The sequence below is a fragment of the Tinamus guttatus genome, unplaced genomic scaffold, assembly GCF_059628265.1.
Source record: "Tinamus guttatus ecotype Peru unplaced genomic scaffold, ASM5962826v1 Tinamus_guttatus_pri_ptg000172l, whole genome shotgun sequence".
Classification (NCBI taxonomy): domain Eukaryota; kingdom Metazoa; phylum Chordata; class Aves; order Tinamiformes; family Tinamidae; genus Tinamus; species Tinamus guttatus.
In genome coordinates, this window is record NW_028288706.1 from 6,456,076 (window position 1) to 6,517,023 (window position 60,948).

At 45.3% G+C, this 60,948-nt stretch overlaps 2 protein-coding genes across 2 annotated transcripts; both read right to left on the reverse strand.

Annotated features, from left to right (window-relative positions):
- Positions 1-47,979: 47,979 nt before the first annotated feature.
- RPS15A (ribosomal protein S15a) lies at positions 47,980-51,717 on the reverse strand. Its single transcript, XM_010224337.2, has 4 exons — positions 51,580-51,717; positions 50,853-50,932; positions 49,333-49,418; positions 47,980-48,112 (listed from the first exon to the last, which is right to left on the reverse strand). The coding sequence occupies exons 1-4, from the start codon at positions 51,710-51,712 to the stop codon at positions 48,019-48,021; spliced, it is 393 nt and encodes a 130-aa protein (XP_010222639.1). The 5' UTR covers positions 51,713-51,717; the 3' UTR covers positions 47,980-48,018.
- A 3,017-nt stretch (positions 51,718-54,734) lies between these two features.
- ARL6IP1 (ARL6 interacting reticulophagy regulator 1) lies at positions 54,735-59,808 on the reverse strand. Its single transcript, XM_088523209.1, has 6 exons — positions 59,716-59,808; positions 57,548-57,681; positions 56,265-56,384; positions 55,704-55,821; positions 55,213-55,297; positions 54,735-54,967 (listed from the first exon to the last, which is right to left on the reverse strand). The coding sequence occupies exons 1-6, from the start codon at positions 59,749-59,751 to the stop codon at positions 54,849-54,851; spliced, it is 612 nt and encodes a 203-aa protein (XP_088379335.1). The 5' UTR covers positions 59,752-59,808; the 3' UTR covers positions 54,735-54,848.
- Between the last annotated feature and the right edge of the window lie 1,140 nt (positions 59,809-60,948).

Sequence of the window (60,948 nt, forward strand, 5' to 3'; positions counted from 1 at the left end):
GCCCAGTCCTGCCCTACTCCTAAGCTCATCCTCAGTCTTCTCCTTACAGAATCACAGAATGGCTGAGGTTGGAAGGGACCTCCAGAGATCATCTAGTCCAACCTCCCTGCTCCAGCAGGGACACCCATCTTGAAGGCTTCTCTGGAAAACCATGCTGGCTATGAGGACACCTGAGTTACATAAAACATGTTCTTGCTGTTCCTTTCCTGCTAACCTGTGCCTGCTGCTCTGTGGCCTGGCTCTGTCATCGACCCCTGCAGTCTCTTCCTCAGGCCTCGAGTCACCTTGGACCCGATTTCCCAAAGAACTCACACTGCAGCCTCTGCCAGTCCAACTCTCTGCCCTCTCTGGGCATGAGCGCTGCCTCTTCATAGCACATGTGGGCACAGTTTGTCACTCATGCTGCTGAACTAAGAGGATTCCCGTTTTGGGGGAAAAGAGCAAAGAAAACAGAGCTGCAGAAGCAACACGGACATTGAAAGGGAAGAAGCAGGGCACGTACAGCTCAGAGGTACTAATAGCCCTTCTGTAATTTGTTTTGTGAATCAACTCATTTTGCCAGATTCCTTCAGCATTCTGCAGAGAACAGATTCTGTCATATCATCTATTGGGTAGTGAAATCAACCGGCCATATTTCCACTTTGATAAAAAGATGCTTCCAGAACCTCTTTGAGACACTATGGGGAGCCTTTTAACTCTCCTGCATCAAAGCACTCAAAGTATAGCTTATATTTTTATAATTTAGCATAACTTGGATCCAAGGGCCCACACCTTTTCCAGGATGCCAGACTGAATGCAATGTTATGAAGATCAACAGGATGATATTATAGTTGCCCCAATGGTACTTAGCACTTTTGCAGGAATAATGTATAAAAAAGGGCAACCAAATGCCATTTTTGTAAGTGTGGAAAGACTTAGAGGAGCTGAGCCAGAGCAGATCTGCAGGGTGAGCGTGCAGAATGACAACCAGGTGATCACTGTAACACCACGCAGGTCATTCCTAGATAGCACGGAGGGGAACGTAAAGTGCGGGAGATGTTCACTTACCTTCCTAGCATTGATTCATATCTATTTTAGGATCAAAAAGGACTGGAATGAACATTGCGTTCTCTATCTCGCATAAGACAAAATTTCACAGAATAAGTCCTTCAGCAGACACAACTTCTGGGTGAGAAAGATCTTGTTTTTAGAAAAGGCATCCAGTTATGATTTAAAGACTTCATGTGACAACGAATGCATCACAATTCAAGGTAAATTGTTCAAATGATCAATTCCCCTTACAACTAAAATACATACCTATTTCTAGACTTAATATGTCTGTTCCATCTCCATTGGCTTTCCCGTAACCAGGGGAAATGCTTCAACTGGTAGATTAGATTTCCGAAAAAGGAAAGTTTCCAGGGCCATCCACTTTACAGTCTACTCACAGACAGAATGGTAAATACCTCCACCCTAACAGCCTGTTGCTTACAGAACCAAATGCAATCCAATGGGCACTTGCCTTGTGAACTGGTGCTGCTGTGGCCATCCTTTATATATTGGTGTCTTCAAAGGGGAGAAGGACAGGGAAGCAGGACCACACAGTAGACCCACAGCCAGATGTCCAGAAAAAAAAAAAAAAAAAAAAAAAAAAAACACACTATCCTGGAGGAAGCCAGGAGCATCCCTGCGCTGATCCTTGCCAATCACACTGCTTCACTCCCAGTGGCGAGGCAGCCACATCACCCCATGGGACACTGACCCAGCAAAACCACCTGCCTTGCCTAGGAAGACAGGAGTCCCAGAGCTATTTATCATGGGATTGATCCGGCCCATGCGCTTCCAGGCTGCAGTTTGGCCAAGGGGCAGATCTGAACACAAAGGGCACCCAGGAGGCTGTACAACATCTTAGCCTCACCCTTAGCAGGGTGTACGCACATACCTGTGCAGCCAGGAAATCTGCCCCTCTTATTGCCAGGATCAAGTGAACAGAGTCCAGACACAAGCTAACAACCTTGCAGTACTGAGCATTATAGATGTATGAAAGCTCAAAACTTTTCCATCTTGACAACAGCAATGATTTACAACAACACAAAAGCCTGTAGAACAACTTACAGCAAGGCTCCAAGGAGCCAAGATTAGTTACCAGACAGTAGAAAATAAGAGCAATCAATTTTGTTCAGCCTAGACTGAAGTTCTGCTCCTTTTCTGGGGATCAAAAGAAACACAAAGGTGTTTGATTTTTTTTTTTTAGCAGCTGAGCAGAAGACAATCCAGAAAGTCATAGGAAAAAAAAAAAAAAAAAAAAAAAGCACTGCTTGGTGCTTGGTTTATGTTTGGCACTTTGGGACATGTAAACAAAATTTAAATAAATAGGGATTAAAAGAATTGAAAACACAGTTAAGATTTCTCTGTTTCTCCGGAGGCTACTTACTGCCACACTTACTGCCATTAAGTAGCACCTTGCTCCTTAAACAGTTCACTGCAATCAGCAGGACTACTCAGAGAAAAAATACTTTATACAAGAGACTGATTCAGACTACAGGAAAAGCAAAGGCAGGACTTGAATACGGGGCGTTTCAGGCAGTTGGACTTCAGCTGTGCTGAGCTGTATCCTTGGTTTCTCAGTGCTCAACATGTCTTCCTAGTCGTGCGCTGCCTCATTTTGTCTTCAGCAGGTGAGCAGGAAACAATGGGAAGAGCAGAGCAAAGGAAACAATGAGCGATGCCAAGGGCTTGGAAAGGGAAGGGGGTTATGGTGGCGCCTTTTGAATAAAATGCTTTCACAGAAAGGTTTAGCAAAATTTACCTATGTTGTAATACTCTAGATTAAAGGTTTAGGCACATTTGCAAAACGGAAATGAATCCTGTGTTTAATCATGGTATTATAATATTCATTAATACTGCAACAGCTTTGAATTATACAATTACATAAATATTTTGCATTCTATGACTTCATTCAGTAATCTCATTTATTTTAGATTTTATTAGCTGTGTGCTACAAATTCATTCAGTCAGATATTCATTTGGTTTGCAGCAGTGGGAAAAACCATTTCTTCTTAATGGGAAGAACAGAACCTGCCCTTATATCCTTAGCGCTGCTCTGGAGCCTAAGTCTCTCCTCCTTGGAGAAGTGTTGCTCTTACAAGGGAAAGTAAATAAATCTCCTCCATTTCTTTATTTATTTAAGTGGGGTGTATATCTGTGTTTTCTGCTTGTGGAATTCTTCCCAGCTCCTCCAGAACCTGACTACTCCTTCTCATCATGCTGCCTCTGCCTCATGCTGACTGAAACACAGCTGTAAACACCTGTCCTTTCCCTCAGACATCTCCCTCCTTCATTGCTTTTCCCTTCTTTCCTCCTGTGAGACTGTGTAATCCAGCAGTGGTGGGAAGACAGGGACCAACACAGACTGCACCTGCTGAGACAACTGTGACCTGCAGATCCACACTTGGTAGCTCCCACCAAGGCTGCTCATACCGCTGCTCCTTACGTGCCGGAGGAAAAAGAAGCGTGTCTCAAAGCCCAAGATGTGCTCAGTCCCAGCACAGGAGAATCTTGATTAACTGAATACAGAGCACCTTTGAATTCCACAGAGTCCATATATAAAAGTTTAATCCAAACTTTCAAGCTTCTATAGATATTTCTCATTAGTAATAATGACATATTTCGCAGCACAGTTAGGAAAGCTACGCCAGCCCCCCACACAGGCACCTCACCTGCACTGAAAGACTCTCCACAACCAAAGTGTCTGCCTTGTGTAATGCAGATGGCATAATCTGAACCTGCTGGGGTTGTCCCTGTCCCAAACACTGTTGGTGCCAGCCACCTCACTGTGCTAAACTACCAGCAATCTGCAGCATTTGCTACCAGACAAGAATTCTGGTCTGCTGGCAGTACCTGGGTCACCAACCTATTGCAGAGCAGTTCAGGAAGCTCCTAAATAACAGGCTACCTGAAGTAAGGCTTCTAGGCCACCTGCAATTGCTTTGTGGACTTGACTACTCTCACCTGCATCAGCTTGTCCCAGTGCAGAGAAGGCACCTCTCAGAAAAGCTCCAACTGTACGAGCAAAGGGACTAAAGCTAAGTTACATTCTAAAGGAAATTGCAATTTCAAGGATGACTTGGAAAGAAAGAAGTGCCTGTCAATAAGGTCTCAGTTGTTATTAATGCGAGGCTATACCACTATGGAACTAGTGCTTTCTTCCCCATTAATAAGGGACCCAAACCTGTCCCCAGCACACACTTGTGGTGCTACAAGGATGTGGAAGGACGCAGCAACGTCCCAACCCAGAGACAGGAGCACAAGTCTGAGCTGACTTTAAAGGTGGTTTGGGCTAACCTAGGAAGTTGGTTTCTTTGACTAGCTCGGCAGTTTGTAATGGCTTCTCTAGGGTTCACAGGGAGGCACTGCCAGGAGAAAAATAAATTCCTTTTCCTTGCTGCTGCCAATCTTTTCTGAGAGTCCCATAAATGAGCGAGGCTGGCAACCTGGACACTCCTGTTACAGGAGGTCCACCCTGAGCATGGGACATGGTGTCAGCTCCGGGGAGCAAGCCCTTCCCTTTCAAAAAACATGATTCATAAATATGCAAAGGTACAGCATTTACCTGGAACGTGGACAAACAATTCTTACAAGGTCATTTGGGTGAGAATATTCTTAGCACTTCCTTTCAGTAAGTAGCATTTAAGAATAGTTATTATTCCCTTTGCAGACCAATTTTAAATGATTTGTTTTGTTTTCCTATATAGAACATTGAAGTTTGCATTATAAATTACACTGAGATTGGTTCAAATCTGTTGAAGGTCAGGTTTCATTTCTTCCTCATAGACCTGGAGCCACTTTAAGGCAGGGGATATCTGCATAACGTACACTGGGGACCTCTGTCACGGTGTCGAGGCAGTGCAAACCACCCCAGTGCTCATCTACAGCTGCAGGGCAACGTCTCTGCACCCCTTCATGCAGTGATAGCTGTGGGTAGAGAGAATCAGGCCTGTTCAAATTGTCACTGAAACTAAGTGGAGTTGTTGTTCAGGTATTTAGGCTTGCAGATTTTGCATCGTTGCCTTCACATTACGTACACATCTAGAGGGTATTTCATGTGTCTAAGCTCCTTTCCTGATCCCGGTTGCCATAGTACCTTAGCACCTCAGAACATATTTATCCTTACGGCCCTTGGTGAGGTGAGAAGAGCTATTACCTGCATTTTATATCTGCAAAACAGGATACAGAGAGACTAAATTACTTTTTCAAAGTCACGCCGGACATGTACAAGTTCCAGATTGCTAACATCAGCCTGGACAATCCCTCCTTCACGTTATTTGCTCTTTATATAGTATCATCTCGCCATTCTAAACTAAACGAGTCTTATAAAGACACGGAGCAAGGCATGCATGAAAAGAAAATGACTATGCAATGGAGGTAGAGGCTTGACACTAACGGATATTTGAACTACAAATCCAAAAACCAAATTAAAATTAAAGCTCCCTCATTAAATTTCTAATTGTTGTGTGATGTTCTGGAGTCATTTTTAAAGCACTGGCATCTTCCTTTTATGCGAGACAAGCAGAGGAAACAACAGGCTGAATCCAAGCCTTTGTTTGGCTTTATTATGTGCAATTCCTTTTTAGCATTCTGAGCATTTAACCTTGAAAAATAGTGTTGTTTTGCTGTTGTGTTTTCTGATTGTTAGTCTGAAGGCATCTCGGTGGCATCTTTATAAATCTGCTGTAACTGGTAAATATTTCTTGCAGTCCAGCACTGAAGACTGAAAAACCCAGATCACTTTTAGCTGTCAGGCAATTAATGTAATTCAAAGGAAATGAAAGGTATGTGCAACTGAGACTGCTTTTAATAACAGAGTGCTCCTGACTCATGCTTCTAAGGGGAAGGGAAAAAAAAAAAAAAAAAAAATCGATAAAATAAAGCATAGAGAGAGTGCTGGGAAAGATCTTGAGACTCTGAATGCTATTTCATAGCAAGTTATGTGACAACTAATATTTGCTAAGAAAACATGATAAATGCATTTATCGATCAGCTGTTTGAAATGACAGCCATAGGTATACTTACACAGGCCTGCATCCTGGCACATCATCAGTTTCTAATTTTTTTTCCCCTTTCAGCTCCATCCTGTGTTTTAAACACAGTCAGATACAGGAAAGAGGTATTTATGGTTACGCAGGATTGACGGCTGTTTTCCTAGCTCAGCTACAAGGGGACAGCGAGGCCTCAGCCTGCGAGAGGTCCCAAGGCAGCGGGTCAGGACGCTGTGCCGGGGCCCAGGCTCGAGGGGCCCGCGCAGCCACGGGGAGCCCGTCCACAAGCAGGGCCCAGAGCCCCCGCTCACCCAGGCAGCAGCCACACAGCAGGTCCCACTGGAGCCCACGGGAACAGCCACGGCTTTGGGAGCAGAACTGCAGGTCCTATCCATTTAGCAGTCTTTTTTGTTTGGCCCATAACCATTCCCGGTGCCTCTGGGGTGCTGATTGCACAGGACTAAGCTCAAACGCCGCTTGGCATCCCACACACCAGCAGCTTGGAGGCACACGAAGCGAGGGGACACTCTGCCCACATTGCAAAGGTCCCCCAGCCCAGCTGGGGACATTAGTGCTGTGGATGAAAGAAGTGCCAAACCTGGAAGGACACACGACTGAATCTTCAGACCTCAGCAGTCCCTCCAGAGCTGGCTTGGCAGGGGGTCAGGGGCTGCTTTAACAGGACACAGTAGCTGTGCTGCAGATGGCCAATGCATCTTCACACCCCAGCCCCTGGCCTTGTTTCTCTGCCTAGTTCTGCAGGGAGCCCTATTTAAATGGCCCTCTGTGCCATCAGCAGAGTTTTTATGGGCATCTCTTCAAGCCCAGAGCTGCAGCACTTCTATTTGCATGGACTAGTTCAACTTGCACATAACCTTTCTTCCTGTTCAAAAAGAACTCTGCCTGTATTAAGATGGCAGGATCAGGCCCTTTTATGATACTACCAATATAAAATAATTAAAGCAAACTAAATGAATAATTCCAGCAGATGAAAATTAACTCAGCCACACAGGCAGATAAAAGCATTGCCTGTTATTTGAAGTGTCTGTGGAGTTGCACCTTTAAACACCATGGCAACCAATGCCATTACTGAGTTCTTTTTTAGATCTCATTTAAAATGTAGGAAAATTGATGCTTTATTCACTCAGGGTTTTCTACTTTTTTTCAATATGAAAAAAATGAATTGGGTATTGTCCTGCTTTTAACATCTCAATCCCTTTCTTGTGTAACAGCCTTTCTCCTTCCCTCACATTGCTTTTCCTTCTCTAGCTCCCTGCAGGTTGACCATTTAACCAGCACCAGACATGCCTCTCCGAGAGCCACTTATCGATCTGTTTTCCACTCCCCAACATCCCCTTTCCCTGTTTCAAGGCCCTCATCTCCACTCAGGGCTAAAAGCAGCAGCTTAGTCTGTTTTCTACTTGGCACCTGATTCCCTCAACAGTCTGCAAATGCTGCATGTTTTTCATCAACAAAACAATCACTTATTAATCCTGCTTGCTAGCTTTGAGCCAAGTACTCCCATGGCTATAAAATAGCCATGTTATATCTCCTTTCACATACAGCAGGTGCAGGGAAGTGGCTTCTTTGGCATGGTATCACACAGCTTATTTGTTGATTTGCTCTCCCCAGTTTGTGTGTGTGGGCTATGATCAGTCATTTCCTCACAAATGGCAGTGCAGGAATCAGCAAACACACAGAAAACATCATTCTGTCCCAGACTGATCCATCTCCAAGCACTGCACGGCTGAAAACTGCGTAGGAATTACCATATGGGATCAGTCACTCTCGTCAAGCATCTAGTGACCAATTCCAGATGCTTCAGGAAAAAACAGTAATTAACATCTCATGTGGGAATAGGCAAGTAGCCTTTGCATCACACTAGCTGATGTACTGTCTATACCATGGCTCTGCTGGATGATTTATTCATGATTTACAAGACACATGAGACCCATCAGAATGGATCAAGCCTCTGACTTGCACAGGCCCCTGCCACAGAGGGGGTCTCAGGCAGCTCCAATCGGCTGAGCACCTTGGCAGCGGGGACATGGGAGCTGACTTGTTCAGTCCATAAATGTCTCTTCCCAACCAGTAATACAGCCTACTTTAAACCCCAAAGAATAACATAGGAATTCCTGTGCAAAATCTGTTAACATCACCGCCCCGGATGTTCTTGGGAGCTCAATTACAGGCTCAATCCTCTTTTTAATCTTGCTAAACCTTGGCCACAGTGGTGTTCCTCCAGGATAATTTTAACACCATTGCTTACCTTTTGCTTGCTGACATTATCTTAAGTGTTCCCCATCCTTTTGGAACAGCCAGAAATTTGGGATGCCTCTAAAATACCTAGGAAACAGTTGCATCTGGCTAAAATGAATGATCCCCTTTTAGCACACATCTAGCTGAGAGCTGTAAGAGAGGCTGTCATACTCTCAAGCCAAACTGTTTATCAAATAAATGACTTGTTGAAGAAATTTACCCCTTCTTCAGCTCATTAACTGTCCCTCCAAAAACAGATTAAATTTATAAGTTTATTCATTATTCACAGCTGCTTAATGTATTCAAGAGCACAGACTGCTCACAGGGTGGCCATAGAAAGAGCTTAAACTGTTAGTGGGTATTTGTGCTCTGTATTTACCCCTGTGTCTTGATAGTTATTGAGTACTGAACCTCTCAGCTGAATTCAACATTTCTGATTATCTCTAAAATAATTGTAATTGTTCTGACACAAATCTTGCTTCACCAGCCACCTATAAAGGATTCAATTTTTGGTGACTTAAATACGAGTCTGACAAGTATTCAGCAACAGTAAAACAGAGAATGATCAAGCCTCTAGCTGCATCTGGAGACTATGGCACTAACATTAACCTTCGTACTGATTTTCTGAGCAGCACGAGGCATCATTTTACCACTCTGCTTCTATTCTCCATGCTTAGAATACATAGAAGATCTTGACTGTTGGAAAAAAAAAATCAGTATGGAGGACAATGACCCTGTAAAGCACTAAATAAATAGCAGGTACCATTAATGGTGCTGAATAGATTAAGTTCATAATTCTACCTTCCTTCCGCAACAAGTTTTAGTCCAAGCAACCATTCCTCTGAACTGCACATTGCAAATGTGCCAGGACAATAATTGAGTTATTAATGAGCTTTAGAGGAGTTTGAACTAGCGAGCAAGTTCTGCAAGCTATTTTTCATATAATTTGGCCTCATCAAAGCTTATGCAGACCCCCTCAAGAGAGTTAAAACACTACCACATATTCCAAAATTCTTTCATTTTCATTCACTTAACATAAAAGTAAGTTTTTCTACTTCATTCCACACATGGTGAGTTAAAACAGAAATGGCCTTCTCTGAGGCCTCAGCTCAAACTGTAAATGTCACTCCCTGCAACCCTGCCTACAGCAGCAGGGCTTTTCAGGGATACAGTTTATATTTGCTGCGTTGCCTTTACTGATGCATATTCATGGAGAATATACTGTTCTACAAGGTGCCAAATCTAAGAGGAGGTTTAGATAGACAGTTTGCCCACCACTGCAAATATTGTTTATTTTTCAGTAAAAACAACCTTCATGGAGGCACAGCACCCATGTCATACATATGGATCACACAGGGTCTAAAGCCGAGGTAGAAAATTAAATCAACAGCATTTAAGTCGGCCAGAGAATTTCTCTTGTCTCTGGCTTCCAGGAAATTCAGTTATAAGGTCTGGCTGGAACAACAGCCCTGTGCATAATGCAGCCCCATGAACAGTACACAAACAATAACGTCGAGGAAAACTTTGCTTGAAGAGCTGATTGCTGGATATTTATTACCAGCTAGGAATTATTCCATAACTATTCTCATCAAGCACTTACTGAGTACCTCATTAGTACAAACTATGTTAGATATAGGACAGGAAAACTACTTTATTTTCTTTGTTGTTGAAGGCCAACCTGAAACCACAGCCAGTCTGATTGGGGTTATCTCCAAAGGAACCTGCCTGCTGATGGCACTGGTGACATAGACAACTAACACTTGCACTAGTCATAATTCTTATACCCAGCACCAGTAACTTCTTTCCCAGTAACAGCTTGTTTACCAAAAGAGCTATTGCACCCCTCTACCAACAGCACTTTTAAATTCATTTTTAGCATTTTTCTATTGTCACTTGACTAAGTGACCTGAAGTAAGCTTGCCACCACAAAAATCTAAACACAGATGAATTATTAGAAAGGATTATAAAGAACTGAAGAAAATGACATATTGTACTATAAGCCAATATGTAATATTCACAGACAAAGCCTTATTAAAATCTGAAGACAGCCTTTTTAGTATTTTTGCTTCCATTGATTTATGGAGGAGTGCCTAAGACATCCTATTAGTTCTCAAATTCATTCACTTTCTTGTTTTTATGCCAGGAGTAGCACTCCGTCTCCCCTGACAACAATATATACTCTATTTACATCTGGTATATGGTGGGCTCTTATAAACTGTTGGTCAAATTCAGCCCTAGAATGAGGATGCCAGTATAATTGTGAATTACAGACCTGCCTCCTCCGGAGTGGAAGGTCCTTTTGTCCTTAAATCTGGATATTTTGTGCAAGAAACTGGCATAAGAGCCCATGACAGCTATTATCTGCCTACCTGCTGCCTCCAGGCTCCTCATCAGCGTGGCCTCCGCAGCAGGAGCCCTTCTCCAGGGTCCCAGTGCACAGGAATCCTGCAGCTCCATGAGAAGAGACCAGCCAGTACCTAAGGAAGCTGCAAGCCTGGCCAGGAGAAGAGAACAGTAACACTCATCACTAAAAGTGTAACACCTGTGGTAGCTTGGGTCGATCTGCAAATGAGCTAAAAAATGCCTCACTTTACTTTCTGAAAAAAAAAAAAAAAAAAAAAAAAAACAGAGCTTTTCCCTGAAAATATTGTGATCTTGTGGAAATCTGGTCAAGAGTTGCCCCCCCCCCCTTTTTTTTTTTTTTTTTTTAGTGATTTTGCATTTGAAATTTAGGGGAAACTTGCACTAAGCAAACTTCCATTACAACTGCAGCACAAATAGTTAAACAAAAACCAAAACATACAGTACAACAGCTTTCGGTAAGCTGGTTTGGTATAATTTATCGTAAAAGCTGCACAATATCTTACATGCGTGAAAGAATTTCAGCTTAAGTGGCAAGTGAGTTCTTTTACAATTTGCCAACATCTTACATTTCTCTAGTACAGAAACACAAAGACATGGCTGCTGTTTCCACCATTTTTACCTCTGCCACATTAACATGCAAGTTAATCATTCAGAATTACTTCTGCCATCATGCACACAAACCAGATAATTTTCATTACAAAGAGATTTCTATGAAAAATAACTGACATCCACAGCACAGAAAATACTTCATGTTCTCTGTATGCAGACCTGGGCTACACAGCTGCCCTCAATGAACTCCAGGATTGCACTTAGACTAGGTAGAAAACACCCCACAAGAAATTAAGACTCATATGCCCATCATTGCAAAGTATCTATCAGCTGAGGTAAGAGCTGAGATATTGCAGGGATGCAGTGGGATACATAAGAGGGTCCAGTCCATGCTAATATCTAATTCCATAGCAACTCTTTACAAAATAAATGTGGTTTATGCAATTTCCGTGATAAAAATTACAAAACAAACAAAAAAGCTCCAAAGCAAAGCAGTTTGGCTAGCAGGAATTTCACATCAGGCCCTAACTAGCCTATGCATTCCCACAGCCAGGCGTGCAGGAACACGGAGGAGGCCAGCGGAGCCGGCACGGCGGGGCCGCCGCAGAGCTCCCCCGAAAGCAGCGCTGCTCCTGCGACTGCACGAACACCCAGTCTGCACCTGCTGCCCCGGCCTCCGAACGGCTCCGCGGGAAGGCTCCCTCAGCAAGGGCGTTTGATGTCATGACAGCTCACTATAATGTTCCTCAGCAGCCTGGCTCCATAATGTCTGCGCCACTTCGCATTACAGCTTAAACAATGGGAATAAATCAAGTAAATGAAAATATGCATCCTGAAGGCCTAATGCAAGTAATTTCATCCATTTTGAGAGCCACCAGCTCTGATTTACTTTAGAACCTTGCATCTGCCTTGAGGGGGCCTCTGAAGTACCCCATAACTAATGCCCCTATTTTTGCTTTCATAACAGAAGCCAAGGAGAAATTAAAGAAATAAAATGGAAAAATAATGAGGGCTCATTTCAGCTCATAATGGTATTTTCTCAGGTGACTAAACATTCATTTGACTTTTGGTAGTGTTGAATTTGTTCTCCATTAGGACAAATATGATTTGGAGGCTAACTTGACCTCTGCAGTATCTTTATTGCCGGCCTCAGTTATTTATCAGGTCAGCGCTCAGATTCCAGGAAAACTGAACAAAGAAATGAAATTAGCACTGAAGACAAACAGAACTGGAGGATTCTGGCTTTGGACTCAAATGAGCAATTTCTTTCAGACTGTCACTAGCCTCACTACAAGATGAGATACCTGTCAGAGTCCAGCATCTGTCATCTAAAGATTCATTTCACTGTAAGCTAGAGATAAGAAAAAAAACATAAAAAGCAAGCCTGGTCTAGGAGAATTTCTAGTAAGTTCTTACAGATACCTGCTCCCTTTCACAGAATCCTACTGTGTACAACCTTCATGGGAAAGTCTTTAAAAAACAAACAAAACCTAGGATATATTTTTTAAGAACTGCCTGCTGTAAAAAAAAAAAAAAAAAAAAAAAGACAAGCTTATGAATAAATTTCTGGAAGAAGAAATAGTATCTTCTCCAAAGATAATTCTTTTTTTCTATAAAGGGGACCAGGAAGTTCTGTTTCTTTATCTGTCTGAGAGAGAGAAAAAGATGGACCAATTTCAGATCATCCGCAAGGAAGTGACAGGTTTTCTGATTCAGGTCAAAATATTTCCATCTGAGTACACACGCTGGGTATTGATTGCATTAAGGTTTCGATGCAGCACAAATGCACTTCCTCCCTTAGCATTTCTCACTTTCTCCTTGTCACGGCCATGCTGCAAAACGTAGCATACCAGGGAGCCTGAACACTTCCATGGGGGAAAAGAGATTTTGCTAACTAGCGCATTGCTAACTTATTTACTGAAAAGTCATCCAGGACAAGGACCTTGCTTCAGTCTGTTTTTCTGAGAGTTTGTGTTATGAACAGAGAGACTAAAGTGGATTGAAAAGCTATTAGCGATCCTTCCTCCATCCCTTGGGAAACACTAAGCCAGATTCAACAGGTGATATGAGTAAAAATGGCTTCCAGATGAAAAAAAAAAAACAACCTTCATTTAGCAAATTCAATTCCTAGAAATTCAAAGTGCAAACTAGACTGCTCCCTCTTGAATAAACCACACAACTGGCTAAGCTCAGCTAGCCTACGTGAAAGGTGACATTTTGCCTAGGAACTTTTCTTAGAAAAGCTTTTTGGTGGTTATTTTTTCACAGATCACAATGAGAATTTCTGCACTGGAGAAATGAGCCAAAAGCAGCTGCAGATACCCAAATCCTGCTCACCCTCCTGTTTGAGATCACTGGATCATTTAGATAGAGGGCTTTCCTTTTTTTTTTTTTTTTTTTTTTAGAAGATGTGTTCCTTTTAAAATTTTAACTCCATTCTGACAAGAAATATCTGGATCTTGTATAACAGGTCCTTTATTTGCACTAGCTCCACGAGTACTAAGGCAACTGTAATGACTTAGATGATGTTGTGTCCCTATGCATCAACTGTACCCAGCTGCACTACCAGTTATGGAGGTAACATTCATCCTTCTTCAACTAAGGGGGCTCATAGGAGTAGGGAGGTTGTAATTAATGCTGAAAGGACAGAAGGGGGATCTCCTTGACTGCACCAAGGGCCAATGTTTTTTCCCACTTAGAGAGAAGAGGGGTCAATCCGGTTGAGAACATCCACGCTGGAAGAATGGGAATGGCCATGCCAGCTACTCCAGCATCCTGTCCCCACAAAATACAGTAGTCCATAGAACAATAAGGGAATATAAAGGGAAGATCCTGTACTCAAAAGGTAGCCTCAAAAGGATCTAAAGGGGAACAGAACTGTAGCAAATCCTGCAACTGGGACACTCACTTTTCTAATCCCTTTCGCAGAACCAATGATCGCTTGCATCAGGAATTCCTTTCTATGAAACACTAATTTCTAGTCTCTTTTAAAAAAGTAACTGATAAAGGCAGTTACTCTGCTTTGGGTAGGATTTCCAACTTTGCTAGTTGCTCCTTCCAGTTGTTTAACAATTTAAATTGTAGTCACAGTGCCACATCTTCATTCTACCGGTCAAAGGATTTTGCCTCCCACAATGAATTAGAAAATGCACATTAGAAGAAAAGCTGGCAGACAGATTATTGTGATTATCTTAGCAGCAGGTATTTAAAACTCATTGTCACTGCAGCTCCTTGCCAATGCCTAAATTCTTTGTTGCAGTCGTAAGGTCTGTGCTTCTGGGATGTAGCTTCGACAGGCATCTCCACCAGCGACGCTTCTCGAACGAGACTCCGCGAGTGGGGCTCAGTGTGTGCTGAAGCACTGCCAGGGTGACACGGGCTGTTCATGGGAACGATATGTGACCTGCCATCTGCTCGTCCTATATTTTATAGCCTTTAAATTGCACTGTAATAATTTCCTGGCTGTCATCCTGGAAGAAGAAGGAGGCAGCAGGAGCTCAGCAAGCTAGCGTGGCAGAGGTGAGCAGAGCTTTCAGGCATTAAAGAGGAGACTTATTTAAGCAGTAGGTGCTGGTAACGGTACTTAATAGTATATGTGGAAACAGAGAGAAAGGTAATTTACTTCAGTAGTTGTTCACTTGTCACCATATTATAATACAAGGTGTTTCTGAAGGAGGACATTAGGTGGACAGATACCGCTCTGGATCCCACATAGAAGGGCAGTGGCAGGGTGAAACCCCTTGGAAAGGGTTGAAAACCAGTTCTGTGAAAGCCATCACCTAATTATCAGAAATTTTAAAGTATGTTTGCTCTGAAATTGCAAGAAAGTACAAGGCAGTTTAGGGCCAGCTCTGTTCACAGGACTAGCTTCTTGCATTGCCCAGACCTGAGGTTTCGGATGATAAAGCTAGTCCCTAAGCACAACTCCCTTGGAGGAATATGCGACCCAGGCATCCCTCCACACAGGACGAGGCCCCCCGGGACCCAGAGGAGGGAAGTCGCGTTGGAAGATGACTGTGGCTACTGAGTACAAACAGTGGGTCAAAAAGGCAGTGGAAGGTCAGGACGCCAAGTCCTAGCTGGAACAGAAGGAAGTCTGTCTGCCTCTGCGTGAGGCTGCGGACGCACGGACAGGCAGCTGTGGCTCTCAGCTGCTGTCCTTCAGTCAGCAGAGAGCACTCCTGAGGATGGGGAAAGCACATTTCTAAAAGAGAAAATACTAGGGTCAAGACTGAAGTCAGACAGACCAGACTGTAATTTTTGTCTCTGTCTATTATTTTTCTTTTTTGAACAGCTTAATAGCAATTATGAAAGCTCAAGAGCCATAGGTCACATTTTTGAAAAGAGGCAAGACTATTAAAGTAGCTATCTTCCAAGGGAAAACACTCTGCTCCTAACAGTACAGGCAAGAGGTACTGGAGCACAGCCTAACAAAACACAGGATGCTGGCAAGAGAGGCAGCTAGTTTGGGCTTACTTTAATTTTTAATTTCCTCTTCTCTCTATGAAGGCAAATTGTCAGCTATCGAGGATGAGAAAAACGTTTTTGTTTATATAGTCAGAGAGAAAGAAGGTTTCATGAGGCATATTTGTTCAGCAGTGCTTCAGCACAACTTTTCATATGGTCCACCAAGGCCTTGTTTACATGGGGATCTGCCCTTCATTAACCCTTGCGCTTGCTTGGTTCAATATAGGAACGTGTGTGCACAGATTTAGTGAGCAGCTGCCCTGAGGCACTAGCTCCACGTTAGCTTTCAAGTGCTGACAAGACCACAGGGACTATGTAGTTGGTGTGCCTCATCTTCGGCTTCTCAGTTATCTGAGGTTATCCCCTCACTATGGATTCTGAGCCAAGTTCTTTACCAACATAAATGAAGCTTTCCCTTATTGGTATAAAGAGAAAATATGGCCTTTTGGTTTTGAACATGATAGAAATCAATTATTCAGCGTGCCGTCACAAGCGGAGCTGCTGGCATGATCTGGCTGCACAACAGAAACAAAGAGAGAAGAAAATCTTTTAAGGAAAGATTCGGGGTTGAAGCAGCAGCAGACGTCGTGTCGCTCAGGAGAAACCTCTACCTGACGGTCGTTCCACCTGCAAGCAGTCACCATGGCAACGGCAATGGAACAAACTTGTCCATCTGCAAACTACTGCCCGCAAGCCCGGGTGGGACCAGTCCTCTCAAACACCACCCCAAGCACACGCGTCCACTTGTTGTGTTCATAGGGCAAATAGAAGAAAACAACAGCTCACCCATCCTCCGCCCTGTTATTAATTTGGCTGATGAAGTGAGGACGGACTGGGCTGTGTGTCTTTCTGCCATAGATATGGTGCGTGTTCAGGCTGCCAAGAGAGGTTGTGGAGTCTCCTTCTCTGGAGATCTTCAAAACCCGCTTGGATGCAGTCCTGTGCCATGTGCTCTAGGTGACCCTGCGTGTGCAGGGGCGTTGGACTGGATGACCTCAAGAGGTCCCTTCCAACCTTCAGCATTCTATGAGTCTATGTTCATGTGCAGGACAGTAGTTGATTAGACACCGAGAGGCCATGTGCTGACAGGAGACACCTTAAGCCAATTTAAAATGCAAAGCATCATCACATGTAACGCAGTGACCAGAACTGATTCTGCACCAAGGAAAATCAGCTGCAATGCCCTTGCATACAGCCCAGGAAAAGGAAGGAAGACCGCACAGACCCAGCCCCTGTGGAGAGCAAAAGCTGAAGTCGCAGGGCACTCAGGTGTCTCCCCCTTGCACCACTTGAAGGAACGGGTTGTTCAGGAGAGCTAAATCACTGCTTGGACCATTGCAAACTTCCTCACCCATGCCTGTTAGGCATGGTGAGCCAAGGGTGGAAGAGTGCTCCCACCAGTTGAAGTCTACAGACCATATCCCCTGCCCATAATCTGCTCCATAATCTGAAGAGAGCATTAGACAAACAGAATCTGGCCTCTCCTCATCATGGTCCCAGGCCACAGCCAGCTGGAGTCATCAGAAATTCTCCTTCGTTTCAGCAGTGTTTTGGATCATATTCAGCACCTTTCCTAATGTCAGCCAACATCCAAGGAGAGCTGGAGACCTTTCAGATAACTAGTGTCCTTAACATTTCATAAATTTAGCAGTTAAGATTTTTCCATACTCTGTTGGATCTAATCTTCTGAAAAGAAAAACTTGGTTAATGGAGGGATACTAAAGAACATTTTGTTGGGGTTATGGAAGAAGGCACAGAGAAAGCAACTTTTAAGCAATACACTATTATATTATATATAAAGAATTAAATTATTTAGCTGATCCTGCCAGTAAGTATTAGGAAGATCTGCCATCCCCAAGCTTTGTTTTGGCTAGAAGGCTAGAACACCCAAACAGCTAAAAGGGAACTTCAGTCCCCAAATCCTTGATGCTTTTGCTGCTGTATTTCAGACTAGTTCAAAAATCAGCCTTGGCCCAGCCATAGCTTTATCACCACTTCTTACATCCAAGGCTGCATAAAGACCAGGTATCCCTTTCCCTTCCTAGCAGTAGGGGAAATGGAGGAGAAATAAAGGGCAAATACAACCAAATATGCTGCTGCCTCCTCACCATAGGAGAGGCTAAAGGTCTCTGGATCCTGGGCAGAGACTGAGAAGTAGTTTGAAGGAAAGGTGAAGGCATCAAGCTACCGTGCTAGGCCTCTGAGCATTCTCCTGCTAGGAACTATGCATATTCTGGCAAAGTAGACACAACAATGAATCAAAATGACGTATGGTAACTAGGCTATGCAAAAAATAAATTCAGGGTTTCATTTAATCACTGCAGCACATGGCATGCTTTCACCAGCAATCTTTGCAGTTAATGGAGAGCGCTGCAGAGATGTGCCTTGGGTGTTTCATGCTATCACTAATGCGGAGAGTTTGGAGAAATTCTTCCCGTTCATTTGCTGGATTTCCAGTGTGACGGAAGTTTAGCCCCAAAACCACAGGGCTGAGATGGAGTCATTACACAGTCCCAGAGGAGGAAGTTTACAGACCACTTCCTTGTATCCAACCCGCTCCAGGTTTGGAGCACTTCCCAGGCACATCACACTGAAGAGAGTCAGAACAGAAACAATAAAGCCAAGTCGTAAGGAAGCAGGAATAACTCCCACCGACAGGCTTCACTAAGGCAGCTAAGGGGACTGCTGGGATTTACCAGCTGCCAGCACGAATTAGAATTGTGAACAGCACTTAGGACAATGGAGGAGACAGGCTCGGAAACCATTTGCCATACGCAACCTCAGCCTTCACTGGGCCTGCAAGATTCAAGAACTGTGCTACAACAGCGTCCAATTGCCATTTCACTATGTGTATCCATGTCAACAAACACCTAGACCGAAATTCCCCAAGTAAAATTAGGAGGGTGAGCTTTGGAGTAAAAAGGAGAATAACGAATAGGATATAAAGTATTTGCTGGCAGAGACCCTATTTCACACAGTGACTGATAAACTCAAGCAGACAGCAGTGTGACAGCGAGGGACAACGCCTGGCAAATACGGCACCTGCCCGTGATTGCAAAAACTCATGGAAGCCTTTCCTCCCTCCAGCTTCCCTTCCAGTCCCCATCCGAACTGCCTGCTTGACCAACACCAGCTTTACTCACGTGTGCTGTAGCCGGCCCATACAGGAACGTTCACGGTGAAGGGCCTCAGTGAAGGAGACACAGGGTATTTGATGAATTTCTGAAGGGAAAATATTATAATGACAGCTTGTTTCATTACATCATGGGGAGACCAGGTGAGTCTGAATTACAGAGCAAACAGACCAAAGTTTTGGGATTCAAACAGAAGCAAGAGGCACAGGTCTTTCTGCTTGCTTAGATTTTTTTGTTAGTCTGGAAATAAATTTGATAAATATTTCAAAGCATCAGTAACATTCTTCTACACAATGGCTATAATCAAAAAGCCTTACAATACACAATAAGACAAGGTATCAAAATTTAAAACTGTTATTAATAGCCCATCTTAGATTATTTTCTTTTGTGTTGAGAAAAAGGCACTGTTTTAGCTTACTTTTTTTTTTTTTTCCAACAATACTTGGCCAAACAGTAACACTTTGGTCTGCTTTGCCTTGGATTACATTTTCAGTTTGGATTTTGTTTCTTTCCTAAGGAACCACATACACCTCTGTTCTGTCAGCCTGGGTTGTGTCTAAGAACACTCAGAGTTGCAAAAATTCATAAAGATAAATAACTGCGAGGAAGTGCAGCTTGTGTGGGCCTCGCTGAAGGAGACAGAGGGGTATTTGATGAATTTCTGAAGGGTAAATATTATACTGACAGCTCGTTTCATTACATGACAGGGAGACCAGGTGGGTCTGAATTTCAGAGCAAACATGCTTAAAGCGACACGAATATCCACGGTGGTTTTCAGTGGTATTTATTCTGAACAACCCTGAATATGCCCGGAGACGCTTGCAGCTTGGCCAAACGCAGCCACCGGTCACCGACACGCTGCGCGGGGTGCACGGCGCAGGGGTGGACATCTGCCCGGTGCTACCAGGGACACGGCCTTGCAAGTGTCCCCTGCAGGCTCCTGTCTCCAGCTCAGCCCAGTGTGTTGGGGCAGAGATCTCTCCTCTTCAGCACCAGGTATGGACCAGGCACCCAGAAATCGCTGGGACTCTTAGGCTGCGACCACCTCTATCCCCTGCCCTGTGTTGGACTTAGCAGCACTGCAGCCGTCTCCCCTCCACAGGGGTAACCTGCGTTCACTAGGTTATATTGCAACCAGAAAAGGGTAAAATGTCACGAGAAAGCCTTCCCTCTGCCTACAGCACACACACACCCCTCTGCAAAAGCAGAGCATGAACTTGCAGCGCATGGCACCGCTGTTCTTCTCAGGGCATATAAATCATTTTATCAGAGAGAAAAAGGGTTTTCTTATCACCATTTGTAGGTTTTGGCCCATATATAAGATTTCTGTGAGTCTATTGAAGAACATCAGATAATGACACAAGTACCTGACATATCCCACCAAAACCACAGCAGCAATTCAAAGGACAAAATATTTTATCAGAAAAGTTCAGCAAAATTCAGATTACTCAAGTAACAGATATTTTTCTGGCATCTATTTCCAATGAAAGAAAGTATTCTAGAGACCTCAGAGATAGCTCTGCTATCCTTATTTAAATACCAGTCCATTATCACACATCCGCTCCATATTCTTATTAAGGCTTCTAAGGCATAATGTCATGCCATTAGGATCTGTGTCCAGGACCACTGTAATGAGTATAAAGTTTCCCAACAGCTCTAACCAACTTCTTTTTTATTTTCATTTATTTTACACATTGTGCCTTATATTTCCAGTGTATTGCCAAAAAAAAAAAAAATGTCAGTTTGGACTTGTTTTGCCTTTTTTTTCCTGCCCTTTTTTTTTCCTCCCTCTCCTATATACTCTCACTCTTCAGGTTGAAAATCTGATTCTTTTCTCACACTGTTTTATAAGAATCATCAGGAAAATCATTCCAGTGTCACCTCAGGGTAAGACCAGTACGAAAAGCGAATCAAGCCCAAAGACTTTAAGGTTAGCGACAACAAAATGAATGCAGAGCTGAAATGGACTCTGAAACAGCTGCTTCTTTAGAGCCAAGGGTTTTTTTCCAAAGCCTTTGCTGTCTCATATGCTTGAGTAGGAATTCAGACAAGGTTTCTCCAAGGTTAGTTAACAGTTAATGTCAAACAAGTAATAAAAAGTGGTCCCAAAAGACTCCCAAGTTCACACAGTGCAAGCAGCTCATGCTGTGAGTGGTACTAAAAGGGTGACATACCCCCACATCACCAAGTCCTCGCTGCTGAGGTCACCCTTGTACCCACATCCCATACTCCAGGGCTCAGGTGCCACCTCCACAGCGCTCTGCAGGTCCCTCAGCCAGGACTACGCTAGGATATGCTAGCACGGGCCTTGTGTCTGTCTGAGCGAGGCTCTAATTCCGGGCGAATTAGGAGAAATGCAGTGAGACCTCACAGGTTATTGTAGCTGGGATAACTCTTTGCCTTCCCTTGCCAGAAATGTCAACATGAACAGGATGAGCAATGAACTCAGGAGAGTCACTGGTATTTGCCAGCTGGCAACATCCAACTTTGTACAAGATGTAATAACAGTCACACCACACTGCCTCCCATCAACCAGCTTCTCTCTTCTGTCAGTCTCATCCCTACTAAAAATTAATACTGTTATATATTATGTATATTTTTCTTTACTTATATATTTCTTCCTTTTCTGGAATCTATCCAAAGAAACCAAGAGCAACTCTCCATGTTCCTGCCCTCCAGGTGCGCAGAAAAGCACACAAGTGAGTAAAGACTCCGACAGGAGAGACATTTGAGTCCCTACCACATAGGAACTGCCTGGCTTGTGCCTGATACACACGAAAAGAGAGCCCAGCAGTGAGAGAGCCGTCCTCCAAGGTGCAGGAGGAGCTCATGGGGGTTGTCCACACCACTGCACGTTGCTCCAGCACCAAAAGTCCATGCACGACTAGGACCAGGGGAGCTCCCCTTGTCAGGGCTGGGGAGCCCCTTCCTCCTGTCTCCCCAGAACCCACCACCTCCTCCTTGGAGGCCCCAAGGGCATCAGGCCGTGTCCTAAACACCACGTTCTTTTCTCACATCTGAAGTCCCATGTCCTCGAGAGGGCAGGTGGGTGCCTCCATCTTAACAAGCAAGCAGCCTGTGATGGAACATAGTGTTTGAAAGACTCCATTATTGATGCATTTGTTAATTTAGACACTTTAGCAGCAAAGGAAATTTACAGCTGGATGTAGCATGACTTGTTTGCACTTATATTCGCAGAACATGTTCTGGTGTGCTATTGTCTTCCCAATTTATCACACAAACTGCTGCTGTGTCTCATGAACTCCAGTATATTAAAAGCAATATTCTCTTTTACGTTCTTTAGGACAGAGGACTATCTCACTTTGGCCATGGAGGTTGCTCCAAATGTCATTGAAAGTCAGTGATCAAAAATCCCTAAAGTGCTGAATGTCACTGACAATATTATCGTGCATGGACAGCTGAACACGATGCAAAGTTCGGTATCTGCTCCAGAAGCTGGAAGAAAAGCTCAGAGAGAACAGCAGCCTGTGCAAGTCTTGGAGTTGCACCCATGATGTCTATTAAACCACAAGTCCTCATTTTAGAGCCACGCTGGGTGGTTTTCCAGGATATGTCCCTCTGGAAATGAGGCTATCTCACCAGAACTGCAGACCTTTGTAAGCCCAAATTGCTCTTTTGAGGTATTAGAAAGTTACTGTTGCTCAGCACGAGCCAGACTTGCATGGCAAAGCAGGGTGCTGGCCTCCTGAGCAGCACAGTGCCTCGCTCCGCGCTGCCCAGCTCCGCCGGCACTAACGGCGCAGGAACAGCACCGAGGCGACTCCACGGACACCACCCCAGCTGCCGCCCCTGCGCGCTCGAAGGCCCTCCGGGCCCTTTCAGAGGTCATCCCGCACAGCAGAGGACACCTGCGGATCCAGGGGCATCTGCTCCGGTCCTTCGAAGCGGCCAGACGCCTTCCAAGGCACATCCCTTCCACCAGGAGGGCTGGCCAAAACGCTAGGGACACGTTCCCCAGCACTGGTGACAGGAATCCTGCTGCGGAGATTAGTGTGGGGGCAACAGGTCTGCCTGGTGCTTAGCACAAACCTGTCCCTGAGAGAATCAAGCCAGCAAAGCAGAGAATCTTTGCAAGGCTGTGCTGCTCTCACCTGCCTCCAAGTCCCCAGGCAGGTGTGACAGTGCCATCTACTGACTCCTGCTTCGGCAGCTTTGACTCCACCACCCAAGCTATGAAGGACGATCCTTTAATTTTAATGCTTCACGAGAGAGACAGTAGAGATGTAACCTGCCACTCAGCCAAAGACAGCTGAGAAGCAAGAAATCTTCTGGGTTTCACTAGCTGTTGTTCCTGCTCCACTCCAGATTTTGCAACCATTACCCAGCCGCAACGCGAAACAGGCAAAGACCAGCCCTGGGAACTGGCTCACAGACACAAATATGCCAGTATGCTTTTAAAGGCCATGATAACGTGTAATGCTCTTAGCTTATTTTAATTAACATAAGCAGAATGAACTAATTGTTGATGCCAGTGCAGCTGATCTGGGAGCTAATCTGGAGAGACAGCCAAAATTTTGACAAAGTGCACATTGTTGTGTGTGCTCCCAAGTCAGCTTTAACAAGGGAGCAAAGAGAGTCACAGCAGGGATTAGAAAAGAAACATCGGCAACAGTCAGAGGGCCAACGCTTCCATCTTCATTACTCGGGGCTCTCTTTTGTGTTAAGGGCTGACCGTGAGCCAGCCCAGACAAATTTCAGCAGGGTCACACGCAACCCTCCACAAGGGAGAGGAAGAACGGCACGAAAAGGAGATGCAGAGTATGGAGGGGAAAATGCTCCAGCCAGCTTTTATACCAAGTCAGGCACCCAAATCACCACAGGCAGAAAGCAACAGAATGCAATAAAGCAAAAACTGGTGCCTGCTTTTTTTTGCATCCTGTGCAGCTTCCAAATACTGAGAGCAGAGGAATGTGGCTCAAGATATCCGACAGCTGCCCACAGCCAGCATGCAGGACTCGTTACTGCAGCAGTGGCAGATGGGGCTGCCAGTGTCGTATCACCAAGTCCAGCTCTTTTCAGTTTCTGGCATAGCCGGTGACATTTTCTATTATTCTCTTGTTCATTTTCTCCAGCTCCTGTAATATTTAGTAGCTGGATAGGCAGGGTGATGATTTAGCAGTCAGTGCCTCTGCCACCCGACCTCTATGAGCCCTAGTAAAGTCAAGCTGTGCACCCCTACCTGGGCTTCCACTCCATCCTCCTGCCCAGCTCCTCAGCTTCGGGCTGCCACACAGCTCACAACCCCAGCACACGGCGCCGCCTGTCTGTCTTCCTCCTGGACCAAAGGGCTGCCCGTGTTCTTGTTCCTCGGATTGCCTCCCACCACGTTGCCAGCATCTGGCTTCTCCTCCTCCTCCGTACTTCCCCTTTGCAAAAACCCCTCTGAAAGCAAGGTTGAATCCATCCACATTTTACTCCTTGGGCTCAGTCCCTCAAATATAATGAAAACTCAGACAACAGCTCAGTATTTCAGTATTAAAGCATAGATCAAATGCGAGTTTTGAGTTACCTCTTGTGCTACTTGCATTTCACACTAAATGGGGAACCTCTCTCCATATATTATCCAGTCAACAAATGAAGAAAGTATTAATTCCATCTACACATTGTGAACCGTTTGTTCTGCACAGACCAGGAAGTATTTAGGGATGAAACTCACAAACAATTTGTTGTAAGGAATTTTCTGAGAGTTTAGCAATCTGCTCGCAGGCCATTTTCAGACAGAACAAAGGAGGAATTCATCCAATAACTTAATTAATTGCAAATTATTTTCTCATGTGTAACAGAAGGACTTTACACTGAACCTTACCTTCTCTGCAAAGATTTCAGAACACTTTGCACACACTAACATGGCAGCACAACTACACTTGGTGAACTTGGTGAGACAAAAATACTTTAGAGACTGACAATAATGGATCTCAAACATTTGAAAACTGACTGAAATATCTAAAATGATGAGAGATTGAGTAATGAGAGTTTAGTAGATTTATAAAGAATTTTTTTTCATCCCAAGAAAAAGTTTTCCCCTCTTAATCCTGAGAAGTGGGTCAAAATCTCAACATTTTTACATGCTGATGATCTAAAATATATATATACACATATTAAAAAAAAAAAAAAACAAAAAACTTTGAAGAGTTTCACTCTGTTGTCCTGAATGCTTTGTTACAGAACTAAGAGGATTTACCACATATTTTAAAGAGAAACTTCAATTCAAATGGGTTCCCCCCACAAAAAAATCAGTTTGGGAGACTTCCTGAAATCAGCATTTTTGTGAGTTCTCCCCTGCAGAATATTGGGTTCCCGACTTTTGATCTCTGGCAAACACTGACCTCTGTCTCCTGACTTTCAGCTTGTGCCTGAGTGCAGTAATCCCACAGGAGATGCTCTTGAAAGACTGTTGGAAAGGGCACTGATCACTCTGAATCCAATCTGTTCTCCATTTGTCTGTCCCTCTCATGGCACTTTGGGAGTTTTTCCTTCTCTTTTGACTTCAGCTGCTTAATGCACTGCAGCAAAAGGATCAGAAGAAATTAGCTGAACATCAGAGAAGCTGTGCTCGGGTACCAAGCAGCATGATGAGTGCGCCCAGGCCTCCAGGCCTGAGTGGTCCTCAGAGAGGGTTTGCTGCAACACCAGGCCCCGAGGAAAGAGCTCCCAGCGGGCCTGACCTGCTCCTCACACTACAGCGAATGCGGGTTTGCTTTGCTCTTGGAACACCACCTTCTGTGGTGGCACTCAGGGTGAGCCCTTCCACCTTCTCTCATTCCCATTGCCTCCTTATGTTTTCAGAAACAAAACACAAGTTGCAGCAGAGAGGCAAAGCAGCTGGACTGAGAAAAGGACTTGTCCCTAAGAGGACAAGGGTGCCCTTATGGCAGACTGTAAATAAAATACAGCACTTCCTGCTCCCCCACACGGTCCTTAGTGTTGTGGATGAGAAGACAGAACAGAAATCCCGTTTCATCCCCATGGGGCTGAGCAACGGCAGGTGCGAGCGGCCCCAGCTCTCGTCGCGCGTGGCCGGCGGAGGCAGATGAGCAGGGCCCAGGCTGCACGCAGGAGGCGCGAGCTGCTGGGGCCCTCAGCGCGCTCCATGGCGGGCGCTCCATGGCGGCGCTGAGGAGGCACCGCAGCACGACAGCCCCAGGCCGAGCCCACCTGCCCCACTAGGCCGAGGATCTGCCGGGCTGCACCGCAGGCCCACAGCATTGCGGAGCAGCAATTAATCTGGGGAAGGACTTCGCCCTTTTTGGTAGGCTCAAGGTTAAGTGTCAGCAGATGGGTAGCTAGCCAGGACTTCATTATGATACATGCAGCATGTTGTGAAACTGCAGGCTATGAGAACTGTCAGTTGTAACAAGCAAAAATCCCCAAATAGCTATTTACAGCTTCAGTGAAGTCTCAGACACAATGAGGCCTTAAGAAGGGAGTTACAGATGAATCCCCTTTCAAAGGAGGCCTGGACAGGACAGAAGAGGACAGTTGTGCTCACTGCTGTGCAAGACGGAGCCTCGGGTCTCTGCTGTACTCTAAGGAGCCCAGCTCCAAGCTCTCCATCAGTCAGCAGCACCAGGGCAAGCCAACTTTGATACCATCTAGCTTTCAGCCTGCTCATTTTATTTTGCTTGCTTAGAGGAAGATATTTGCTTTCCTCTGTGTCACCAAGCTCTACTCGCTTCCTAATGCGAGGAAGCCAGTTTGGTGCTGAGTCGCTCTACATGGAGCGATGACAACTGTGCTACACAAGGAATGCCACCAGAAGGCCTTGTCTTACTCCTTTGAAGTGACACTACAAAACACATCAGCTTCATTCAGGCAACTTTGAGCGATAACACCCCCAAAATATATTAGTATCCCCCACCTGGTCCAATCAAAATTCTTTCAAAATCCTTTAAACACGTCCAATGTCAGGCACAAAATAGAGCTTTCATGGAAGAGAATTGATCTAGCCTCATATTTGACTTACTCCCTTTAAAAAATGTTCAACTAGAATATTAAGTCAAAGGATTGTTATGCTTTTAGGCAAGTTAAAATTTTAGAGGAGTCTTTTTTGTTATTTTAATTATCTACTCCAGTTTCAACTTCTCATTGTATAAATAACATGTATTTTGATTGTCACACAAATTAACTTTACATATAAAAGTGAAATCAAATACTTTAAGGTTGCTGTGGTTGAAATATCCTCATCTTTGAGCTCACTGAGAAGACCTCAAAGGAAAGCACTCTCAAGACTTTGAAAAACATTTTCATTCTTTATCCCAGCATCTAAAGTGCATCCTTGAAACAAAGGGTTTAATGTGCTGCTCCACTAGTTGGAAGGTCCCCTGTACTTTACAGAACTGGTTATTCTTCTGGTCTTGCTTCCCCTCAGCTCCTCCACTCGTGGGGCCAGTACCATGCTGCTCCAGCCCTCCTCCCCTGTCCGTGGCACCCTTTTCCTTTACTAATATAATGTGATAGTGACTAATCCTATCAAATTCAGTCTTTCTCCCAACAGAACTTCCCAGCAGACTTAAGCCTTGGCCTGAGTATGCATTGCAGATACTGTATCATCATCACCTCCATATTCCCAGCTCAGAGAGAAACCCAGAAGTTTCCTAAAAAGCTGCCATGGATTTTGCAAACAAAGCTTAGGTGACATCAGTAGCCCAAGACATTTTGCAGATCTTCAATAACCCTCCAAATTCAGCCTGTTTCTGGCTATCAAAACGGCAGCCCTAGAAGGTGTTTATAGAGGTTGCTTAAAAGCAGAGCAAACTTCAGTTGTCACACGATCAGTACAGCCAGTTAAATGAGGGAAGTGTATTTATGTACCTAACAAGTTTGAATCTGCAGAAAAACCTGCTGGGAGCGATTTGAAAAGACTAATGAGACTTTTCCCATCACCAGCAGGGTATATTCTCCTTTAAAGGTTTATGAGCATGTCATTTAGTTTCACTACCGCTTTTGCAAAATCGTTAATGAACTTGTGAAAACAATTAGGGACATAAAAGGGCATGAAATGTGTGTGTTAGCTTGAAACCTGTGATAACAAAGTACTTGAAGCAGTGGTGAACACATTGCTTTGAAGGCATCAGAGGCAAGATGCTGATGTTTTATGCCTGTGAAAAATATCATTCCTTGTTTTGCCACTGCTAGTCCTAGGATGGAAAAAGATCTTTTTAGAACATTGTCTTGGAGCCCCTATGGCTTATTAAAACAAGGAGGACAGCAGAACAATCTCGTTAAAGAGACTACCTGAACCCTATGAAATTCATCTCATTACTGTCTGCATAAACTGAATGGCAAAGGCATAAATGCTATAAAGACTGGATCTAGCTTTGATCTTCTGAAGCTGCCTTTGAATAACTCCCAGCCAAATCAACTACATATTGCAGAAGAAAAGCAAATGTTCAAAGGGAAAAAGAACACAGACTCTCAGAGTCAGTGTCAGAGGTCTTCTCTTCCTCTGGATACACACAGGTTATTTTGACAAAGCAGAGCCATGAAATCAACATGGACCTGCCAATAGACTGATTATTTTCCTTTGGAAAGGCATTGGTTCCTTCTGTTCTGGGGAACACAGAAGGGAGGAAGCACCTCTCTGAGCCTGTTCACCTTGGGGACGGCACATTCCCGCTCCACCTGAGGCCCAGCGCTGCGGAGCCTCCTTGGCTCCACGGCACACGCGGTCGCTGCCGCCACCACGTCAGCAGAGTGCGGGGACAGTCGTCCCAGGGTGGAGGACAGCGTGTGGCCCTGCCATGAGTGCAGCACAGCGCTGAGCTGCACGTGCTCCTGACCTGCCTCGGCCGTCCGCGCGGGACCCGGACGCTCCCCTGCTTTCCCCCGAGCCCCAGCTGCTTGGCCAACCCCAGCCTGCCTCCTCGGGCAGCAAGGCAGCGCCTGCTCCTCCATTCAGTGCCCCTGCTCCACGGGAAAGCAGCAGCCTGCTTCATAGCCACCTCCAGCAAGAGAGAGTCACACGTCTAGCTCGGAGACTCTGCTTTGAGAGCAGGAGAGAAAGTACTGGCTGGCCTCCAACCTGCTCCCCTTGTTTGGCACCTGCTTGCACCGTTGTTTCTGCCCTGTGTATAAACAGACGTTATGCTCTTAGCTTTGTGCCCCAGCTACAGTGAACTCCTGATCATGAGTGAAGTCATCTTGGCGAAGAGGAAATGAGTACACATGGGTCAAAACCAACGTTCAGTGATAGGAGAAAGAGCAGATTGCTTCTACCATCCCCTACACCCACGCAAACTGTACTGGGCTAAGCAGAACCAGTCCACAGACTAGAAAAAAAAGTGCTTGTCAGTGACTGCAGTGAATTTGAATCATGTTCAAAGACTTATAAGTTTTGGTGGTAAAAAAAAAACCTCCCCTTAGAGTCTTCAGCCTCCAGCCTGCACTTGAAGGACGAGGTGCACAATGCTCTTTACTGCAAGGATTAGCATCTTACACACACACTGCCCCTGTGCACACCAGCCTAGACAGCAATAACTGCTACTGCTCCATAAATCTACTCACTCCAGTAGTTGCTCCACTGCTATCAGAATTTGGCCCAACCCCTGCATCTGGCAGGGAAAATTGCTTGTAAAGGTTCTACAGACGTTCCTCCTTCCCCAAACATGCTCCGATCTTTTAATTGCCTTGTTTCGATTCTCCTTTCATCCCTTCAAATGGGAATAATACAGACAAAGTAGATGACTTGCATCTACATCTGATAGGTGCTGTAGGAATGTTATTGATACTGTTATTAATTCTTTCATTTCAATTTTCTTTTTTCATATACTTCTGCCCCTAGCAAACTCTCAATATGAAATTATTTTCTGAACTGTTTCCAGCCTGCTCCTGATGCTGCTCTCAGAACGATCTGCAGACAGATAATACAGCTGTCAGTTCTCAAGGCTCCCCTGCCATGCTTTGATAAAACCCAAATCATGGTTTTGATGGTGCCAGATTTTACAAGCCTATTAAGCTGTCTCTGCCAAGTGACAGTTTTCCCTTTATGAGCTCTGGGTTGACTCAGGGTTTCCATGGTCTCTGCAACTTTTAACACCCCATCACTGTCCAACTGCCTGCCTTATAGCAACAGACTCAAGTGAGGAAACCAGCACAGCCACGAGGACCAAGCACCTTATTTGCAAGCAGATTAACAAGGAGAAATAGTTGCATTTAAATAGAAAAAAATGTAAACCTGTGACAAAGCTACCCTGATTGTTTTTCCCCAACAGATCTCCATTCACCAAAAAAAAAACAAAAAAATTAACATATATTTCAGTCCTTCCAAAATCTGGCACATTAGAAACTAAGCATGTGACCATGCTCTGCACTGAAAGCCCAGCAGTTAGTGACTCAAACATATGCAGACAATAGAGATGTGGAACAGATAGGAAGGATGAAACCTTTCATTCATTCCAGAACTGTTTCCTTAGCATCAGACAATTGCTATTCTGATGTGCAAATTGGGATTCACAGGTGATACCTGGACATCTCTGGTACTCCCAGATTTGGCCCACATGGATCACAATGCACAGCAGCATCATGCAACACAAGCAGACACTTTAATTAAACATTGACTCTCCAAAATGCTGCTTACTTCCTTTGAGCTTTCATAAGGTTAATCAATTCTTGTGGTAAGAGATCAAATGAGGGAAGGTTCACAGTGAAGTTAAGTATTCCAGGTAAACAGGGAGGGCTCTTCTGGAAGCAGCAGACTGCCCACAGCAGATGGGTTCTTTGAATCACATTCACTTGCTTCTCTTTGCAAGCACCCATAAAACCTCATATTCGAAAACCAAGCTGCTTCTGCTGTACCCTCACACCTTCATGGTGGGTATCAAACCCAGCCTCAAGCTCTCCCCGTCCATATTCCCATCCCCACCTTTTCCTTGATATGACTAGATCCCACTTCCCTTCTCTCCTGAAACCTAGCCGAGCCTGAAGACAACTAGCTGGAAATTTTCTACTGTTGACAAATGTCAAATAAGTTACAATCAAATTGCTCTGAAATGGAGGTCACATAGAGCACTCTCACATTTCCATGAACGTTAGTAGCCCATGGATAACTGACCTGGTAGAAAAGAGCAGCCTAGCAGGCTTTGCCCAAGCCAACACCTGCGCGTTGCCCACAGCCCCGGTTGTCACACAGCCCCATCGGCACCACCGGTAGTGACGACCATGCGCTTCGCTGCAGTCACTACCAAAGTCACATCCAATGTGAGACCATACATTCTGGGGACCCAAAAGACAAGGTTGCACTTACAGGACAACAGTGCACAGAAGAAAGCAGTGATCATGGGCAATAATTCATTTAAAGCTCGCTCTGTAGTGCTGATGCCATTCTTGGATGGCTGAAAAGTTGTGGAGTATGACAGCAACATGAGCTTTATATAGAGACCTAAAGAGTCCCTAGGAATCCTATGTACTGAACAAAAGGTCACAGAAGAAGAAGACATAGAAATAAGTTCAAATGAGAGCAAAAGTAAAACCAGGGCCTAGAGAATGATCTGTGCAAAGACAAATGTAAGAAACTGGATGCATTGAATTTGAGTGTAACATAGGGACAGCTCAGTTGATACACACAGAGGACACAGCAAAGAGCCAGCTTCTTTAAAGTAGGGCCAGTGGTCAGAGGCTGAGGTCAAAAAACTTCAGCCTTGAAATAAAAGCTTGTTTCTCAACAGTGAGAGTAATTAAAGCATTGGAATAGCTTCCCTGGGGAAGTGGCAGACTTTCCACTGCTGGGTGATACACTTCAATCTGCTTCGTCTATCCCTGCACATCCAAGCGTGCCAGATGGACATATGGCAGTGGCCCTGTCCCACATGGCCTGCCCCAAGGCTAAGGGCCTTTGGCTCACGTGTGCCCTACAAAATAAAAGCCTGAAGCCAAGGAGCAGCTTCCCAAGCCAGGGCTCGGCTCTGGCTTCTGTGGCAGGGCAGATGGGAACCTGGGGAACTCAGGACCACACCAGGCTCTCAGAGCACCTGAGCAGTCAGTGACGTCCCAGAGCAGCAGTTCACACTGCCAGACAGGGAGCTTCAACAACAGCGATCCAACAGTCCCTGTATATTTCCAAGTTTTCCCCTGCCCCCCCATATCTCCCTCTCCCAGCATGGTTTGAGTTTTTTACCTTATATTCAGAAACAGAGCCTTTTCTTTTTTTCCCCTCAAGAATTATGGAATTTGCTGAAGAGCAACGTAGATTCAACCACTCGTGAGTAAAGCCCGCAGCAATTAGTCACACACAGATTGCAGAGCCCTCCAGCCATTGCCACCACTCGCTCCTTTTCTTCGCAACTTCTCTCTCCTCAGTTGCACTCTCTGAAGATCACTGCAATACTGGAGACACTGTGTCCAACTATCTTTTTTTGTAAAGGATTTATTTCCCCAAAGCTGTATGTTAGTAAAAAGACTTCTAAGACGCCAGCCCACCACACAGGCCACACAGAGGTGTTGTCCCCTTTCCCCGAAGGCAGCAGCTCTCACATCCAAGTCCACCTGGCAGGGTCCTTCCAGCTCTGGAATCACAGCGAGAGCCCAGTGCTCTGAACTGGCAAGAGGAAAGCAACGGATTGATACAACCATCTGTGCCATCTATGGCCAGCCCGCTGAGACCGCCCCAGAATTGCACGCAGTGACCGCGTCACAGAACAGGCTCGTTTTCCCCAACACATTTCCCTAACGAACGCGTGAGGTACTACGCAAGAAGTCCTGCGAATGACCGGGCCACCGCTGCCTACAACACAAGGATGGGGAAACACTGTTCACTTTGAATTGCTCCCTCCCAAGCGTTTCCAGACACCTGGAAGATTGAGGCCAGTTTAAAGCAACGCATCGCTGTGTGTTCATTTGCCTTTCCATTCATTATACAGATTTCCAACCAAGACACTCTGCTGCAACTTGATAAGCAATTGAGCTAAAGGTACACTTGCTTCCTCGTTGCTAACGCTCCAATAATCATTTTAAGACAGCAGGAATGGCAAGTTAAGTGGCAATAATTTTCCAGTGTGAAGAGGTGAGGTCAATATCTACCTTTCTGCTTTAGATCTCCTGGTAAAAGCATGTGTTGTTTCTTTTTATGCATTGCAGGTGCCTTTCAAGCATACAGTAGGTTGTTTTCTAACAACCTGGAATATCTTGCCTGATGAGATCTCTGTCCAAATTATTGTTTTCCTCCAGGTGGGTCAGGGCTTCTGGCTTTGGCACAATGAGGAAAACGCGTTTGCAGCAAGTGCCCACACTGGCAAGAAGAGCGCTCAGGCACCCACCGCACTGCAACAGGTTCCTTCCCTGCCTTCCAAGCACAGGAGGACGTTTCTCCTTCCTGCCACCCATTTCCCCCCCTCAAGAGAGCACGGCCATTCATGGTCTTTGCTTGTGGTGCTATATTTAATTTCCCTGTCTGACTCATGAAGCTGCATGTGGAAAGGGCTGATCTCACACAGAGGAGGAGCTACGCGTGCATCAGGTACAGTGTGGAATCGTTCCCCTCAAGAGCAAGCGCCAGCGCGTGACACAGCACTCCAGCCAGGCTGCGGTGCTGCTGCCAGAAGAGTCACCTGTCAGAGCTGACAGACCCTCATTAAGCACGTGCCACTTGCAGCTATTTACTTTTATAATGCCTCCTGCCTGGTGGCAAAGTGATGCTGCAGACACTGGTGCTGCTTTAAAAGGAACGTTTCACAAACAGCCATGCAGGAGTTTTATTTCAAAAGAAATTTCCAGCATGGACACTGTTTCCACTCTACTACTCTCCCTCCACTGACACCAGCTGTGCACCCACCCCAGATCCACAGGTGTGTGACAGACCACATTGCACAAGTTGTTAGATCAGGGTTCAGAAAGACAATAATAATCCTTCCTGAACTCACAAGCAAGCACACCAGTTCAGTTAGCTTGCCAGAAAACTTCTCATCCAAGTCTTTCATAGCTCTCTCCCAAAATAGGTGAGGACCGCAAGAATGTCAACAAATATATCCTCATGTCACACCCCTGCCAGCTGAAACAAAAGCCATTTTACAAAGAACGTGAATTGGGAGGGTCTCGTGTTTTGCCTGCAGAGATATGCAGCACATGAGATCTGCCAGCCCCAATGATGTGACTGCAAGAAAGTCTCACCATGGAAAGTGATGGTTTTTCCATCAGGGGTAGGTAGCACTTTTTACCTATATGAAAGGTTTTACCTAAAAACATCGTAACACTTTATTAAGCTGTGTGCTGTTGTGCTTGAGTTATCAATAGGAAAAACAGAACATCAGGGACTACTGCCCTTCTTCTAACCTCTTGGCCTGCGCTCAGGTTATTCAGTAGCTTGGCTGCAGAATGCCTAAGCCATGCGGTCTTTCCCAGCAGCTCTCCCTAGAGCCACCCACTGTGCCACCTTTGAACACTTGTTGCCATTTATCAGACATTTCAGGTCTCTTCACACATTCATGGTTCTTGCTTTACACTGCTTACACCCAACAAAGACAGCAAAAAGGCAGCAGCTGCAAAACAGGGAAATTTTGGTCTGTTTGAACATCAAAGCACAAAGGCAAGCTAGAGCAATGCTTTGGCTGGCCTTCAGGAGCCAAACTGTGCTCCCACCCCAACCTTGGAACAACAGGAGCAAAGAGCTGGGCAAATGCCCTCCTTGCTCCATGTGCGTCTGGCCAGGAATAATTTATCATCCACTGCCACCTCGTGGCACTGCAGCCACAGAGGGACCCACAGGCGAGGAAGGACGGATGGCTCCGCTGCCATTACTCGGCAGTGAACAAGGCGGCTTAAAGGAGCTCTCTGGACTGCACAGCCACGCACCAATGGCCCTGCTGTGTCTCCTGGGCTGGACACCCTGTCAAAACATCTCCCGCCTAATTCCCAGACAGTTAATTTAGCCAAGGACTTTAAAGCCCATCCCTGTTAGCACAACTTTTTGTGAGCACAACAGAACTAAGCAGGTTCAACTATAGCCAAAATTCACTTGACCTAAAATGTTTTACATGTGCTACAGTTACGTCTCTCAAGACATAGAAACTGCTTTCAAATGCCAAATAGAAAGCAGTTAAACCTATTTTTTTTTCCACAGGCTTCTTACAAGTCAACCTGGGAGCATGCACAGAAAGCAAGCTGTCCTGCACGCATCCACCCGTGGCTGCAGCCTCAGAGCCTGAGCCTTCTGCAGGAGGTGTTAGCAGGGGCCCTCCTCCTCCTCGCTGCATGGCTTCTGCCTGTAGTCTGCAGTGTGATTTACTGCTGCCTTGGTTGCCCTTGCTCTTCACGCTGCTTCGCATGCCTGGAATATATGAGGTAAATGGAAACCCAGACTGAGAGAGTAATTGAAGCATCCAGGAACCAACCTTTAAAGCACTAACACACACAGGAACACATACATGCATACATGCCAATATGCTAAGGAACAGCAGCCAATCCGAGAAGCAAGAGGTAATTTTCTTCTGCCTCTTGCTCTTCTCCTGGCTCATGCCACCTGCCACAAGCAGCTATTAAAAAGCCAGCACAAAACACTCCAGCACAAAAGAGAGGGAAACTTAAAAAAAAAAAAAACACCAAACCTCCCCCTCAAATTCTGGCCATCAAAGGGAATTCAATCTCCAGCTGCCTACAATTTAAGAAATACCAAGAAAAATGGTGAGAATAGACTGCAAAATGCCTTTTTTTGGCCACTACACTCACTCACCGAGGGAAAACATTTTTGATGGGACGACCTTTGCATTGAGCTGTGCTGGTAAACACTTTGCAGACCCCAGAAAGAGCAGCTCCTTTTGAGAGCCAAGCTCGATATATAAAAAACCATCCCCAAAAAGCAGCGCTGCAGATGACAGTTAGCAGTATTCTTCTGTTACACTGCTGATGGAAGGGAAAAAAATCATCTCCATTAGTGGCAGTGTGCTCGGCAGCACACCAGGCTCTTCTGCTCCTTCTCCCGGTTTTATTTTCTCTGCGTATCTGCACGCCTTTCCTTTCTCCTGTCACACACACACTCATTGGCCTGTTCCCAGTTTTGTGGCCCTAATAATTCAGTCCTGAACACATTAAAGGCAAATCCAGACAGTCGCCCATATCCCTGGGCCCTCCTCATTAGCCTGCTGTGCACCCCATGTGGTCGCAGTGGGGCCACAGGCCACAGTGAGGCCAAAGGCCCCAAAGGTCTCGCTCAGGGTGAGCTTGTCCCCCAGCCTTCTGCAGGTCACTGCCTGCTGTCCTGTTTCGCTGCTTACCCCGCAAGGGGCCATTTCTCCGCCCGCGCAGGAGAGCCAGGCCACCTGATCCATGGAAAGGGGGATCTGCGCAGCTGGGAGAAGGCCGCGCCGTGCCTGAGGCCTGCCTCAGCCATGGAGGGCAGCAGAAACAGGGCTCGGAGCAGCCACCTGCCCCTCAGCTCCTGCTTGCCCCCTGCATCCCCCTCCTATCCCCATAGCCTCAGCTACTAATGTCACCTGAGCTTTGCTGTGGAAACACCAGCTCGTACATAAGCAGCCGAAAGCCGATACTCTCAGCAACGTGACCTCAGCGAGTCACATCCAACCCCCCATCATGGGCTACAGCAAACGGGATGAGAAGTGCCCAAGCCAGCACCTTGCAAGGCCAGCAAGGTCTCTGAACCTCCTGCAAGCGACACAAGCAGAGGTGCCACCAGCACCCCATGGGCACCAACACTGCTCTGTGCTACCATCCCTGCATCGAGCAGCAAACCAAGAGCTGCAGCAAATGTTTGTTGCATTTCTTACACGTATAACCATACAGTAAATTTATTCTGTGATGGGCTCTGGTTTAACCTGAGAGGAAAGCTTGCTCTGTTTCAAACAACGGGCTGGTCTGAGCATGCAACACCTTTTGGCTAAAAACGGGGCTAATTCCAACACACCACCTGCAGAGAACCAACTCTTTTCTACCAGCCCAGCAGATGCTTCATAGGACCGATGGGGCAGAAGCTGTAAGGGCTGCAGACAAGATTCCTCAGCATGGTCTGGGGCCCAGGAGTGCTATGGAAAACTCCAGACAGTGACAGTTTCTGAGCACAGTCCCATCCAGGCAAGCAGGAAAGCAAAAGGACAAACAATTCTAATAAAAAATTTATCTTTTAAAGTTATGTGACCATAAATGAACACCATGGTGGCAATATCAGACATGATGCTTCCCAGGCTTTTCCTCTTGAAGGTCAGGCAGCCCTCTGACTAATAACATGTGAGAAACACAGCTATAAAGTCTATTCCTCCTCCTGTTCTTTGCCTGCAGAGAGAATATACGTGCCTGAGGATGTACTTCAGATAGCTAGAGCCAAGGATAACTCAAATGATCTTCCCTGATAAAAATATCCGTTGTCATATGGGAGCTCCCAAACCATGATTTTAGGAGAAAATAGGAATGGTTATATTTAAAGGTAGACACAGTTTCCAAAAGGCAGAGGCAAATGTATGTGAATTCAGGCACCAATGCAGATTCTGATATCAGCTGAAGCATTAAAAATGTTATTAGCATATAGTTAGGAGATACTTCTCCTCTTCTGCATCTAAAAATACCACACCAGCACTGGAACAGCACTGGCAGCAGCAGAGCAGGAGGTTGTGTAAGCTGCTGCATGCTGTTGCCAGCCAGAAGCAAAAGGGCCCCAGGTGCTCTCTCGGTCTTGTGGGAAATAGCACATAGACTATCAAGAAGTTTGATTTTTATGACACTTAGCGTAACAAACCCATCAAGCTCAGCCTGAAATTATCATTATGCACAGGTATTCACATCACACATTGGCATCATTTGATACCAGGTCATGCATTTCCTGTAGCACTTTAAAAAGATGCTATAATTTTTTAATGTAGGATCTCCAAATGACTAGTTAAAAACTTGAAGCAGGAAACTACATTTTAGGCCCCATTTTGCAGCCCTGATGTGCATGGGGCAGTGCTTCCTCACAGCAGCAATAATGAAATCCACAGGTCACTCACAGTTTGGTTCCTGCAGGCAAGGGTGCCCATCTGGGCCGTTGCAGTCTGGTGAGGTTCACATCTGGGCCACCCGAAACCTTCTGCTCGGTTGCTTTGGACAAACAGGTCAACAAGGAGGTTCACTGAACAGCAGGAGCTGGACATGCCCTGTGCGTTAAAGGCCAGCACTGCAGACACGACCTTCGCCAAGCAGAGACAGGCACTGGCCACACTCACCAGCGACCCCCGAGCGTGAAGGACCTGAGCCTTCACACGGGGCGCTAAACACAAGGACCTCATCGTCTCCTAGACCGTGATAGACACCTGGATCTTTCTGAAGAGTCTGGGCAGAGGCTTCTTCCCACCTTCCTTGGCAGCGGAGGCCGAGCGCTGGCACAGCCGTCCCGCTGGCTGCCAGCCCCGCTGCAGCCCCCGCGGCCGCTTCCCCCCACACCCCCTCTGACTCCCATATAATCTCAGTTGTTGTTCCAGGAAGATGGCTGTTTTTACTTAAGGCAATTCTATGCCTTTCATTGTGTTTTTAATTTTCTTTTCACCAAGATTCACTCCCACGACTGTGCTCTCTGGCTTCTTCCAGCTTTTGTCCTGTATTTTTACTGCTGGAGTCAGAGATGATTATCTCCAAGAAGGAGATTTCAGCTACATTATGTTGATGTTAAGTGCTGCTTTCTCTGCCCTGTCTGATTTTCCATGCAAGACATTTTCCTATAGCTTTAAGTGTTTTATTATTTGCAAGTTAGTTGCCACGTCTCCAAGTTTCCCTTTCCCTGCTGTGGGGCCAGCATTGCTGGTAGGAGGGAACTGCAGCCATGGGCAGGCCTGAAGGAGCAACCAGCTGAACAGAGAGGGCCACAGAAACCTCCCAAGGACACAGCCACCCTGGGGCCGCCTTCAGCCCCTGCTCCAGGGCCTGCCGCAAGGCCACCGTGACGGGCACACGCAGCTGCCCATGTGCCCACTGACACTGCAGGCTGCGGCACCTGCCCGCCTCCCCGGCAGTGCCCAGGAGAACCTTGTTCCTTCCCAGCCCCTTCCTGGCACTCAGAGATGCTCTAGCAGCCAGGAAGCACCGGTGAGGGCCAGGAGTGAAAATGCATCCGGACGCAGCCCAGAGCTGGCACAAGCTCAGGACAGGAACAGACTGTCCCGAGACACCTCCTGCCCCACAGCGGGAGGGCTCTGAGGAGGCCGCGGGAGCCTCCGAGTCCTGCAGGAGCCCCCGGGGTGCCCTTCCCAGCGCCCAGCCCGGCGGGCCCGGAGCAGCATTAACGCCCGGCTCCTCTCCCGCCTCCGCGGTGCCGGGGCTCGCCAGGGACCAGGCCACCCGCACAGGCTCTGTCACACCGCACAACATCCCACAGGCTGCAGAAATGACATACAGCCAGAGCCATGCAATAGAGTAAGCACTGCTAAAACCCGCTGCTGCCTCAGCATTTTCATTTTCAATCAAAGCAGCATTTTTTTTTGGTTTTTTTTTTTTGTAATAGTTTTTTACCCCTTTGGCATTTTCATTAGAAGACCAACAGAGGGAAAGGAAAAAAAACAACCTCAACAATCTCTGAATGAAAGTTATAAGCAGCCTGACACCTGGTAATGAGATATTTCAAGCCTTAGCCTGGCACTTTTATAGTATTTCTAAACTGAGCACTCAATCAAGCAAACTTACAAAGAATGAAAAGTTTGTTACTCCCAGGCAAATGTCTTTAGGTTTTTCAGCCTTCAGTTCAGCAGTGGAAGAATACAGTGCAAATAAGGCAGGCAAATAGCTGCAAGTAAATACTTTTGCCACAGCACAATTCTCCTCCTCAACAACAGCTTCCAAGATGGCATTTGCAGCTACCTCGGAAGCTCTTAGCTCTTCTCCCTTGAAATACCTCATAATTTTCCTTAAGGAAGTGGAGCTGAAATAACCCAGTTTTGCCCATCCACACTGAGACCTCCCCTTCCCTAAGCAGCTCCACAAGCTAATTCAAGCAAAGTTTAAATAGAAAAGTGTTCCATTTCTAGAGGTTTTTTTTCATTAAAAGACATGTGAAAGAGATGAGGAAAGCCTGTGAAGGGAGAAAGGGAGATGCAGCAAGGGGCTGCCAGGCCCAGACGCCATCGCAGGGCCGAGCGTGGTGGCGGCTCCCTGCGCCCAGCCACGCGTCCGTGCTCACGCTCCCAAGGACACCTGGCGTGGCAGGGAAAAAACAGGGAGAAGAGCAAAACAAGAATGTTCCCTTCAACAGAAACGCATTGAACCTGTAGGTTTGAGCAGCCAACCTTATCTCCATCCCCTGTCCCCACTTGGAGCATCCAATACATCAGAAGACAGCAATGCTTTTGCCCAGCGACCCAAGCCTCTCTCCAATTAATTCCTGCTGCATAATTGGGGCATTTCCACTGCCTTCTCACTCCAAACCCAGCTCAATGCAGACCAGTGCTGGCCCAGCCCAGAAATACGAGCGCTGGCCAGGGCCTCTCCCGCTGCGGAGACTTTTGCTCTCCCGGCTTGGCGCAGACCTGGCCCCACGGCCGTGTCATGCTCTGAAGCACAGGCAGACGCAGCTTGCCCAGTCTCACACCACATCCCTCCTCTGCAGGGTGCGTTGGTGCTGCTCAAACGCCTGGTACCTGTTTGGTACCTGTTCAACTCCAGAAGAGAAAGTCTTCTCCAAGCACAGCCACACTTCAGCCGCTTGCTCAGTAGACCTCCCACAAGCAGTGATGCCATCCGGAAGTCAGTGCTAATTGCAGAGACAAAGAAATCATCTTCCTTTTTCCCATAACAACCCATTGTTATTTTTACACACACACACACAGAGCAGCACCAGTAAAGAACCCTTCTTATTTCAAGCTGTGCTATTATGCTAACTACAGAGAAATCAATATGCCACACTGTAGCTAATAAGTGTCATTCACATCAGTATTTATTCCAAACATGTTTCCCCCATCACGTCTGCTCTGCCTGGAACTGCTCATCACTAAAGAGGAGACCGTTATTTCCAGTGATTTAAGCAGACAGGAGCGAGTTAGTAATTAAAGCACACTTTTGTTCCATTTAATTCTTTTGATTTTAGCTATCAGGGAACGCTGCCTGCTAATGCAGTATCTACTCTATATTCTGTTTCTATCAGTCTATATTCTATTTCTGACATTGCCACCTAGCAGCACCAGTTTCGTGTTTCACCGTTTTGCAGGTGGTTCTCACACCCCAGTAGGGTGATCGGGAAGGCTCTTGACCCAACATTAGCCGTCATTTCTCAGCCCCGTGCCCTGCACAGGATGTTTGGGTCTCTACCAGAGAGCGCACTCGAAGTCATCGTTATGCCAAGCTCCAACATTCCCGTCCTGCAGCACCTTTCCCGCGGGACCCGCTCCGGCTCTCCTAGCCCACGCGCTGGTCCCGTCTCACAGCCCTCCCTGATGGGTGATCCCCATGGGTGGCTACTGCAGAGCAACACGTTGAACCAAACCCAAAACCTTCCAACTACTCCATCTACCTGGGCCAAACTATAAGTATTTTTCAAGTTAAATCCCAATTAGGGACAAGCCAGAAGTCTTCTACTGGTCATGGAAAATGAGCAAGGATTTGAGGTCGTCCCCAAAGGGACAGATCTCCCTGGCATCTTGCATCAGGGCAAACGCAACCACCCAAACACGGGATGGATCCGTGGTTTGGATCCGAGGAGCAGGGATGCCTAACGAAGGGGCTAATGTTACTGCCCTAAAGAACGAATCCCAGGGACGGATTGAGGGCCAGCACTAATTACCAGCCCACACAGGCTTGTGGATTATACGTTGCGGATCCTGTTATGCTAGAATACAGCCAGGCATGTTATTGCAAGCAGACAACCATCCATGTAAACGGCAGAGGGGTAAAGAGAAAAGGAAAAAATACATTTTGTTTTCCCTATGACTTCGTCCATGAATTCTCTTGATTCCATTAATTCGCCTGATTTATAGCGATATTAAAAAGCTAAAGTTCTCATTCATTTTCCTAAATTTCTTAAAACAAACTCACACCACACAAAACAATGGACCAGACACCTTAAAAGAAATAGCACAGGAACTCATACACCAGTTAGGCTCCATCCACTTAGGCCTAGTTAGTGGGAGTGGGGCAGTACATGAGAGCCCATTTTCCAGCAGGTTTTCTGTTAAACTCACCAGCTACCTGCTTTTCTCCTCCTGCTCCCAAACGTAAACCTTCCTCCCCTCTGCTCACACCTGCTCCAGCTGAAAACACCATTTAGTTGTACCAGTGAAAAGCAGTGGGAATGGGCAGGCCGTGTTTCTTCAAATGGACAAACCCCACTTGAATCTGGCTGCGGAGGGGAGTCTGAGGAATCTTTCACTTACACATTGCTACCCAAGATCACATACCGACTGTTTTGCTGTCCCTGCCTTTGTCATGTTTTTCTTACATTAGGGCAATAGAGACATCTAGAGATGGCAGACGGCGGGTTGCCGGTTTCTGGAAGAGCAGACTTCGGGTTGCCGGTTTCTGGAAGAGCAGAGCTCCCCGCAGAACAGGCAGCCTGGGGCCATCACGCGCACGGGGCGGCAGCCGCCTCCTTCCCGGCGCCAGGGCCCCTCCAGCCCCGGCGCCAGCAGCCGCCCCTCTGCGTCCAGCGGCGACACCGGCACCACGCAGCGTCCGGAGGGGCGGGAGAGGCACAGCCAGTGACACCCCGTAAATCCAGGCCTCAGTATTTCATATTCTCTGCAGGGAGACTCCCCGGAGACTTCCAGGTAAATCACAGGAGCTGCAAGAACCGCCAGGTTCCAGCGAGGCCAGAAGGCTCAAAGAGCAAAGCAATGTAGTATTTTACACGCGATCCTGGATACATCCTTCATTTTTAATCAGCTTCCAGAACAGGGGGAACCAAATACACCAGGAGGTTGGAGCGCACGACTGCTGCACTGCAACCGAGCATTTTGCTTGTAGCTAGGCACCAGATATTTATATTTGCTTTTAACTAAATCAAGCAGTAAAACCGTCCTTCAGTTGACCCATTTTTACATGCCTACAGCCAAATTGATGAGAAAAGTCAAATCACAGCCCGGAACAAGTAGCACAACCTACCCATTTCACTGACACATGCACCAAATTCATATGACTTTACAGAATATTTTTAACAGAACATTCAATGTCCACTTGAACAGTATTTTATGATGTTATAAAAAACCTGGAGCAGTGTTTGCTGGGTGTTTTCATCCCGCTCATGTTGAGCACCCCAGCACTAAAACACGTTCAGCTACAGTGTGCCACAACTAGCGCCTTGTGATGAGCCAGGAATGAGCCACCCGTCCCCAGAGTGTCCTCGCAGGCTGCCAAGTGTCACACCTGGCAAACGAGGGAAAACAGGATTCAAGGACACAAACTGCAGCAGTAAAGTCAGCTACGCTTAGTCTCTTAAAGAAACCAGAAACACATTTGAGTACCTTGCCAGGCTGCGGCTCGGCTGCTCACCGGCACTTAGGAGATTTTCTGCACGGCCAAGGCCCCAGCCCCGCGGCAGCGAGTGGCGCCTGCGAGCGCTGCCCGCAGCTCCGCTGTGTGCGCCAAGGCCGCCGCCGCGCCAGCGCGTCCTCCCGCTCACGTTACCCCCGTGCACCCGCACAGAACTGGAACAGGGGGAATCCAACAGGAACCAGGTCCGTGGCTTTGGCACACGACAGGCAGAGCAGGTGCCAAGCAGTCTCTTCTGGACTAACTTCCAACTCGAATATTAGAAGAGGGAACATTTATTTTAACGACACAAGCACTATTTTCCCCACTTGTATTTTACAAGTGCTTTTTAATAGTGTTTTTAATTTAAAATTATTCTTATCTGTTTCACATAATAAACGACACTAGATGAAAGCAAAAATGTAAATGGGATGTTTTGTGACTTCAGACATCCTCCCTCTCTCTGCCTGACAAAGCAGCAGGAGGTCAATATATTCTTCTAGGAGAAGATGCACCTTTAAGCATCAAGCGATGCAGGTTTACCCAGGTACTCCTGTCACTGACTATGGCAGCACTTTCGCGGTAAGAAATATTTGTAAACAAAACCAAGTTGTTCCAAGTCATAAATAGAGCCAATAATCAAAGTATGAGGTACCAGAACAGATGATGAACAGTAGGAGAATTAAGAGGAAAAAAAAAAAAAAAGATTTTTTTTTTTAAACAGAGCTGCATGAGCAAAATAGCTGCATTCGAGCAGCAAAAGCATTCAGAGACAGGAGTGGGCACAGGGCTCACTGGCTTCTGGAAGGCTCAATTCTGATGGAGTTTTTCAGGACTTGGTTAAATCCATCATGATGTTTAGTGACAGTCTGATATTTGCTTTAATTTGCCGTAAGACATGGAACTGAATATTGTTTTAAATCTAAACTAGCTGAATAGTATTAGACAAAACACAAGAAATTGTGTCCTTTGAGAGTATGTAATTGTAACTAAAAACAAAGATAACCACTTTGGCAGCTTTTCTTTAGGTGAGAGCACAGCACGAGTCCCAGCTTTCCTTGATGTTAAGGCAGCATTAGAGCCAACAGCTTTTTCACAGGCAGGACCAGCCAAAGCTGCTCACAACTAGTCCACGTCTCCCCGCTGAGCTGCCGAGATTGTGACTCCTTAAAACAAAACTGCAGTTTACCTTGCAAGATCTGCGTCGCTCACACAAGCCCTGAGGTCCCCACAGTGGAGCAGGAGCCCTGACACACTCGTCAGCTCCACAATGGCGATGTGGATCGTCTGCCACTGCTGCCCTTCTTCTAGGTAAGCATCAAAGTCCCTAAAATAACTGCTCAGGCACTGCAGGCCAAAGTTGAATCACTACTTGTGTTTCTGGCACAAGGAACTGACACGGGTTGGCAAAACACACCAACACCAAACACAAAAACAGCATTCAGGGAACTGAGCTGATTAAATTACCTGTGGTAGAAAGAGACCAAGGAGATGAGCAGTCACCAGGTGTTTCCAGCAAAGATACTCTCACACACCCGGCTTCACTCTCCCGCAGAATTCGAAATCCAAACTTGCTCGCACCTCCCCTCTTCTCTTCAATAAGGACCTACTGCATCCAACTCAGAAGACTTTACCTCTGTGGACAGGAGTACAAGCCGGGCAACTTAGCTCTGCTCAAGTTGCAGAGGGGCCAGCAGCGGCTCTGAAGCCAAGTGAGCTCTAACCACCCCCAGGTCACCCCACACTACAGGGCCCCCTGGATCTCCATGGCTCAGTCATCTGCTGCCATCTGTTGACAAGTTCCCACCTCAGAAAACAGGCATTTCTCCTGATGCACAGCAGTTATCCCCATCTTTGAAGGCAGCACTACAAGCAGCGGCGATCCTATGGACACCACAAGGGGGTTTCCAACACATCCATGGTTCTGAGGCGCCACCCGGCTTTCCCCTACAATGACTACCTGCTCTGCTCGGAGAGGACCCTCCCCAGCAGCTCGCTCTGCTCCACAAGCACCAAGCTTTAAAGACACCAAATCAGGGTTTAACACATCTGAGAATGTCAGTGACCCCCCTTTAAAGTAGTCACAGCCCTGCGTTCAGTCACTGCTCAGTCTCATTTCAGAAGTTACCTGGGTCTTCAGAGAGCAGCCATGGTCCCCCGGTGAAGGCCTTCCTCACCAGCGAGCTGCGAACTGACACAGACTCAGAGATCACCACAGGACTCAGACCAGCGGCTTCTGCTTCCACAGTGGCGCTCCAAGTCTGCGCCTATCGCTCCATTTGTTAGATGAGACACTTGTGTGGAATACCGGCTTACAAACAGGGCCACTACCAACATCCTGAAAGGTGCAAACCTGAACCTCTTTGAACCTAGAAACCCTCCTTTAAGTATTTATTCATAGGAGGTAACTTATCCTAAGACAAATATCAAAATCTCAGACTGTTTTCCCAAAAGTACGCACTGGTACAGCTTTCTGACTGAGAAGCCACCTGCCCCAGCTACCTTTTAAAATCTTAAGAAAAAAAAATCTGAAAACTCATGGTGTAGTCCTACATTAGGAACCGCCCCACAAGTGCTGTAGTTGTGAAGACTCACAAAGCATTCTCCATATAAAGCCTTATGGAAACTCATGCTGCAAATTACACTGCACATGGCAAAATTTGATGTGGAAAAGGTGCAGCTGCTGCTGTATGCTCACCTCAGAGTCGGTCTTTCCACCGCTCTCATTTCTCTTTAGTAATTTTCTGAAAGTTATCAAGTTGGCTCCAGCAGGACGGTGCTACGAAGTAACTACTCCAGCTCATCAACTGACATACTTCTCTATTAGGGTCATCATAATGCGTTTGTGAAGTATTAAAGCACTTAATACTCTTACTACAGGTAAACTGTACTTGGTACTGGAAAAGAGCAATGTGTTTGATCTCCAAAACTGCCTTAAAACATGATGAATGTAAAACTGACAGGAAACCTGAAGCCATAGTCAATTCATACGAAGGAAGCCTTTCTACAGAGCCACTGGTCTCCTTCCATCAGGTATCTGGAACATGTAGTCCCCAAGATTGATAAAAACCAACACTTTTCTTTTATAAAATGAGCAACAGAAGCTTGAGGTGCTCTTCAGGGTCTTTTTAAGAAGTGCAACAGCTCAGCTTGTGTGTATGATCAGTGCCCAATGCTGCAGAAGTATCTCCATGAAGAATCAAGAACATTTCTGTGACCAGTTTAATTTTGCAGTAAATTAGAAAAATGGAGCTAAGACTTTTTTTACTTCATAACTACTCTTTGTAGTTCGGTTTACAGAGCTCCGTTTCCAGGCCAAATTTTTGCCCGAGAAGATCATAAAGGTCACTTTCCAGTTACTGATATTGAAGCTCACACTGGTCACGCTTTACTGGTTTGGGGGCCATTTGCAGTGCAGACTTTTGTGAACTTTACCAGAAAGCAACAGATGCAAGAGGAAAACCAGCACTCTCAGTACTTTTGCTCCTCTTAGTCTTGTTGCAACTCCCTTTACCATAGCACCCTCAGGGGCACCACCAGAACATGTATTTTAACCATTCCTTTGCAACTCTACTTGTTCATCACACAAAAGATGGACTAGGTTAAGACTGTATCTGCCTGCTTAGGAAAAAAAAAAGTGATTTTCCTCATAAAAAAGTATCTATTCAACCTACTTCCATTTGGCAAGTTACAAACTATGCAGTTTAAAGACGTTGCGCCTCACGCATTATTTCCATCCCAAGGCTCTCTGAAGTTTTGTGACAGTAGTAGCACCTTCCAAGGCACTTCTAGTCAAGCCGTTATGAACATGACATCAGGAAAATTGTTTCCAAGTGTTCATATCGAGGAAAATTATAAATTCATAACAGCTTTAAAGCCCGTTACAAAAACTTTGCTGAACTTTCCTATGAACTTTCCTAATAGACTCCAAAGCAAACATAAGGCACGGGATTTCCAGCTGCTGCTGAAGGGCGATACAATCAGCAGAGAAGCTTCCTTCCCCTTCTCTACTGTCTCCAAGCAGCTCTTTGTCCACTCACTTGCTCTGTGCATTCCCCTGAAAGAAGCTGTTGATTTTCCTGTCAAGAGTTCTATGCCCTCATGTGTATCTAACATGTATCATGTTAGATACCTAAATGACAGCACAATACTAGACATTCACTGCTTGCTGGTTCAGAACTCCTTACTCACTTGCTTCAAATGGGATTTTAAAAGATTCCAAACCAAACAGTTAAGTGGGAGCACCGACTCTGTACAAGATTATTTCCCAGAAACATCAAACAAGAAATTTGAGAGAAAAAAATTATTTACACCTCTGTCCAGTTATACCCTGCACGTTTTGAAAGAAGTGTGTGTGATCCAAAAAAAACCCATCAAACATCTTAACTACTCCACAATCCTAGAGCTTTTTAAATAATCTTGACTACAACCAAAAATAGCTTCTGGCAGGGCACCTTCTATTATTTAGCCTACAGGTGAAGCACTGGAGTTGCATGTATGTAGAGAGACAATTACCTGAGAGGTGACCCAACCTCAGGACGAGGAACACACAGCTCAGAATTCCCCTAGCCGCAGTTATTTTATAAAATTGTCTGTAATTCATTTAGAAGAAAGCCAGGTCGATATTAAAAGTATATTAGTATTATTAACAAATAAAAGTTGCAATCATGGATGGTGTAGAACCCAAAGGTCTGCGCCAAGTCCTTTCGTGAAGCAAAGTCAGAATTTTAGCACCTTAAATAGCTGTCTGTTACAAGCATTCTTGCACGTACAGCTAGGAATCATTAAAATACTGCTTGGAAACACCAGAGTCCATTTGAACCATTTATTAGTATCCTCTTTTACAAGTTTTAGAAAAAGAATCCCAGGATTTTGCCTCCTGTGTGTTTTCGCCTAGCCTCCTCGTGGTCCATGATGCCAGCTGAGGTTGTCAGTACTATGTACCTATTAAGAAAGAAAAAGTGCTCAGTAATTTAAGTTTTGTCCTATACTCATGCAGACCCGACAGCATTATAACTTCATTTCTGTACTACGGCAGTTAATATTTATCAAAATTTGCATAATATAACTAAGATTGGGTTAGCAAACATCAGACAAAATGCAACACTTCTCACAAAGCACAAAAGATATTCATAGGCTTCAGGTTTACAAATATTTGTACATATTTCTCACATACACTCCTTCTGTCAAGTCACTTCAACCACTCCAGCGCTACCAACTCTATAGTTTCCACACCAAGTTGGCTGCTGTTTTAAGCAGACGTTTTTCTTTGGAGCAGGTATGGTTGCCATGGTGCCAGACAGCTTCGCAAGTCTGACTGCTTTATCACGGCTTTTAGCACTGCTCCGTGTTTTGAACATAGCTCACTGCAATGCAGATGGATATCTGCACTGACAACTACAGCTTCCTTAGTAATTTCTAATGCCAACATCTGGATTATCAGTATATTTCATCCACAGTTTGATGATTAAGAACCTTCTGTGTCAGCACTCTACAAATACCCTTAAAAAAAATACTCAATATGGCACTACACAGTAGTACGCTACAGATACAGCAAAGCTAACTCTAGAGTTTTAACAACAGAAATGACAAGAACTACTAATCTTGTCTTTGACCGGACTACACAAGTCAAGACTCTTCTAACTCTGTGCTTCACATCACTGTGATTCATTACTCTTGACTTGGTGATGTTTGGGAATGATCACCATACTGAACAATAATAGGATTTTGGACGTTTAACAGTATCTCTAAGTCTTGTATCACTTCATACCCAATTCATGCACTCCCAATGAGCATGACTACAGTAGCAAGACTTACTGCCATTGATATGATACCCTACATTACTCACTCCCCACTTGTAGATGACGACCAGTAAAATTAAAGCAAGCAAAATCCAGTAACTGTTTTCACCATTCTTCCTATTGTTTCAGTGCAAATCAAAAGTAAGTCCTTAGTAAACAGAGCCACTTTAAAACTAGTTAAAAAACCCATTTATATGGCAAGTTAACCTTTAGGCTGATTTCTACTTTCAGTCTCATTATCAAAAAAAAGTATGAAATGAATCTAGCTTAGTCAGTATGGAAGCATAACAAAAAACTCCTTCCATACATTCCCTTCTCCAACTTATTTCACACAGGACAAGTAATTAACCTCTCCATACTTACCCAAATTGACGTGAAGGCAGCAGGTTGTTCTGCCACTTTTCCAAATCCTTCAGCTGAACATCAAATCTGGGACTGATTACACCACACTATAAAACAGAACTCCATTACAAACTGAAAAACTTCATAAACTGCATTTATACATTTCTCATTCTAACTCACTGCATGAAAGAATTAACAACTGCATTTTAAATCTTTTCTTCTTAATTGTCATCAAAATTCAAGTTCCAAGGAGCATTCCCCATTACTCATAACATGCAACAAGTCTTTTTCCTCAGAGATGTTAAGACTCTCACACAGCTAAACAGCTTTTATTTCCTTAGCCTTGCCCCTCCCCACTCCTGGCCTACGTGGAGTTACTTATATTGCTAGTGAGGCTACAGTAACAATTTACTGGCTAGACCTGGAAGAGTACAAAAGCATACCCTGCCATTAAAGATCAACACCCTACATCTTCAAAAAATATATATCCCTGAATTACCCAGGGATACATTTCTTGGAAAAATTATCACATGTCATTAGCCAAAAATACACAGATATTTTAAACAAGGAGAAAATAAACATGCAAAAAAAAATCTTTTTCAGGTTAAGTGTAGTAATTATTCACCATGACCACTACTACCATTTTCAATTAGTTCAATAAATACCTAGAACAAAACTAAAAGTACATCTTCTGCACTGACAGACATTTTGTAGAACCAACTTTTCTTTTATTTCTACTTCTGGAAGCATAATGTTCAGCTGTACCACTCAAGATCATCTACAGAGTCACCAAGAGACAGTTTAAGGAACACTGTACTCAAAACTGACATACATCGCAAAACCGAACACCACCCAGGTCATCAGTGTTATAATTCTCTTCCTGCTACGCTCAAGTAATTTTTAGCTGCAAGATTTGTTCATCATCATGATATTACCCAGTATATTTTGAACTATTTTTTGATTTATTGAAAGAGCACCTCTCACTTGAAAAGTTTAATTGGAAACAATGTTACATTGCAAAGACATCACTAAACTAGACAACCCAACATTTTAAGCCAAATATACCCAAAAAACACACCAACTGTCAAGATGTACATAAACAGATCATATGCCCCAGCAGCTTAAGAAGCACCAATGGAATTGGAGAATGCACCATTTAACCTCCCCTTAGCTGCAAGCAAAGCCCATCCAGCAGCAGCAGTAAAGCTTGTGGTCTCTCCATTTGCAGGTATTAAGAATCAACTACAAAACTCAACTGCTCTCCATCAACGCAAACATCTTTTAAATTGCTTAAAAGTAAAAGAAAACGAAATCATCAGTTAACTAAAATGAAAAATACAATGCACTTTCAAGCTTGTATTCTGTGTCTAGCAGAACTGCAGCTAGGCAAACACATCATTTTGAAATAACACGCTAAGCTACGGAGAGCAACCATGTGGAAAATACCATTTTCTTTACAAGTAACATTTCCAGATCTGGATAAAACAGTCCTAGATTTAATCAGTTGCCTAGAGAACCGAGTTCAGAAAGACAAACCCTACCTTGTTGAGTCTGCCTGTGAGATTGACAACAATCTTCCCAGCTCTGTGATCATCAATTATCTCAAACTCACCAATGTAACCTGAAAGACATTAGAAAGAAGATAAAACCAGACGTTTAACATGTAGCTACATATGATTCATTTTAATTAGGTTACACAAAACTTGTTCAAACAACTTCATTTAGGTAAGTCTAAAAAACACTTAAAAAAAACAGAATTCAGATAGTTTCCGAAGTGTTTATTTTCAGCAGTTTAACCCATTTCAGTGAATCTGTTGCAAATCAAATGCCCTAAAGGACTATTATATTCAGCTTTTCAGAACTTGTCTCATACCTGCAGAACCCTTGCAATAGTTCTATATCTTAGAAGTTCTTTTTAGAGATAATACAGCAATCAAATAAGCTTTCCCCTCCAAACAGCAAACCCATCTAAAGACATATATACATAGCTCGCAGAATCATTCTACAATGGCTATTACAACCCCAAAATTGTTAAAATCTAAACATAACTATGTTGTCACCCTAGCAACACACTTGAGCTTTTCCAAAAGATCTCCTTCATTAAAGCAACAGCCCAAAACCACAAACGAGCGCTCACCGTCACCCAGGAATTATCTGTTTCATTTAAACCATTTACAGTTTTGAAGGAACCATCTAAAATTAACATACTGCATTCTCCTGATGATCCTTCACAGCAAAAAAGGGCAGCTTTGCGAAGGCCGAACTTACCATGCTTCATCATCACAGTTAAAAACCGGACAATTACTTTGGAGCACGGCCTGATGAGAACTTGGCGTTTTCCACGTTTCTCTGCATTGTTGATGCTTTTAAGAGCATCGGCCAAAACGTTCATGCGCACCATGATGCCTGGTGGAGGGGGGAAGAAGCAGCAGTTACGTATACCAGCTTGACATTACAAATATGCTGTGAAATGAACTCTTTTTAAAGCCCTAAAAGTTCTAGCACTCTCACAGAAAGTTACACTACAGATGAAAAAGCACTTTTACCCTAGCAAATAATAAGTCAACTCATGTAGCCAGCTATGTCCAAAGGGATTCATAACCACTGTAACAGCTTGGGACACCTGACATACTGCTCCTGTAATATGACTCTATCAATAGACATATACACACAGGTTTAAAATACACTACCTAGAAGACACTTCACCAACATGGCAGCTTTCGTAGGTGAATCATCTAAGGCTTCAAAACTCCCGGAGCATTAGCTCTGTTGGAGAACCAGCAGACCTGTGACACTAGGGACACCTGACAGGCTGCTCTCAGAGGGGAACCGGGCACCGACTTCTGCACCCTGGTGAGGAACGCGGAGCTCTCCCGGGCCCACGAGGCGCTGCGGGACATGATGCTGCGGTGCCACCTCCTAGCAGAGCGCGCGGGCGGCGCTGGGCAGCAAAGTGGCCCCGCCGCTGGGCCGGCGTCGAGTCCAGCCATTGCCGAGGAGGCCGCCCTGCAGCACGGGGCTGTTTCACCGCCCGCACAGCCCCCCACGCGACGCTCGGCCCGTCACGACCCGAACCCGGCCCTGCTCTGCGCAGAGAGCAGCCGCAGCCCAGAGGCGCTGCCCTCCCCCTCGCTGTTCCGGGGGCTCCCGGCGGCTCCCGGCCGCGCGGCCGCAGCCCAAAGGCGGCGGGGCGGGCGCGGCGCAGCCCGGGGCCCGCGTGGCGGCAGCGGCGGGCGCGACGGGGCGCGGATGACGACGGGACGCGGCGGATGGCGACGGGAGCCGGCGGCGCCCCCCACTCACCGGCGCAGCAAGATGGCGGAAAAGGAAGGGGCCCGCGCCCCGCGCGGCCTTATGGGAAGTGCCAGGAGCGCGGGCCGCGCGCGCGGCTCTCGCGAGACTTCCCGCCCTGTCCTGACGCGCCGCTCGCGACGCTCCGCCGGCCCCGATTGGCCGCGCGCTGTTTCCGGCAAGGAGCGTACAGGCACTTCCGCTCCGTCGCTATAGCGACGTGCACGCTTCCACGGAGGGCCGCGCTACGGCCGCTCAGAGGGGCCAAACTTCGCGCAGGGCGGCGAGCGCGAGCCCGGTGGGTGAGACCTGGCCGAGGGCACAGGGGACTGCGGAGACACCAGGCGGCGAAGCCACCCGCGGCGGGGACGCGGCTCGACAGCAGCCCCGCCTGCGCCATGGCAAACGCAGAGCAGGGCAACCAGTGAAGCTGTGAAAGGTCCCCTTCCTCCAGACATTTTCCCCTGGGCTCTCTTTAGCTCCCTGCTAAGGGTCACACTACAGCACCTGGTGAAAACATTAACCAGAGCTGTGGGGAAACAAAAGAAATTTGCCTTACAGCCTTGAAAGGCAAAGGGTTTGCACAGTTTTTAAGCGACCTATTAAAAAATGGTAGCCAAAGAGCACAATGCCCTGGAGGCTGAGCTTATATTGTGAAAGGTTCCCCTCTTTATCCCCCATTCAAGGTTGTTTGAAGGAAGAGAATTGCAAGCTGACAGTGGCTTAAATCTATGTATCAAAAAATAAGAGCGTAGGAATTCCTAACACCTTTGATTTGTATTTAAGCAGTAATCGGGCCCTATGCATTGCAGTAGTACTCCCTGTTTTGGGGATTTACACCAGGAGCTGAAGGTCTCAGGTTAACAGAAAGGCAGCCCAAGACAACTGACTGAAGTTGAAACTCTGCAGAAACACAAATGAGAACATGTCTCTTGCGCAAACAGCATTTTCTAAACAAAGTTTACAATATTGCCCTGGAGCATCTCAATCTGCATTTCAGACCTGTTACACATTTGACTTAGTGGGCATTTTTCTCTTTCCTAACAATAGGAAACACTTTATCAGTTTTAATCAAGTACAGATGGTGTTCTACAGCAGAAGCTGTCACTACTCACCAGGTACAAGTTTCACTATTTGCTATGGACTATTTCGAACAAATGGTGCTTTTCTATTAACACTGTGCACTGAGCTAGCACTCTACAGGATGACCACGTGCCACTCACACACATACCCAGGCCCAGCTCTAGATTAACAACTTTACATTCAAAGAACAAAAGAAAGAGGTTTCTCTTAAGTCTGTATTTATCTATTCAACAATTACAATAGATACTGAGAAGAGTTCATTTTAAAATAGTAAAAACTCATTAACACAGGTTTTAGCTTTTTAAAGAAAAATGTTCAGTTAAAAAAAAAAGAAAGAAAGGAGAAGTCATAGAAAAGCACAAACAATTCAGACAGGCTTATTTACAAGAGACAAATCTATCCTACCTAGATGATTATGTGTACAGACAACATTCATAAAACCAAACGCACTACATGACTCCACAACAGCAGTTTTTAGAACAATCAGCTGTTACGGTAACACACACCTTAACTCAGTTTCTACAATTTCAGTGCAATAAGTTGAATTTTATGCTAAATAACTGAAAAAAAAAGTAGGTATTCCAGAATCCTATTTCACAGACAATCTGATCTATGCAGCCCAGTAAGCAAAGAAAGGTTCAGCGAGGCAATAGCATCAACTTCTGCCCCCAATTCTGGATATACACCCTTAGCTGTAATTATTCTGCATTCTTATTCAGGTAATTATCTTTCCACAAAAATCAGTAGTAATAAGTCTCCAAAAAGTGTGAGATTTAGAAACTTCCATACCTGTGGTAGCCACAAACCATATCAATGATCGGTGAAGCTAACAATTACAACAATGCTATTCGTACATTACGATATTGCTGTTTGAGTTGGGGTATTTATTTATGGGGCCTCTTACTTTTATGAAGAGATTAATAAGCTCCACAAGTCAAAAGTCAGGATCTTTCATATGAGATCAGCTGCAGACTGCAAAATCATCAGCAAAAGAGCAAGAAGGACACAAATCCACAGCAGTTGCTAGAGTGACATTTTCACAGGGAGTCAATAAAAAGTAAGCCAATGAGCAAGACAACTTCTTTCTATTATCTTAATTATACATTAATTCTCAAAACTGTTCCCATGGAAACCTTTTACAGGAGTGAACAGCAGTTAAGTCTTCATTCATTTTTCTTTTCCTTGTGCTTGAGAAGTTTGTTTATCTCCCTTTTTGCCATTCCAATGTACTTTGTAATGATCCCATGCTGGTTTAGTCCAGGAAACAGCAGCAAGAAACTTACTAAAAAGAAAAAAAAAAAACACAATGAAACAGAATTATTTAATACTCTTTTTAAACTCTCAACTTACAATATCTTATTTTCCTTAAATCCCATTAACTGTTTAAAAAAAAAAATTAACCGCCCCCCCCCCAAAAAAAAAAACCCATCACACTCAAATAATCTAAACTAGCTTCCGCTAGCTTCATATCTACATAAGCATGTAACAAAAAAAAAGTTATTTCTGTTTTGCATACTGTGAACTTACCAATAAGATATGTGAGAAAGAGATTGTGAACTTGCTGTCCTATCCAGGCAACCACAGCAAGAGAACACAGCATGGTCATGAAGTACTAAGAAAATGAGAAGAATGTCAACCAATAATCTGTTGGGAATTCTGTCCCCTCGCTTCAATATGAGACATTAGTTCCAAGTTTACAACTGTCTTTGCCCCTTTCACATGCAACACTTACGCAAAGGCCTGATAAAATTATGAGATAATCAAGTCCACATTTCCTCATTTAGTTTTGGTTTATCAGTTTTACAGCATCTAGGTTCTTTTCCATCTAGATATTTATCATGGAGCCAGATTATGCTATCCCAGTTGATAAACGTTTGTTTAACATAGTACCTGAAGCTGGTTTCAGGAGAGTGTATATGCACATTAATATATAGGTGCAAAACCCCCATATTTTTCAGATACAACCCTGCTAAAACACTTAAAAGAGAGACAACACAGAAGAACTGAAATTCTGATACCATCTTAGGCTTCTCTTCCTTCAGTGTGAAGAGACGTCTCCACCAACCAATAATTCTGCGACGACTCTTTACCAAATTACTGCAAATTTCATGAAATCTTTGCTGCTGCTCAGTAGTCCTTTTATTGGAGAAGGGGAAAAGGAGAATTTTCATATGAAACCTACCAGTTACGATGACATCTATATGCATTATACTTGTGGTTTTTTTTTTTTTTTTTTTTTTTTTAAAAAAACAGTCTACTACTCTCTTTCTGAATATATGATTCAGTATCTAATTTGTCAGTATTTGTCAGTATCTAATATCCATTAATTAGTAAAAACTAGTTTAGCATAACTAAATAGCATCCTTTTGCTGGGAGAAGGAACAATAAAGATACACTGCAGCAGTTCTTTCAAGAACAGAAGAAAACAGCGCATTTTCCTATGAATCCTTACTTCACATATAGAGATTGCCAGCCTCTTATAATGCCTTTATATATAGTTTGACATTTCAAAGTCAACTATCACTTTGATAAAGTTCTAACATAGTTAATACTCAAGAAACTATTTTAGCTTTTCTCACCACTTGTTAGAGCCAAAGATTCTAGGTGCAAGAGCAGGAACAAGGTAATCAGCCAAACAGACGAACATAACAAAACAGGAGACGCCTGAAAGAACAGATGGATCCAAGTAGTAGATCATCCTGTAGAAAGAAGATAATGGAAATGATTTCTGGATACTCAGTCTACTAAATACTTGACATCTTTAGCTGTCTTTTCAGACTGCCTACTGTAAGCAGTAGTGTCAAGTTCATGTTTGATGAAGTACCAATTACAAATTTGGAATCGGAAGCAGTTCTACTTCCTCATAGTGTTATTCAATACTGTTTTTTTCCTCTTCTAATTATGATTTAGAAGTGAGCATCCTGAAGTTCACGCAATCACACTTATTTTAAAAGTTACTTTTCAGTTTCATTTAGTTTCTAGCCTCCTCACCTCCGTTGGAAACCATAAGCTTTATTTAGATCAGCCAGAAGACAGTTTATTTCTATCTCACCTAGCTCAACATTTGTATTTATAACTGCCCTCTTTTCTTCAATCTAAGGAAAAGAGGCAACTGGCAAGCTTCCCATTGATGTTGACACTTATCTATACAAGGCTTGTCTAGAGGCTACAAGGCTACTAGAGCACTGCATAAAAGCCTATACAAGTGTCTCCAGCAATCCAGCTCAGTATCTCTCACCTTGTTGATCAAGAACTACCCAGAGTCTGTCCTCTTCCCTCCCATCTCCTGCTCCCGTACAGGGCAGAAGAGGCAGTTTAACAGTACCAGCTGTGTGAAACTGGATGAATTCGCCCTAAACATCATGCATTTCTGATAAGTATTTCTGAAAAGCCTGCTCAATAGAAAAAAAAAAAAGTTTTCTATTGTTTCTATTGTAACTTCAAACCATAAAGGTATTGCTGTTGGCTTAGGGAAAACTGCTACAGAAGAAAACCAGATCTGATTAACTGGATATCGAGACAAACATCATACAGCTGAAGACTGTAAGAAGCTGCAGCAGTTACCACTGACATATAGCTTTTGCAGAAAGCACTACCTTTCCCCTCAGCGTCAGCGCATGTTAAGTCTATAGTTGAGCAGTTAAAAGGAAGTGTAAAATGTGAGTGGGATGTGACGGGTGTTACTTATTGTTCCCAGTTCAATTTTTATTTTCAAAAAAAATTAAAGAACATTAAGAAACAGAACTTGGAATAAGAGAGCTTCAGGTTAGATTTTTAAACGAAACATCTTATTGATTTTCTGAATAGTTCTGCTTCCAGCCAGGCAACTGCAATGCTAATCTATGCTCCATGAGCTACTTACAGGAAAGTAAAGGAAACAACGCTCATCAGTGCAAGAGGAAACCAGGCTCTCTCCCAGCGAAGAATTTTATCAGTCATCAAAATCACTTCTCCCCATCCTTGCAATTGCTCTTCCAAGCTAGCAGTTTCTGCAGCCTACACAAAAAAGAGAAGAAAACATTTTATTAACTAACCAAAATATCACATTAGCTCCAGTATGTAAAATATCATATATGATAAAAACTGCAGTCATAAATCCTTCTCTGTACTTACAAAACTAATGGTGCTGTAAATTATCTACAATGTTATGACACCATAAGAGTGATGCTTTAGAAAACTCAAGATCCTGCATAAGCTGCAGCTTCTCTCATCTCAGTATATTAACTGGCATAAGGGGTTCTCTTACATTCACTTTATGCACTTTGACATATATTTTCCAATATGATTTCACCATACGCATGTTCCCACCCTTCCTCTCCTTCAAAACTTTTTTTTTTTTTTAAGTTTACAAAACCTGCTAATATACCTAAGAAAAAGTATTCTCCTATAAAGCACTTACATGACAAATATGCCAAATTCCAAATTGTCTATTTCAATTATTTAATTTAAAAAATGTTCAAGTGTTCCTCTCATCTTGTTTATTATAGCTTAGATATCTAAAAAAGCTTTCCTTTATGGCTATTCTCACTACTTTCTCCCAGATTTTAGCACACCAGTTTCTTGGGACATACATTTAACAAAAGAGAGAGAAAAAAAAACACCCCCCCCCCCCCAAACTCCGGAACTACAGTAAGGAAGAGTTATCCACATGATTATAATCAGATTGCAAAGAAACAAATTATTTCCACAAGTTGCTCACGAATGCGTCCAGGGGACCGTTGCAGCCCTTCCTACACTAGCAAAGGCAGCAAGCGACACAGTTGCTCCCTGCACATCTTTTGGATCTGCTCCAGCATCAGCTTGCTGAACAGCTGGCTTGAGAAGGCCACATTTAACGGCCTGCCCTGAAGTGAGAAGCCTTACTCCATTTCCCAGGTAACAAAGACAGCTGCATGCAGCTACTACAGTAAAGCACAGTTGTCTAACGCATTATCATCGTAAACTATTTTAAGACTTCAGCAAGCTACCAGACATACCTTCATGTTATCACATCTATTTCATGTTTTATAGAACACAAACTCCCACATGGGAAAAAGCTGCATTTCTCCAGAAAACATTTTACACCAATTTATTTATTTATTTATTTTTAATGTCTGAAGTCAGCACCACAGCCAAAAGAAAATCTAATAAAAACAGTGGAATATAACACTGCTCATAGTAGTAACAGCCTGCCTCTGACAGCCTAGAGGTACAACAACTTGTTTTGCCAGTGGGTCAGGTAGAGAAAGCTTGCTAAGTCAGGTTTGTCAACGCCAACACCATCTTAATTCCAAAATATGCCCATGAGAAATAATTTTTCATTAATACCAAGTTTCCATAAATCTGACCCTCTGCCCTGAAGGGGGCATCCCTCTAGAATATGGTGCATGTATTTGGCAACATAGATCCATTTATCTTTTTGTTCAGAAACATAAGCATTTGTTCCACTTTTAAGCTACTGAAAGTGCCAGCTGGAACCCTTCCCACATCTCCTAGCTGGCCAGCTGCCCGTGTGGAGAAGCGCTGCTGGGCAGCCCCACAGGGGCCTCCCTTGCTCCCCCGAGCACCTACAGCTGCTCCCCCAGCACCTGCCTGTTACAGACACGATGCACTCGGGCCCTTGCCCGAGCCCATCCCCCAAGCACTAAGCCAGGCTAACTACCCCGCGCCCATCACTGTCGTCTCACATCTTTTAACTGTACGACAGCACAGCCAAGGGACGTTGAAACACGCAGACGCGGATACTAAACGCGAGCCTCGCGCATCAGGCAAGGCGAGACACGAGCCCGTGGGCAACAGAGCGACGGCAGCGCCCGTTTCGGCCCGAGGCCGCAGGCCGGCCCCGCACGGCAGCCGGCTACGCGCAGCTCCCGCCGCTGAGGAAGCCCCGTGCGAGGCTGCGGCCAGGCCCGGCGGGGCTGCCGCGGGCCGGGATGGCCGCCACGCTCGGGAGTGCGGGCCGGGCGTGGCAAGGCCCTTCCCTGGGCGTCGCCCGGCACAGCCCCAAGGGCCTCGGGCCGGGGAGCACCGCCGCCCGCCACAGCCGCTCACCAGCTGGTTGCTGCTCTTATTGTCGCCCTCCGCCATCTTGCACCGCCCTGCGCCTCCGCCCCCGCGCGGCTGCGCCCGCCGCGTCTTATAGCCGCGGCCCCTCCCCCCTCCCGTCAGCGTGCCGCAGCGCTGCCCGGCGTCGCCATTGGCCCGCTAGAAACGCGGCGCGGGCCAATCGCGGCGCAGCGGCCGGGCCTCGCCGGCGGCCGGTTGGCCGCTGGGATTTGAATAGCGGGAGCCGCCCAATGAGCGTGCGGGGCTGCCCCTCCCCGTCCGCCGCAGTGCGGCGGCCCCGGGGCAGCCGTTAACGGTCGCGCCGCGGGGAGGGCGGTGGCCGCCGCCTCAGAGGCGGCCCCCGCGGGCGGCTTCACGGCCCGGCCCGGCGGCGCCAGGTCTCGAGCGGTGCAGCGCGCGCCCCGCCCGGGGCGGCGCAGCAGCAAATGAGGAAGCTCCCGGAGAGGCAGACACGTGCTGGGAAGGCAGCGAGAGAGTGGTCATCCTCTGACACGTAGCCACGGCCTCGTTAGTGCTGCTTACTCAAAAAATAGTAATTGGCTGGACTCGGTACCCGCAGACCTGTTTTAATCGTACAAGCACTCTCAGTGCATCAGAAAAACACGTTTTATTTACCCACCTACCCCTCTTTGGGCCTTCCGATCTTGTAAAACTACTCTGCTGTCTTCTTAAAAGATCTGCCTTTGCTTGCCCCGCTGCTCTGTAAGAGTCAGGTGCTTCTGAAACTGAAAAAGTCCAGGCTGTTTCAAGACTCGGTGCTCTCCCGCTACAGCTGAAACACAGGCCACAAGATCATCTTGCACTTTCCTGCTCTTAATGCTTTTTCTAGTAGCATAGATATTTAAACATTACCTTTGACTGATGTGAAGCAGCCAGTATGTCACCTATAAGAGCCAAAACAAATTCCAGTGCACGATTACCACACAGGAAACAAAGTAATCCAGAGCTTCTGCTACCCATGAGGCCCCATAATTACCACCTGGAATCCAGCATGTTCTAGTTGGAGGAGCACAAAAATAGGCACAGGAGAAAGGGACTGGGATATATATATATAAATATATATATATATTCTGACTCAATTTCCTCGTTGTTTCAGTCATGCATGTATTATGAGCTTAATCACTGTCTCTAAAATATAAAAACATGTTACTACTGTTGATGAAAACACACTACTCATCTTCCACCCCTTCCCATCAACTCATGAACTGGGCAGAGAGC

What these genes read in the sequence shown, in the direction of transcription:
- ARL6IP1 (XM_088523209.1), bottom strand. Translation starts at nt 59,751, where the DNA reads ATGGCGGAGGGCGACAATAAGAGCAGCAACCAGCTG. An exon ending in ATAAGAGCAGCAACCAGCTG is followed by an intron (nt 57,682 to 59,715) that starts GTGAGCGGCTGT and finishes TTTTTTGTGTAG; the next exon opens with GCTGCAGAAACTGCTAGCTT. An exon ending in CTTTCTCACATATCTTATTG is followed by an intron (nt 54,968 to 55,212) that starts GTAAGTTCACAG and finishes TTTTCTTTTTAG; the next exon opens with TAAGTTTCTTGCTGCTGTTT.
- RPS15A (XM_010224337.2), bottom strand. Translation starts at nt 51,712, where the DNA reads ATGGTGCGCATGAACGTTTTGGCCGATGCTCTTAAAAGCATCAACAAT. An exon ending in AACTGTGATGATGAAGCATG is followed by an intron (nt 50,933 to 51,579) that starts GTAAGTTCGGCC and finishes AATGTCTTTCAG; the next exon opens with GTTACATTGGTGAGTTTGAG. An exon ending in TCACAGGCAGACTCAACAAG is followed by an intron (nt 49,419 to 50,852) that starts GTAGGGTTTGTC and finishes TCTGTTTTATAG; the next exon opens with TGTGGTGTAATCAGTCCCAG.